Below are 71,695 nucleotides of genomic sequence, written 5' to 3'. Positions count from 1 at the left end.
TCCAGGCTAGCCCACCATACTATGCTATCAGGAGCTGTAGGGCTTAAGTTTACCTCTCTAAAGCCTCCTTCCTTCCTTCCTGCCTGCCAGAACCCACCAGTGAGCACCAGTGGCTCCTCTCTGGCAGAGAGAAGTAGCATGTTTCAAGATCAGGCCTGGGGCTGGGGCTGCAGCTAAGTGGTAGAGAGCTTGCTGAGCTAGCACAAGGCCCTTGGAGGGCCTCAGCACTTTGCAGGTTGCACGGATGATGCATCAAGTCTCTGCAGAGAGAAAAACCAGGGGTTCCCCAGCAAGGTAAAGGAATGCTAACAAGGTCCTGTTCCTCGGGCTCCATGTTTTCTGCTTACCCCTTACCTTGAGAGTCAAGATGCCCCTTCCTTGGGCCTGAGCAAAACCTCCCCGGTCTTCTCCATGCCCAAATCTTTGGAGGCAGCACCCACCAGCTGGCACTACGCCAAACAATTTCAGGCCATCGGAGCAGGGGGTCACCTCAGTGTACAGCTTCTACCCTATCTTGGCCACATTTATGCTCAGGTAACCTGGCCCCTCTACACCGGTGCCTATCTGGGGACCCAACATGAGCCTCCTTTCTGCCCTTGGTGACCCCACATGCCAGACTTCACCTGCTTCTCTAGCAGCTGTTACAGTGGGAGAGGGGCAATCTTCGCTTAGGGCCCTGAGCATCTTTTAAAACATAGTAAGAAGAAAATACTCTTCCCAACTCCTGGGGTGTAGAAGAAGCCCAGCAAATGGCCCTGGGTTTGTTGAAGGGGGAGGGGGGGACGGGAGAAGAGGAGAGGGAAGTGGGGAAGAAGTCTCCTCTCTATAAAATGTCCTGCCACCTTAAGGACCCTAGAGCCGAAGATTCTGGAACCTTCTCAAAGGGTATCCAGGGAAGCGGGTGAGTGAGTAGAGGGAAGAGGACGGCTGTCGGGACCAGCCAGTGCCCCGGGGCTCCTGGTCCTGCCACTCCTGGGTGCCTGCCTCAGCCCGGCCTCCAGTACTCCCCAGACCCTGGCTGGGTCCAGAGGCCTCTGCCTCTTGTCTTTCCTCGGGCTGTCTCCTCTGTCTCGGCTGCTCTTGCTTCTCTCCGCTCTGCTTGTTCCCACTCCTGCCTTGATCCCAGCACTAAGTCCTCCCGAGAGACCCTGCCACCCGCTCCTTCACTAGCCCCGCGCCATGCTCCTTTCTCTCCCTTGGCAGGCTGTATTTGTCATGCACCTCTCTCCTCCACGATCTATCTGCCCACACAGCCACCAAGTCCTCCTTTTTCACGGGTCTGCTTTGTGCCAGGAGTGCCAGGTATGGATCTGAAAGTGACCAAGACACTTGGCTTCTCACATGGTCATGTACACAGTCCAGTGAGGGAGGAAGACGCCCGCACAGGGACACTCCAGACAGCAGTGTTTGGAGGAGTCAACAGACATGTGTAAGAAAGGGTGGCATGTGGCACTGGAGACTGGGAGAAGTGTGGGACAGTCTCTCTCAGGAAGGAATGTGGAAGCTGAAGAGTGGAGAATGAGCAACCAAGACCAAAAAGAAAGATGGAGGTGGCTGGGAGGTGGTGGCGCACACCTTTAATCCCGGCACTTGGGAGGCAGAGGCAAACAGATCTCTGTGAGTTTGAGGCCAGCCTGGGCTACACAGTGAGATCCAGGACAGCCAAGACTACACAGAGAAACCCCATCTTGAAAAAACAAAAACAAAAAAAATGACAACAGAAAAGAAAGGTGAAGTTAGAGGTGGGTGTGTATATGTGCATGTGTACATATTCATGTATGTATGTGTATGCATGATTGTGTGCATTCACACTTATGTGTATGTATGTGTGTATGTACATACACATGAGTACATACACAAATGTCCTGCACTGGGGGTGAGGGCAGGAGTTCAAGCTGGGCATGTACATGTCCAAACCTCCACAGGAAAACAAAGTATGGCAGAGCGATGTCCCCAGCGAGGAGGTGAGCCAGGAGGGTTTGGAAGGAACAGATGATAGGCAGCCATGAAGGGCAGGGCCAGTGTCAGCTCCAGAAGATAGGCAGTATCTTATTTTTACACTGAACCCTACAAAATACCCAACCCAAACAGGTGTCTGGGCCATGTTTATTGAACAAATAAAGAAGTAAAAACATTTTGGTGGAGAAAAAATTGAAACAGGAGAAGGGGGTCTGATGAGCAAAACCAAACCACCCCTTCAAGTCTCCAAGTTAGCTGTGCCACCCCGGGAGCCATGCCACCCCTCAGCTGGCACCAGGAAGTACCGTGTCTGTCTGGCTATCACAGGGACAGGTTTGCAGTGAGACACATAGGGCAGGACTTGAGTTGGCCACATTTACTAGGACCAATGTGTCATTTATTCAAAGCAGGCCTCTCTGGAGCCAGGGGTGGCAGGTTTGGAGGAGGGAAGAGAGACCAGCCAGGTTCCATCTTGGTGGAACTCATCTGAGAGAAGCTCTCTCTGCTACTCCGTCCATCCTGCAGACTTCCAAGGATGGAATCATGTTAGAGTTATGGAGGAAGGAGAGGTGGGGAGGGGAAGGAAGAGTAAGGATTGAAAAGTGAGGGAAGATGGGAAAGGAGGCGGGAGGGAGGGACCACTTGACTCACCCGGTCTCTAGAAGCTGGAACAAAACAGCGGTTCAGCTGAGTCCTTGCCACGGAGTTATCTCCCGATCTCTTGCCTCCTCTCTAGTACCAGGGCTCCTGACTTAGCTGGGCTAATGGTTGCCTGGCATGATGATTACATTCCCAAGGCTGTTGCCTCTGTAGTCAAGTAGTTCTAGTCTGCAGTCTATAAAGTAGAGAGATCACGGACAGACAGCCTTGGAGAATCAGCTGAAAGCACTGATTCTCAAACCTGGGGCGGTTAGCCCCTAAGTGACATCCATCAGTGTCTGTAAGCACTTCTGTTTGTCAGGGAAGTGGGTGTTATACTGGCATTTGGTGGTGGAGGCCAGGGATGCTACTAAGTGTCCTACAGTGTACAGGACAGGCCCTCAAAGGGGACAGGACACACATATATATTCCTCCTTCCTCTGCACTATTAAGTGTGGACATGATTGATGATTGGAGCCTGAGCTGCTCTCTTGGACCATGAGATAGAAGTCACATCGTTCTTCTTCTTGCAACCTTCTCCAGCCTCTTGCCTCCGCCACTCCTTCCTGTGTAAAACGTGCAGGTTTTATTGAAGTGCTACGGTCATCTGTTTTCAGTTTGATCTACTTAGAGTTCTTACTCTTGTTCCCATTCCCCTCTTACCACATCGCTGAGACTCCCATGTTCCACACTTTCCAGATCCACAGCCAATCAGACTCCCGTGTTCCACCCCTTCCAGATCCACAGCCAATCAGACTCTTCCCCTTCTTCCTTAGCCAGTCGTATCAGCAAGCCATATCAGATTGGTTTCCAACATTTCTCTGTAGCCTGTTTTGCGATGAAGACCCAGCTAGGAGTCAGCCCAGCAACATAGACGCCTGTCCAATAGCAACCAATCCAACCCCTGTGTCATGTCCTACAAACACCTGCCAGCTAATATCAACCTGGGCTCCTTTGTGCTTGAATTCATGAATCCATCCATTTGGCCAATCCATCAACATCTGCATGAGTCATGTGTAGTAGTACTTTCTGGTTGGGACTGCCAGCCTCCAAATAATGACATGGAGACTTAGTAGTTATGAAAGTTTGGCCTCAGCTTAAGCTTGTCCCAGTAGCTTTTATAACTTAATCTGTTTTTATAAAATTATTGTTCCACCACATGGTTTTTACCTCTCTCCCATTCTGTATGTCCAACTTGCTCCAAGTCTTGCTGGTGTCTCTGGCAAGCTTAGATTCATCTCCTTAAGTTCCTCTCTCTCCTGGAAGTCCTGCCTAACCTCTTCCTGGCTAGCTATTGACCAATCAGTCTCTTAATTAAACCAATCGGAAGGCCCCTTGGCAAAGAGACATCCTCACAGTGTACAAAAAGATTATCCCACAACAGTCATGTTTAAGGCTGGAACACAGAATGTGTTAGGACAGTATCCTGAAAGTCTTTCCACCTTTGCTGTTGTTTTCCACAGGCTTTAAAAACACAAACCCTTGGCTTCTAGGAAAGACCTCAGGGCAGCAGGGGAAAGTTGGTCTTGCCATTGCTGTCCTGGAGAATCTGATAGTAGACAGCTCTTTTCTTCCTGGGCCTAAGATGAGTATACAGGAGGCCTCTGTCACTCTACAAAGGAATTCAGTGATCCAGCCGTATCAGAAGGAAATGAATAAATCAAGTATGATTTTCTAGGGCACAGAGGGCAATTTCAGCCAGCATATCTGCTAGTGGTTGTGACCGTCTAACCTGACATCTGAAAGAAATAATAATAATAATAAATTAAATGGATTATTTTAAGAAGCAAGTAAGAAAGTACCAATGAAACAAGGAACATCCCAATATGTGCCATGCTCTTCAAACTAACTGAGATAAATGCTGACTACTCCCAAATTTCTGAATCACAATATGCCTGATATCAAGATGGATGTTTCCAGCTCAGTAAAGTAATTAAGTGTGAAAAAAAATAATCACTTCAACTGTCTTCCTTTTCAGTGTGTGTGTTGATTGGAGAGAAGGAGGAAGGATTTAAGTGCTGAGTTCTAAGAGAGCAGGAGCTGAGCTAGGAGGGATGGCACATGCTTGTCATACCAGCACTAGGGCCCAAGTCTCGGGCAGTTTGAGGTCAGCCTGGGATGCATAGTGAGACCTTGACTCAAAAAAAAAAAAAAAGGTAGAATCTAGCATTATACATACTGTGGAAGCCGCCCTCCAAGACTGACCCTACTCTCCCCTCACCTCCTGGTATTCAGAGCTTAGGGATGCCCTCCCATACTATGGCATGGTGGATAAGAGTGGTAATGTATGACTTCTGAGGCTAAGTCAGGACACTTTCTCGCTCACTCCCCCTCCGTGTGTGTGTGTGTGTGTGTGTGTGTGTGTGTGTGTGTGTGTGTTCCATGTCCCTACTCCCCTCCAGCAGATAAGTCTTGCTATTAGATGCAGCTCTATAACGAGGTCTATATATATGGCAAGGAACCGAGTTCCAACAGCAACATGAGTCATCTTGGAAGCACATCCCGAGCTTCATCAAATCTTCAGATAATTACAGTCCCAGACAATTTTCCAAGGTCCCCTGAGCCAGAACCCCTCAGTCAAGCTGCTCTATGGCCCACAGCGATGAAGAGGGCCCAGTTTTATTGTTTTAAGCTGCTAGGGCCTGGGACAACATGCCAATCAACGGTAAATCACAGATCTTGCAGGCAAGCCAGAGTGTCAGCATCTCTGTTCACCCTCCTGACAAGCCTGAGGAACAGCAATAGTTTTCCGTGCCCAGGCATGGCAACACAAACCTGTGACCCTGGTATTTGAGAAGCTGAGACAGAAGCATGAAGAGCAAAGGAACCGTATCTCAAAAAAAAAAAAAAAAAAAAAAAACAAAGTGGGAGTGGAGTGGGGGGAGGGGGGTGTGGGACAGAGGCTGGAGAGATAGATGGCTCAGAGGTTAAGAGCACTGAATGATCTTCCAAAGGTCCTGAGTTCAATTCCCGGCAACCGCATGGTGGCTCACAACCATCTATAATGAGATCTGGTGCCCTCTTCTGGCTATTACACATAAGAAATAAATATTAAAAAAATAAAAATAAAAAAAACAAGACAGGGGCAGACAAGATGACAATGGACAAAGGTGCTTGCTGAGCAAACCTAATGAATGCAGTTTGATCCCCAGTGGGAGAAGGAAGTAAAAGAGGATGGAGCTTCTCTTGGAGGTGTGAAAATAGTTCACTGATGTCCCAGTGTCATATGACTGCTTCCAACCCCACCACATAGTTCTGCATCCAGTCTCTGCTCCCAGCCATGCATATCTCTCTCCTCCTCTCCTCTCCTCTCCTCTTCTCTTCTCTCTCTCTCTCTCTCTCTCTCTCTCTCTCTCTCTCTCTCTCTCCTCTCTGAACAACCAGGCTCCCTCACCAATAGTGATAGTTGGTATCAAGTTTAATGATAAGAGTCTATGATCACAGGGTGGGGAATGGATGAGGTTTTGAAAACTACCACCACCTGCAGTTCCTACAGAACTTGCTGGAACTTGGCAGAGACAGGGGGAAGCAAATGGCATTGGAATGCCATGGCAATGGGGGCTGAGGACGTAGCTTAGCTGGCAGAGCGCCACTAGCCTAGCATGCACACAGCCTGGGGTCCATCCTCAGCACTGAACACATATAGGCTTGGTGGTGCAAGAGCAAGCCTGTAATTCTACTACTTGGAAGGTGGAGGCAGGGGATCAGCTTAAGGTCATCTTAGGCTACATAGCCAGTATAAGGCCAGCACAGGAAACTATTAAACAAACAAACAAACAAACAAACAAACAAAACAAAACAAAACACCAGAGAAGTGATTTTTTTTTTTTTTCCGAGACAGGGTTTCTCTGTGTAGCTTGCACTTTTCCTGGAACTCACTTGGTAGCCTAGGCTGGCCTCAAACTCACAGAGATCCACCTGGCTCTGCCTCCCAAGTGCTGGGATTAAAGGCATGCGCCACCACCACCCAGCTCAGCGAAGTGATTCCTAATAAGCAATAGCAAGTGCATGAAAGAATTTTAAAATGGATGCTATTTCTAGTTAGATTAAGAGACCTAATGACAAAAATACCTGTCCTGGGACGGAACATGCTGGAGTCATTTGTGGGGTCTATGACAGAAACACGGCACAGGGAAACAATTGAAGCCCCCGAAGGACCAGACACTCTGGCCCTAGGATCATCTTTATCCATCATCTTGGTAGCCCAGGTACGGTCACAGCCTAGCTGAAGCTCCATGCTCAGTCTTGATTGGCTCATCCTGGAGCTGCTCTGTTTTCCTGTATCAGGACACTAATGATGAACTGAAAGGTTCTGGTGAACGTCATTAGTGATACAACTTTTCCTTTCCCGGCCCGCACCCTCCCTCTGGTACACAGTAGAAGGCCACAATTATTCTAACGCCGAGGAGGGGCAGCAGGGAGAATAATCAGATTAATTCTGAGATTGGGGGCAGAATCCTAAGATCTGCTTACTACAGATTTAAAGCGAGGGAGAGAAGCCTTGTGAGATAATGAGTTTTAACACCTAAACCCAGAAGCCATTTCCTGTGCGTCCCTGTGCTCTTTTGTCTGACTTTGTCAGTTTGCAAGGCTCGGGAGGACAAGGAGAGTTCTTGCCTCTTTCATCAGTGGTCCAGAAGACTGAGCCTGGTGCAGGCGCAGTGTATCATTGGTGAACTTTACTCCTGGCATGGTTATTGCTAATTGAAATCTTTTCCCAGGGACCAGGAGGGAAAAGATTTGTTTGGGTACAACGCTTGTCCAGTCTGGAAGATCTGGGTCAATCGGGACTTTGTCCAGCCTCCTTGGCAGCCTCAAGGCAATTGCCACCTACAGATAGTCCTACATCCTTCTGAGCTCTAGACTTTGAAGCCTGGTCAGCAGCCACAGACTGCTAGCCATGAGGTCTGAAGTTGGTATACCGCCTGATTCAGTTGTGCTATATTCTACACTTGCCTCAGTTTCCCTTTGTGACGAGACCCCCCCTTCTCTGAACAAGAGCCCATCTATCTGAGACATTCCACTAGCTCTTCCCTATCCCTTCTCTTGGGGGGCTGGATGCCACTCTCTTTTGTTGTTGGTTGTTTTTGCTCTTTTGGGGCGGGGCACCACCCTCCCAAATAAATCACACACAGAGTCTTATTCTTACTTATGAATGTCCAACCTTAGCTTGTTTCTTGCCAGTTTTTATTAACTTTAAATCAGCCTGTCTACCTTTTGCCTCTGAGCTTTGCCTCTGGGCTTTTTCCTTTTCTTATTTCTATATATCTTACTTTTAATCTTACTCCATGGCTGGCTGTGTGGCTGTGTGGCTGTGTGGCTGTGTGGCTGTGTGGCTGGGTGGCTGAGTGGCTGAGTGGCTGTGTGGCTGAGTGACTATGTGGCTGTGTGGCTGGGTAGCTGGGTGGCTGTGTGGCTGTGTGGCTGTGTGGCTGAGTGACTATGTGGCTGTGTGGCTGGCCCCTGGCATCCTCCTCTCCTTGTTCTCTTGTTCTTTCTTCTTTCTTGCTTCCTGATCCCTCTTTTTTCCTTCTGTTTCTTCTCTCTCCTGCCAGCCTTGCATATCCTTTCTTCTGCCTTGCTATTGACCATTCAGCTCTTTATTAGACCACCAGGTGTTTTAGACAGGCAAAGTAATACAGCTTCACAGAGTTAAACAAATGCAACATAAAGGATTATAACACATCTTTGCATCATTAAAGCAAATGCTCCACAGTGTAAACAAATGTAACACACCTTAAAATAATATTCCACAACACTCTCTATCCTTAGCTGATTCTCTTCTTTTAAATAAGCTGATGGCACAGAACCATGGTAGCGATCCATGCCCAGCTTTGTTAGGACAACTCTGAACCTTCATGACCTTCTCTGCCTGCTGTCCCCAAGGATAAGTCCGGAGCATCCTTTCCCATGCTGTGCCTTCAACGCACAGCCCCTGTCTCTTCCCTGGCTTTGTCCCATCATCTTCCTCGCATCCCTGAGTCTGCCTGTGGAACCCACCCAGTATTCCTTACATGAAGATCTGTTCTGAGCTAGGTGGCATTTCAAATGCAGCCTCCATTCCTATCCCCACTTCCCAGGATGCCGCCCACTACCCCAAATCTCGTGCTGCCACACTGGTACCTCGCTTGAAGGCCGTCACCTTGCTTCAGCGCTGCCCGTGTGAATACACCCTTCTTTTACGTGTAAATCGAGCACATATCTTCTCCATCTTTGTGTGCCCTAAAGTCACTAATGTGCCAACTAGAGGTCCGGTCACTGTTTGCTGAAGGGATGAAGGAATTATAGACAAACACTAGCTAGAAACAGAATGGAGTGTAACAGTCTCGCTGGCCTTCTGACCATACTCTGCTCAGCTTATATGTCCCCTCTGACATGACTCACTCTGAAGTGCAGTCTTTCCCAGTCAACAGAAGCCAGTAGTTCCCACTGCCTATTGCACTAAGTCCACATTTAATCTGAGTCAAGACTGCACCAACTCCTCTGCCCAGCCTGGTCTGCACTCTGCCGACATTATCTTCCTCTCCTAACTTCCCCTAATTCCTACCTGATACCTTCCACAAGGATCCATTCACCTCCATTTTTCTGCTCCTTTTTTTTTTTTTTGCCTTGATGTTTAAATTTCTTTAAAATTTTATTTGTTTTAGTGTGTGTTTGTGGGGGGTGGGTGCCAGGGGTCAGAAGATAACTTTCAGAAGTCGGTTTTCTCCTTCCAGCATGCAGGTCTTCAGGACTGAACTTGCGTCTTCAGGCTTGACAACAGGTACCTTTACAAGACAAGCTTTCTCTCCTGCCCAGTGTCTACATTTCTTCACCTTTGAAACGTTTATTCTCTTTCCCTTATTCCCGTCTTGTGCTTAGTGTAGTTTGGTTATTTGCCTGGCTGAGACTCAGCACTTAAATATTTTAGGATAAAAAGTTCCATCCTTTAAATGTTGCTCCAGATTTTATCTGGCAAGACACTTGTCTTAAAAAATCCTTAGGGGTGGTCTACACCCTTGTTTGTGGAAACCCTGTAGTTGAACAAATGAAAACAATTAGCTGTTCAAACTTCTTGCAGAAAAACTGTGGGAAAACCTTGAAGTTCAGTTTAGATGTTCTGAGGCAGGAGATAAGTAGTAACAAACGTGGTACACGCTGTGTAGGGGAGGGCAGAGAGATGGGAAATGTTATTAAGGCTGTAACAAATTTAACTTTGTTCATTCAGGATCTGAGAGTTGTCTACTTCTTTATTGAGAGATGTTTGCTAATAACAGTCAAAAGCTAGTTGTCACATTTACTTTGTGCCAGGATTGAGGTAAATTCTCGCAAGCATTATGCCTCCAAACACCTTAATGGTTTCTCAGATCAGGAAAAGAAGGCTCAGAGAAGTTAGAATGAAGTCTTGAAACCAAGAGGCAGAGCCAAGATTTGAACATCAATCCAACTCCATAGCCCATAATCCCAAACTATCAGATATTTTGTTTCTGTTTTCTATTTTTGTTCATTTTTTACTTTAAAAATTTCATGTGCATTGTTTTGCCTACAAGTATGCCTGTGTGAGGGTGCTGGATCCCCTGGAACTGGAGCAATAGACAGTTGTGAGCTGCCATGTGGGTGCTAGGAATTGAACCTGGGTCCTCTGGAAGAGCAGCCAATGCTCTTAGCTGTGGAGTGATCTCTCCAGCCCCATTTGTTTGATTTTTTTGAGACCTTGTCTATTTTCTAAAAGTCTATCCTTTGCAAATTCCTCTTAGGGTATATTTTATAATCATTATAGTAGTTTGTGCTTATTATGTGGGAGTTCAGACTAAAAGACATTTACTGGCAGGGATACCCAATTGCAACTTGCCACTTTTTCATTTCTTACCATACATTATATTCCTATTGCTTCATACCCATAAGCCATGTATCACTCGGGGAATCTGTAGTGTCCTTGAAGGTAAAGAATTAGGTTTTAAAGCCAGGCAGTGGTGGCGCACGTCTTTAATCCCAGCACTCAGGAGGCAGAGGCAGGTGGATCTCTGTGAGTTCGAGGCCAGCCTGGGCTACAGAGAGAGTTCCAGCACTACTTGTCTTGAAAAACAATAACAAAAAGATTTATGTTTTCAACTTATACTTTTACCTCCCACAGTGGGCCTAACTGGTTCATACCAAAATACTCACCAGCATTACCCTCTAGAGCAAAGCCAAGCTAATAAAAATTGTTCGGAATATAGATTTTTAGTGATGACGGAGAATGCTTCTGAGCACTGCACCTAGAACAACATAGCAACTCGAAACTAATCCTGCTGGGCAAACACGGAAAGTGTTACTGCAGACCCCCGAAAGATAGGAAGGGGTTTGAACACCCCAGCAAGGTCCTGTTGAGCTGGAGCCTTCTTGACTGGGAAGCTCTGGGGAAGGGCAGAGGTCGGCTCTGGGAAGGTGATGGTAACCCGTGCGATGGCGCCCTCTGCTGGCAGGAGGAGGCCGCTTCTTGTCCTTGCGGGAATTCTCGGTTCAAGTGTGTAATTGCTACTTATTATATAGCCCCAGTCAGCTCTTAGCTTATAACAAAACATCTTTCTCCTTTTGCAGCAACCAAATACACATCCCATTCTTGTTCGAGGATAGACACCTGCCCCTGAAGCCAGACTCTCTACACACTGCTTGTCAGATAAGTCCCTCACGCCTGACGCACACTCTGCTGTGGCTTGTACAACCTTAATTGTCTGCAGCGCTGCACGCAAGCCTGGTTTCCCACAGTCCCTGCTAAAGTTGTCTTGGTATTGGTTTTCATAGATACGAGTTTTTAAGTCTCACCCAGTGGAAGGAATCAAACATCTACAATTCTTTGCTTTGTTAAGTTGAAACAATTACTTGCACATCCTTCCTTAGCATATATTTTTCTCTGTTCCTCTTTCTTGGAACTTTAAGAGTATGAGTCATAATTGTTAATCATGTCAATGACTCCTCAGATTTTGAGATTTTGCGCCAGTGCCCCCGGGGTAAAATTCTTCTGTATGCTTTTCCCACGGAGCATTGAGCGTCTCTTTCTCCGCTTGAGCTGTGGACAACTTTAAGAACCACTGGAGAACTTAAAATGTCACCAGTGCATGGTACATCGCAGCCTTCATAAAGATGCTATTTAGAAATGCTGGTTTTATTTTATTGCTCTATTTTAAGGGGTATTGCCCATTTTAAGAGGCATAACAACGTTTAAAACCCTTGTTGTTAAAGAAATTGTTTATATGGAATGAAATGGGCCTAGCATTGGACAGGACTCTGTTATTGCACCCCTCCTGTTGGGTGTGCCAAGAATGCAAGATTGATCGTTCTTTCTTTGGGCCTTTTATTTATTTATTTTTTTCCGAGTTGTGTTTGCAAGGAGCAATTTTGAGAGATGAGGTAATGTCTCCCTGTAGAACAAAGAATAGGCTTTGCTTACTGCTCACTATAAAACACAGTAGTTTCCGAGCTCAGCATTCCTCTCCTATAATGAAAACCATTTTGTGTTCAAGCATGCATCTGGGGCCCGTATGCTTTGTTCCTGAGGGAATCCGAGGTCAGAGAACCAGCATAAACATGCTGGCCCTCTGGCTACTGCTTTCGTCGTCCAGAGTACGCTCGTGTTCTGTCAGCATCGATAAAACCGTGAAAGATAATATATTTCGCCTGCAAAGTGGAATAAAATCTGACCCTTCACAGTTGGCCTCACTAGATGGGGCCCGTGTGGGTGAGATTTAACTTCTCGCCGCGGGCGGTTTTCCTGTCTACAAAGGGGATGCTGGTGCTTGTCCTTTAACATAAAAATGCCCCCTCCACTGGGCTCTGCCGGAGAATCCCCTCTCTCCCTTTCAGTACACCGCGCTGGGCCAGCACCTATCCGCTGATGCCCGGTTCTGCCGGGCAGGGACCACCGGGCGGACACAGACCCACGCTGCTTTGGTACAAAGGTGTCAGCGTCAGGTCGCGCCACGCGATCGCCGTGCAGGCGGGGTCCGGAGAGCCGCGCGCTGATTGGAGCCCAAGCCGGGGCTTTTGTCTGGCAGCGGCCGTCGCATAGCAACCGGGGTTTTATTTAGATCTCCTCGCGTGGCTTCGGGGTGGCTCTGATGGAGATCGGGGGGTGCGGGTGGAGTCGTGGGGGGAGACACCCCGAAGAAGACCCACTCTCCCCACGCTGCAGCTCGCATTCACGGTGACCCTGCCTCTCGGAGCCAAGGTGCCGGGGCTTAAAGACGCCGCCATCGCGCTCGGCCGCGCGCCCCGCAGCCGCGCGCTCCCCACGCGCGCCCTCGGCCTCCGGCGGCCGCCCACTCAGCCGCGCGTGGGGAGCGCGCGGGCATCGGCGGCTGCGCGGCGGCTCCCCCGGCTCGGAGGCGTAGCGAGCGGAGCAGCTCCCCCGGAGGATGTCTCGGTGCGGGGCGCGTCGCCCCCCTCAGGCCACCAGAGCCCGGATACCTCAGAAATTCGGCTCTGGGTCTGTGGGGAGCGAAATGCAACCCAAAGCCCGTGGCCCCGAAGCCCCGCGCAGATAAACACGCACAAGCACGCACACAGACGCCGCCGCGGCCCGCACTCGCAGCCGCAGGTCCCAGCGTCAGGGAAGACCCCGGGGGCTCCCCCCGAGGGATCGCTGCCTTCGCCCGGCAGCCCGGGGTGCGGCCGCTCGCCCTCGCCGCTCGCAGGGGCGACCGAAGTGCCCCCGGCGTCACCGGCCCGGAGCAACGGCGCAACGGCCGGTCCGGGCCTGCAGCCTCCGCGGCCCGGGCGGGGCGGGAGCGGCCGCCGGACACAGCTGGTAGGCGGGGGCGCGGGGCCGGCAGAAACCGGGGAGGGACGGGCGCGACCGGCGTGCAGCCGCTCTCCGGACCCGCGGCCCGCAGTCGCCCTTCGGCAGCGGCGGCTCCCGGGAGGGTTGGATGGCCGCCGGCCTCGCCCGGCTTCGCCGTTACGGCTGGAGGGGTCTCAGGCTCGGCGGCCGGGCTCCGGCGACGACCGAGAGTGTGTTGGGCCGGGCGCCGGGCGGTTGCCTCTGGCTTAATAGGGCAGATGCGCGGAAACTCCAACAGGTGGCTCCGTGGCGCAATGGATAGCGCATTGGACTTCTAGAGGTTGAAGGCATTCAAAGGTTCCGGGTTCGAGTCCCGGCGGAGTCGGAGTGTTTTTAAAACTTTCAGACACTTGCTTTTGACTTCTACCTTTTTTTATTCCTTTGGTCTCTGGTCTATAAACTCCCCGCCCAGCCACCGCACCCCTCCCGCTGCGTGCTGGCTCTCACCACTCTGGGCTGCAGCTTCCGCGGCCTCCGGGCCGATCTCAGTCCGGAGAAGAGTTAGGTAAAGGGGGCTGTAAAGAAGCGAGCCTCTCGGTGTGGGCCCGTGAGAGCGTGGGGCGTGCCTGGGTCTCGCGTGACATCCCACGTCTGGAGCTGGACAGTGGCCGCCAGCAGGGTAGAGGGAGCGCGCTGCTCAGGCTGGCCCAAGGGCATTCTAGATACACACCCCTGCCCCAACCTCTCCCCCATATCTCGAGTGGATGTTGTTTAAAAAAAAAAAAAATACAGACCTCAGCCGTCACTTCAGGATGCCATTTCGGTGGATCTGGGGAGAGGCCCAGAAACCTGCATTTCTGGGGCTGACTGCTTTCTTCTTCCATGATTTTAGTGCAAAGAGTTGGAGTGGGCACACACTGCCTGCCAGCTCGAAACAGGAGTCTAGCCCCCTTGGGACAGGTCTAACTTTGCACAAGGTTAGCGTTCCACTTCGTCAAATTCAAATAAGCCCAGGAATGAAGGGAGTTTAAAAATACAGATTACCGGCAAAACTCCTAATTCATGCAAAAGCTGAAAAATTCAAAATCGTCGGGAAAGGTCCAGGAAAGAGCACACATCCTTGTTAGTCCTGTATCTGAGACTTGAAATTCTACCCACAAACCAGTAGTAATGATAATGGCTACTTGGAAATGTTTTCAGTTTTTTTTCAAGTGCAGAGGTTAGCACTTTCTGTACCTTTGCTCCATCTGGAATATCTTTAGAAATGGAAGTTCTGCCCCAGGCTTGCTGGTGATGAGCCCACTGCCTCTTCCATAATCATTTGAAATGCCACCTGCATGATGGTTTAAATTCCTGTGTGTGTAGTAACTATTATTTTAAGGTGTGTTACTTTTATATTGCATTTGTTTAACTCTGTGAAGCTGTGTTACTGTGTAAACCACCTGATGGTCTAATATAGAACTGGCCAGTAAAGAACTGGCAAAGCAGGAGAAAGGATGGGCGGGGCTGGCAGGCAGAGGGAATATATAGGAGGAGGAGTCTGGGAAGAGGAGTTGGAGAGCTGAGATCTAGCAGCCAGAGGAGGATGATGACTCCAGCCACCCAGCTACACAGCCAGCCAAGATTTACAGAAGTTAGACCAAGGGAAAAGCCCAGAGGTAAAAGGAAGTCGGGATAATTTAAGTTAAGGAAAGCTGGCTAGAAACTAAGCCAAGCTAAGGCCGGGCATTCATAAGTAATAATAAGCCTCCATGTGTGATTTATTTGGGAGCTGGGTGGCAAGCCCCCCCCAAAAGAGTAAAAAACCACCAACAACATGTATACACTTTGGTTTCTGGATTTTCTAGGTTGCTGCATTGGTCTGAAATTTTTATGTCCTATTTTACAGTCTAGAAAGGTCAGGTGTTTATTTTTTAAAAGATTTCCCCTTCATAATCATGAATTATTCGCTAATATAATAATAAAGTAGCGTGGCCAAGGCTACACATGCTGTGATTTATAAATTAACAGTTTCCACGTGTTTGATGGCATGTGAACTGTGGGGAAACAGGCATACTCACACATAGACTAAAATGAGTAGTCTCTAGTTGGGACATTAGAAATCTTTTTGTTTCTGTGACAAAATAAGATACATTTATTTTGAGTCAAGGATTTTGAAAAGGAACTACCAACTTGTCCAAGGAAACAAAAGGCAAATTCTGGTCCCTTAACTTTGTGTTCATTATAGGTACGCTCCCAATAGCTTCTTCATAAAACACTGGCCAGTTAAGCTACAAGGCCAGAATGTTTACAGAGCTAGGAGTTCCTTATGACCTCATCAATTGAGAACTAGTGGGCATGGAGGAGGTTACATCCGAGGAAAAGCTGTTACTAAGGGAAAATCTGTATCCCCAAGACTTCTTCAGTAAGCCTCCAGATCACTTCGGCTGTCAGTCACTGCATTCACTCCTAGTTGACTAACTTTGGGAATCACACAGCTGAGCGGTCTGTAACTGCCTGCTAGCTTATGAGAAGTAACGCCTCTGACATGTGGGGTATGGTAACAGTTGCCGGCTTACTTTGCAGAAACTTGAACTTTTGCTAAGACAGATTCTTCACTGGAGGCTACAAATACCCGATGGATAAACACGGTAAAAGGCTTGGCATCTGTCTTCCTACAGTGTCCATTTTGTTGTCTTAATTCCTGGGTCAGCTCTCTATCTAGATAAATGTTCATCATTTGAAAAAAATGTTTTATCCAAGACAAGTATAAGTTGACCTGTTGCCCATTGGGGCTGGTGTTTCTTCACCCCACACTGTGCTTTCTAGGCAGCTAGTTTACCTACAGTCTCTATAAACCATGAGACCAGAATGTTTATGAGAAACTCTGCAGTTTCTGAGCAAAGCTGACTACTCATTAGCCACCAAATAAAAGGATTGTGTGTGTGTGTGTGTGTGTGTGTGTGTGTGTATACCTGTGTGTGTGTGTGTATACCTGTGTGTGTGTGTCTTTTGAAACTATGTTGGAACTAATGGACAGGGACCAAACCATAGTCCATCCCAGAAGAATCAAAAGCCTGCTGTTTCATCTTGTTAAGCAGCCCAGTCACCTCCTTAGTCCGTGTTAGCCTCTCTTTATTCTTATCCGGAAGAGCCAATAAATGGAGCCTTGCCTTGTCTATGTTACACCATATGCTTGGAGCCGGGCTTGGAAGTACAGGTTTAGAATCTGAACTACTCTGAAGGCTGAGGCAAGAGCATCGCAAGGATCAAGATCTGCCCGTAGAAAGACCCTGTCTCAAAAAGTCTAAAGAGGGATGAGGATATAGCTCAGAGCACATACACTTCCCAGAAATGCAAAAGCAAATATGACTTGTTTTTTGTTTTTGTTTTGTTTTTTTCGAGACAGGGTTTCTCTGTGTAGCTTTGAGCCTTTTTCCTGGAACTTGCTTTGGAGACCAGGCTGGCCTCAAACTCACAGAGATCCTCCTGCCTCTGCCTCCCGAGTGCTGGGATTAAAGGCGTGTGCCACCACCGCCTGGCTGACTTGGTCTTTATTATGTTGTTCCCAAGCCATAAATCCTGCTATCCAATCTCAGTTTTAGTCCATGGTTACTTGGCTTGGAGGCCTCAGTGTTTGAGAGAGAACATCATGACGGGAGCATTTGAAACAAAGACGGTCACATCAGCAGATGGAAGATGGGGTTGGGTACAGAAGCAAGATAATAGACTTCCTAAAAGCATGTTCCCAAGGACCTGCTCTCAACATGGTCCTAAGTTTCCACCATCTCCTAATAGCCCATCAAAGGATTAATTCATAGATGGATCAAAGCCCTCTTGATTAATCTCTTCCCTAAAGCTCCACATTTATTTAGACATCTCATGTAGCTGATGAGGTAAGCAAGTCTGGAGCAGCACATAGATGAATAGAAATGGGTTAATTTAAGTTATAAGGCTAGCTAAAAACAAGCCTAAGCTATTGGCCAAGCTTTCATAATAGGCCTCGTATCATGATTTGGGAGCTGGCTAGTGGAACAGAAAAAGACTCATTACAGGCTGGTGGTTCTTAGAGCTTGAGGCCAGTCTAATCTGTCCAGTGAGTTCCAGAACAGTAATGGCTTCATAGTGAGACCCTGTCCAAAACAAACAAACAAAGCCCCATACTTTGAGAGTCCACCCAGGACCATATTCCAAAAGTTTCATACACCATTGTTGAGTGTGGACTTAAAGGCCAGGGGGAAGTGCTGAATAGTTGTTAGCTGGGAAGCAATATGATGTGTTTTGTATCATTCCTCTGCTGCAGTGTAGACCATGGACTGAGGCTGTTGAAGACATGAAAGTAAGAAAATGTTGAGAGCTGGAATGCGGGAAGCGGTTGAAGAGAAAGCTGAGCATGTAAACTAGAGCTGTTTCCCAGGACAGCTGAGCCTCGAACTGAGGGATGGAGGAGAGGGCAGAAACAGCTAGCTGTTTCTACGTAGGCCCGTGGATAAATGCTGACATAATTGAGACAAAAAATAAAAATGCAGGAACGAGCATATGAGAATGAGTTGAGATATGCATGTGTTGACCTTGAGGTCTCTGGGACATCCTGGAGATGTACTGTTGGTGCTTAGACATGCTATGCTAGGCACAGAACAGGTTCCCTATGACTGTTTACAGAATGGAAGAGCATGGCAAGAGAAAGTTGAAGGTGTGAGGCAAAGGAAAAGCTAACACTAAGGAGACAGATGCAGGCTTTGGATGACCTCAGTTGATCTACTCCTTCACATCCAGCGCTAGTAGTCTGGCTTTGTTAGTCATTAAACCTAATAATTGTTGAGTGGACTAAATTCTTTGTACACTCACTAAACCAGGACAGTTCCACCCATTATTCAAACACGGATGGCCCCTGGCGAGTCCGACTCAGAACTGACGACAGTGGAGAGAGAGCAACTTGCATTGAGCAGAAACTGTACTTTTCCTGGGCTAGTGATGATCCTCGTCATGCTGGGCAGAGGAGATTATCAAGGTATTAGATTGTGTAATTGTAGAGTAACATACATGTTCTGAGCATTTCAGGGAAACTAGGTGAGGCTATATTTGGTACATGAGATGAAATGCATCTTCAATTTACACTACTTTGAACTGAAACTCTGTGAACATTCTCTAAGTTGAAGTACGAAAATATTTGTAGGTCAGGATGACAGAGACCAAAGAAGTTGAAGGCAGATGAAATGGGTCAGTAGGTAAAGCCTGTGGCCAAGGCTGATGATATGAATTTGAACTCTGAGACTCACATGGTGAAAGGAAACTGTTACAGTTGGCCTCTGACCACCATACAAGTACATGCACATGCCCCACGGACACCCACAAACAAAAATGTAATAAACAGAAGTGCCTGCTTTTGTAACAGGACCCAGACGTAACAGCTGACACCATGATGGAAGCACTATTCAGGCCTTAAAATCCAGCATGTAGGTAGGCAGCAACACCTGCCAAAATGAGAACCAAGACCTAATCCATCAAAGTCCATCGATCTGAGAAAGTCTCTAACGTACAAACCTTGCTTTTTGGCTTCTGTACTTCTGAATCTGACCAACTGAGTTGTGTCAACCCAGGATGTGGTTTTTATGCTTAAAAACCCATTCTGAGAAAGGCTCAGGACTGCACTGGGGTCCCAAGCACCCAGTGTAGTTACCAGCCTGGTAATAAAGACTTTCTATGGCTTGAACCCCAATAGGTCTTCTCTGGTAGACACTCCACACACAAAACCTTATAATTACAATACTTTTTAGATATTATTCATTATAGTTTGGAAGATAACTTTTTGTGGGGACAGCATTGCAGATAAAACAAATTTATTACGTAGTTCAAGTGATTTTTCAATGCCTGATCCCCGTCTCCACTTCTAAGGTGCTGAGATTTCAGGCTTGTACCATTACTCTGCTTTGAAAGATTTAAAATAAAACTTGCTCATACTCAATTAAGAATGAATTTTTTAATTATTTTATTTTGGTTTTTTGAGACAGGGTTTCTCTGTGTAGCTTTGCACCTTTCCTGGAACTCACTCTGTAGCCCAGGATGGCCTCGAACTCAGAGATCCGCGTGGCTCTGCCTCAAAGTGCTGGGATTATAGGTGTGCGCCACCACTGCCCGGCCAAGAATGAATGTTAATAGATGACTTCAGATTATTTTTTAGGTAATTTCAGTTTACTTGATGTAAGTATTTTGTTAAACATTCCCTACTTTATACAAGTGAAGTAGAAAATAAAGCAACTTTCCATTGCAGTAACAAGATTCCTGATACTCAACTTGGAGGAAGGGATTATTTTGGCTTCGTTTCATAGGTTGTCATCTATGGTCACTTTGGGCCCGTGGCAAGGCAGTAGTCCATAGCAGGAAGAAAATGTGTAGAAGTAAAGCTGGCCATCTCGTGGCTGCAAATAGAAGGTAAAGCAACCAGGGGTCCCATCCCCTTATAAGGACTTGTCCCCATTATGTAACTTCACTAGGCTCCACCTCCTACAGGTGCCTCTACTTCCCAAAGTACCATAGGCCTTTGAGGTATATTTAAGACAAACTACAAATTGCTTATAAAAAATGTTTTTAAAAAGTTAAAATTAGCCAATGGAGACAAAGCAAAGAGCACCTATGAATGGAAATGTAACTGTGAGTAAACACTAAAAAGTACTTATCTGTTTTGAAGCAAAGCACTATTCACTCCATTCCAGCACTCATGGGACAGAAAATACAGCAGGTTGCCCCTTGAGCCTTGGTCAAGAAGTGTTTGCTAAAGAGTCCTGGAAGATGTGTAAAGAAACTCTTAACCCTTCTTACTTCTCCCACATGGAATCCTGTCAAACAGAGGCAACATACATTATTGAAATGTTTTTTTGTTGTAGTTGTTTTGTTTTTAATAAAAGGAAGCATGGATGATGGTTGTTTGTGACTCCAAGGTCCAATATAAGACTTTATAGTTACTGAAATAGGAGTCTAATAATATAAAGGAGCTACATCCAACAAGCCTTCATAGGAGTGATCAACACTTCTTGGGTACCAGAAAGCAGGTTAGCTTGGGTGCCTGCCTGAGCCACTGGAGGAGGTAACTGGGTCATTTGACCTACAGGCCAAGTGGAAATCCTGTTTAACCCTGTTTTGCTTAGAACTAACCTGAGTAGGAAGAATCATTCCTCCAGTTCCTAAGAGAAAAACTCCAGCCCTCTTGCATCTTGCACTTTTATCCCAAATTTCCGAGACTTCTGCATCGTTTCAGGCGTATTTGAGCCTCAGTGAGTTCTTTGTTTCTACAAGTATTTCATGTTTGCTGCAGGAACACTTTTTCCTTTACCTTCCCACACACTGTAGCATGTACACTGGAAGAAACAGGGCATAAGCCGTGTTTACGTCCTCCACACACACCATAGTAGTTTTTATACTTAGACATTTTTGATCACTTCAGAAAGTTCTTTGAACAGACTGCCTATGTTCTAATTACATTTTCTTTAAATTAATGAATAATACCAAAAATTGGACGAACACACTAAAATAGTGGGTACTCATTTCCCTTTAACAGTCTAAAACCAGACATACCATCTATACACTCAACCTATTTTTATTCCAAGGGACACATGATTGAGTTTGTCAGCTTTATTTACAAACAGAAATCACTAAATATTTATATATTATTTATATAAATTCTGTGATGACTTCAGCAAATAAAGGAGATCTATAAAATGCTGTGGTTTGCTTTGTGGACTTTAGTTGCGAAATTTCTTCTTTTTCCGGAACTTCTTTCCTGCTGCATTTGCTGCTTTCTCAGCCATGATTTCCGAATACTTCCTTCGGTTAAATCTAAAGAGAAAAACAAACCTTTATGCTCCAATCTAAAGCACAATGTATCAGGTATATGAGGTATCAGCAGTTAATACAGTTTTAGGGAGGAGCTAAATCTCAAAATGCTCTGTGCTGAGTTGTCTTGTATATCACATTGCTACCAAATGTCAGGAGGCTGAGGACAGCGGTGGACAAGGCAGCAATCAATAATCTCTGTCCTCAGAGTTTGTAATTCATTTTATTTAGGTTTTGAGATGGTGTCTTGCAATGGCTGGCCATGAACTTCCTATGTATCCTAGGCTGACCTCGAACTCACAACCTGTCTTTCTCAGTTTCCTATGCATTGGATTTACAGATGTGCACTGAACTCCTCAGCTAGAGTTTGTATTTAAAGACCAGTATCCATTTGCCAGGTGACATTAGATCTGGGTATAAATGTGGGATAAAAATTCAGAAAGGACAAAGTAAAATAGTTTCTACTTAATAAAAACAGTATTATTGACATTTCTTAGAAGCTCAGCCATATGTTCGGGCACACTTGGGAGGCAAAGGCAGGCAATCTCTGATCCTCAACAGCCAGAGCTACATAGTGAGAGACCCTGTCTTAAAAAACCAAACCAAAACCAATCACCTTAGAAAACAAAGAATGATTTTCAGGTCTGTTCTCCAGATAAGAGATCTGTTAGGTAAAAAGTATTTCCAAAGAACACCAAGGCATCATTCCTTCTCACTCTCAGCCCGAGGGGCCGTGTGCAGTTTACAGGCTACATGACATAGGGCTTGGCAAAAATAGACGAGGATCTAACTTTATGCCAAATACTAAATTATTTGTTTTGTTATTCTCAGAAAAAGTCACCAAAAGGTAATCTGAAAACCTATAAAGTGGGTATTTAAAGGAAAGCATACACATTATAAAATAAAATGTAAATTACCTCCTGAACTCAGAATCAGCCAGCAGCTCTTCCACAATAGTCTTTTTCCTTTGTTTCTTTGGAATTCTTGAATGGTAGAAGTCAGCTGGATTATCAACAATGGTTCCAACCTAAGAAAAATTGAAATAAGTGATGCAGTACCTGGATGTTAAGTTGTTCCACATTTCAGTATAGGTCTAAAGGGTTTTTGCAGGAGCAGAAAGCACAAGCTTACATTACTCATGGATTAAAGTTGTGCCATTTTTTAAAGGCAAAAATAAACCACCTATTAGCCAGTCCAATGGTGCTATCGATCACATTTCCCCATTAGAGTGTACAGTAGGTCCAAACTTTATATTCTTCAGTGCCAAACAGTAAGTTCATGATGAATAGCACAAAATACTATAAACTGTGCTTTCTAATCCAATGTCATACATTTAAATTCTACATGTCTATTTGAGTTTAGAGATTATCATAAATACTGCCAGCCTAGAACCTGTTTAGTAACAGCTAGTCCATGAACATCTAGTCCACGCCAGGAAGGAGCCACAATCTTCAGGCAGAGCCAGGCAGAAACTGAACACTACAGTACAAATGATGCACACGGAACAGAACACTATACATGGCTCTAAAGACTTAGTGGCCAGGCTTATTAAAGGAGGTAAGAATGACAGACGACATTTTAGCTCGGCTCTCTGTAAGTAAACGGTCACCAAGCAAACAAGGGAGAGAAAGTCAGAGCAGTAAAGACTGGCACATGTTCTGAGAAGGCTGAGCAGGAGAGTGTGCTGAAGTTTAAGAGGGCTCAATAACAGAGTTGGCAAGCTAGTTTGGGTGCAGATCATGAAGGTCCAAAGGAAGTGATACAGACCACCCCAAAGGTCACCAGACTTACTCAAGCTTCTCAGAAGTAGAACATGGGAACAAATACGGAAGTAGATTACAGACTACACCACTCACTACAATGAGGGCGAGGGAGGAAATCTGGAAACCAAGTGGGTAGAAAAGGGTTGAGAGGGAGGAAATCTGGAAACCAAGTGGGTAGAAAAGGGTTGAGAGGGAGGAAATCTGGAAACCAAGTCGGTAGAAAAGGGTTGAGAGGGGTGGAAGGAGGCCCAACTTGCTCGCTCACTGGGAGACACTGAAAAGCAACTTTTCAATGTCGTCCACTGTCTCTGCCCAGGGATGCTTTGAAAAGAGAAAAGGAATGAAATAATTTCCTTTCTCTCTACATCCTGCATCAACTTTTGCTCTTAGGTTAATACTAGCCACACTTTCAGATACAAAAATTCAGTGAGTTTAATAGAACTAACCTTGATGCCAGCTACCATTTTTAACCTTGCCCCTCTGTACTGAGGACACATTATAAACTGATGGCTGTCTGAGCTGCCTAAGCAGACACTGACCACAGGCTTGGTATACACATGTAAACTCTTTCTTATTTTGCCATGCTATTTATTCGCCACATAACCTAACCAGCACTCTGTCTGTGTACCTGGAAGTACTTAGGGAAACCATCTCTGTCGTTTTTCTTGTAAAACCTCTTTGGGTCCATGCTTGCTCTCATCTTCAATGCTTTGAGGTCATTTTTCAGTTCATCTGTCAGTTCTGGAGCTTTCATGCCAAACCAGCCATTACCAGCTGTTTTCTGTCGCTCTTTCTGAAATAAAAGTTTTAAAAATAAACATGAAAAGAAAAAGATTTGTTTTACTTATATGTATGTACACATATGTGTATGCAGGTGCCCATGGAGGTGAGGAGAGTGAAGATTTCCTGAGCTGGAGTCACAGGAAGTTAGGAGATGCCTGATGTGGATGCTGGGACCAAACTTTTGTCCTCTGTAGAGTAGCAAGTGTTCTTCACCACCAAGCCATCTCTCAAGCCCCCAAAATAAACATTCTAACTTTTCTTGATAGAGCACAGACTAATCTCCCCTAAAGTCAGACACACTGCCTACTGTGCTATAAAGGTGACCTCCTGTAAAATTATAAAACAGAAAATTGTGTGAATTACTTGATTGTGGTAGTACATAGCTGTGACCTCAACACTTAGAAGAGACTGAGGATGGATGATTGTGAAATCAAGACGCCAACCCATTCAGACTTGGGAAAGGAGCATTTACAAGAGCTGGGGCGTGACTCAGTTGGTAGAGGTCTCGGCCAGCATACGTGAAGCTCTGGAGCTCACTCTTCAACACTGCGTGGTCTGAATATATCTGCATGATATGGCAATGCACACCTGTACCCCTGAATTTGGGAATTGGTGGCCAGAGGATAAGAAGTTCAAGGTCATCCTCTGCTTAGCCAACCCAGGATATGAAACACTGTCTCAAAAAACAAATAAAAAAGCAAAACCCCAGCTTTACAAAAAGCATTTATGTCCAGTATCCTTATAAAAAGAATTAAGTCCAAAACAAAACCACCCAAAACATTTCTTTGGCAAAGCATCATCAGTTTCATAAATGATGGCTTCCTGGTGAAAATTTCAGGGCAAGGAACACACAGCTTCCATTTTTGTCTAAAAGAGCCCATCTAAGAGATAATATATAAAAGCATTTTATTTTAGGAGCTGGTATATAAGCATTATTTATTTATTTATATTTGTTTATTTACTTGTTCATTCATTCATTTATTGGAACTGAGGATCAAACCCAGGGCCTTGCGCTTGCTAGGCAAGCACTCTACCACTGAGCTAAATCCCCAACCCATGCATTATTTTTTTAAGGGTCTGAGAAACTAACTCTCAACAAATTCAGAGCTTTATATTATATCCAAAATAAAACAAAATTATTATTCTTTTGAAAACTCTACCAGGCACTTTGTTTCATTCATCCAAAATGATCTGGTGCCCGCCATGTGCCAGTGTGCTGCATCACTAGTACCTTTACAACTGCTTGTAAGTTCAAGCAGTAAAGTAAGTTTGCCCACACTGCTAAATTGCCTCCCTCAAGTGCCAGACTAAGTAGGTCAGAGTTCTAAGTTGGTCGTGCAAGAGTGCTAGCCTTCAGTAATGTAGTAAAAAGACAAATGATATGGATGGTGAACCTGTATGCTGGCTGTCACTGTTTAAGGTGTATTTTCAAAAGCTGTATTTATGGGGCAGAAGCCCTAACTCAGTGACAGGGTACATGCTTACAACATGCACAAGAACCCAGGGTTCACTCCCAAGCACCAAAACAAACAAAACCAGAAATTGTATTTGTGTGCACTACACATGCTGATGGAGCCATATTTTATGGTCCTTAGTGTCCAGAACTCTGGTCCTGTCCACAATGAATAAACACACAGAGCTTAACCGCACAATTATATTATCACATCTCCTGAAGTCCAAAGGCAAAGCACACGTGAGCAATCTAAACAGTAACTCCCTACTTACCCTGCGCTGTTTCTGAACTTGATGCTTCGATTTACTATATGGAGGGACACAATAATTTTTTTCAAAATCAGGTGTAATGACAGCTTTTTGCAGAAGCTAGAAAATACAAAATTATTATTTTTCTTTATCTTTCTTCCCCATTTAAACTTAGGCTTTTAAATTTTGTGTAGGCAAATCCATTAATCTATTCCTGAATGTTTTTTGCACTTTAAAGAGGTACATGCTGCCAAACCTCCTGGCCTTGTTTTTGATCCCTGGAACCCACAGGGTGGGGACACGCAGCTACTGCAGGTTGTACTCTAATCTCAGAAACACCACCGCACAAACATGCCCCCCCACACACACAAACATGCCCCCCCACACACACACCAAATGAATGCTTAAAAAATTACAGCAAGAAGATAGGACCCCTGGGACTTTGAATGGTGGATGCAAATAATAATAATAATAATAATAATAATAATAATAATAATAATAATAATAATACTGATCTTGAGTTAATTTATTTCAAGTATCATCTTTTACAGATAAAACTCCATTCATAAAAACCTATTCCAACAAGATGGAAAAAGAGCACAACAGACCAACACAGTTTTGCCATAGGGAAAGTAGTCATTTCCCAAGAACTAAAGAGGAGGGGACAGTTCATGAGCTTACCTCGGTTTTCTTCTTCTCCTTGATCTGTGTTAGGGTTTTCTTGTGAGGCTGCAGTTTGTCTACACTGAAATTAATATACAACCCCCCCAACTGCTTGATACTCAGTCCAGGGTCTATGCTGCTGCTTGTCAACTTCAGACTGAAAGAGAAAAGGTCACTTAAAGATCAAGTAATTAAGACAAAATGGAAACAAGGTTGCATGTTAAAATCACACATGGAAACAGAGCATTCACTTAAAGTCTAGGATGAATAATGAATCAACACTATTGGTGAAGACATCCAAACAGATTCCCAAGATTTTCTAGGAGGATTAAGCAAATAATATGCCCACACATTTCATAAAGAACTTGAAAAGGCACACACTGGAGGGCACAGTTCAGAAAGACACAGTTATCTCTACACCAGGAAGAAAGAGCAGCTCTGAACTTAACAGGCTACCAACTCTACAATTCTTTCCTAGGTAGACCAGGTATGGTGCAGGACTATAATCCCAGCCATCAGGGCTGAGGCAGGATTTTGTGTTCCAGTCTAATGTAGGCTACAGAGAGGTCTGTGTAGAAGAAAAAAGAATTGTTGCTGGGTGAATTAATGGCAGTGTTTCTAAATACATCTCAGGTGACAATGAGCACCAACCCTACAGAAGCAGGAAAGGCACATACTCTAAACTACCAACCCAGCCTCTTCTACATCTGGCCCCAGCTCCTATGCTATTTTTATAGTGAGAATGTTTACTTTACATAACCAAGAGTCCTTTTTATAAGCAAATACTCTAAGACTCAAAGCCAGCTTCTTCTCTGGTCATTCTCATAGACCATACAGTGTAGTTCACATACAATGAGCCTCCACTGGAGAGTGGAGTCCATCACAGGACCTTGGTAGTGGTTCTTACCTTTGAATGTATACTGGGATTAACGTGGGAAGGAGTGTGGGTTTTTAAAAAAAAACAAAAAGCAACAATTAACAAGCAAACAACAACAAAAGCATTAGCAAGTTATGGTTGATGCACACCCTGAGGCCCCTCAAAACCAGAGGCTATTACCAGGACTCTTGGTGGCCCACCAAGGACTAGATATTAAGACCCTACTGCTGAAGATATCACAGGCTTTGGTTACAAGACATAGAAATTAACCTGAAATTGAGCTGGAAGCATCTTTCCTGTTGGCTAAATTTTATAGTGCTGGAAAGTAAATACATAGGCTGGCGAGAAAAGTTATCAATGGCCTTACCTGTAGAGACTCACAGAGGTTTCCTAGTGAGAACTTACTCAGGGTCCAAGAATCTGAGCTTGCTCTACATAGCAGGGCTGCGTAAGATGATTTTGACCACGGGCATGGTTACCAGGTGTCTGGAAGGGTCTACACTTGGCTGTGCAGTGTGCTTTGATCTAGCAAGAGGGAGGTCTTTTGCCCCGACCTTTGGCATTGTTATAAAAAGCCCTTTTGCAGAAGCAGAATGGTCACTGGATTTTGATCCAGATCCTCCTGAGGCTATCCTGTGTTCTGTCTTTCTCCTCTTTGCTATCTTTCTATCTAAAAGTTTCTTATCCCTCTCTCCTCCTCATAAAAATCCTTTTAAAAGGTGGGAGCTGGCTTCCCACACTTAACCAGTGTGGACCCTACATGTTATACTACTGACTTGCCAGAGAAGCTATGTCTGCCTACTGGTGCACTGTTATAGGGGTAACCAACCACTTCTAATTGGATTTGAAGCCCACTTACAGGAATTCATACCTGTATAGTAAACCTCATCAGAAGCCTGTGGTTGGTCACAGGCCCTAGTGGGGAAGCTACTATTTTATTTTGCTAGACACGCTGAATTCATTAAAAATACCTTCTAAATATTTAGGTTCATGCCCAGGTATGTAAGATGCCCTTTTTCCCCCCAGTGGGTAGCAGTCACTACCAAGACTCAAAACTGGTCAAAAGTGCTGAGAGTGTCTCAAGATGCTTGTTTCTAAGTGGGACATCTGTATCACCCCTTCCAAAGCCCAGGGAACACTGCAGGAGAGGGGCGGAGAGCAGCAATGTGGGATGCTGCTCTGGGTAGGACACGGTAGTTGCGCCCAGGAACTCACAGAAGCTGCTGATCAACTGCACATGACTGAACCAGTCAGCACTTTGTAATGGAGGGTCCAGAGGATCTCCAGGCAGTTAATGATTACTGGGGGAGGAAGAGGCATTGTCTTCAATGGTGTAGAACTGGCAAGCTTCCCATGAGCCTCTAAATAACCCCTCACCCATACTCCTATAGGCAATTAAACTCATTGGGTCACCTATGTCCCCCAAAGACATGAAAGCAGAAAGAGAACTAGCTGGGAAAAGGGCCGTCAGTGGGAATGAGAGGTGGATGAGTAGGAGGACAGTCACACCTCAGAATACACTATATGCACACACGTAGAAAAGCATCACAATGAAACATTATCTAATACATACTAATAAGAATTACTTTGGGGGCTGAGTTACAGCTCAATGGCAAAGGATATGCTTCTCATGCTGAGGCCATAGGTTTAACCCTTAGCATGCCCTCTCCTATTTAAAGGTAGTACTCACAGCTTAGACTTCGTGTTATTTAGTAAGTCTTCCTCATCACTAGACTCCTCTTTATTTTCATCACTGTCTGATGATTCTTCTTCACTGTTTTCATCTTCTTCTTCCTTTTCTTCTTCTTCAACAGCAACTTCGCTTGGGGCCTTGTCTTCCAGGTAGAAATTTTTATCAGCACTCAATCCAGGAGTTCTGTCAATTACAAACAGTGCACTACCACATGCCGACTCTTCCAAGTCTCCACTCGACGACTCCTTCTGGCCACCGCTTTCAACAGGACACACAGTGTCCTTTTCATTCTCGCTGTTTTCAGACTGTTGGCTTTCATCACTGCTAAGAAACAGTAAAACAGAACTATCTGTGTCCTGAGACACGTTGAGCTCAGATTTGCACAGTTTGGTATCACATTCAGGACCCGTATCACTTTGGCTGTTGTTTTCACTGACACCTACACTTGTGGGCTCTTCATTACCGTCACCGTGATCACTGAATTTTGTCAAATCACTCGTTCTTAGGCTGCCTGCTCTCTCTTCATTCAATCTTTCTATTTTCACAACTGCAAACTTGTGCTCTAATGATTTCATTATGGCCTCACTATGTGGGCTTGAAGGCTGTGATGTGGCTTTACTATTTGGGGTACTTGAATAATTCTGAGGAACCGACTGCTGAAGGTGGGTGTCTTGAACTTCAGAAAGATTCAACTGGGAATCTTTCCCATCAATTTTTTTTTCGTCTATTATTTTGGTGTCCTCTTCATCCAGGCTCTTACAATTCTCCTTCCTGGTTTCTGTAAGAGATGCAACACCGCCTTGTTTTTCTTCTTGTACATGCAAATGTTGGTGGTTTTGTGTTGTTAGCTTTTTTTCTGAATTTCTGTGGATGGAATCATCAAAGTCATTATTAGAGAAATCCAGCCTATTTACCTGAGAAAGGGGTCTTGCAGGTAACTGAGAGGTCTGTCTAATATCTGAGTCTTCCGAATTCACAGATGTATCCACGATTTGCTTTTTATTTCCTGGTATAACCTTAGTATCTTTCTTCTCAGCCTGGGTCTGTAATTTCTTCTGCATATCCCTGGCTGGTCTCCTGGCTGTAACCCCAAGGGAGGAAATGCCTGAGCATGAGGACTCAGCATCAGATATAGCTTCTGCCTGTGATTCTTGGCTTGACTCTCTTTCAGATTTACCCTTCTTTCTTCTGCTGCTTCTTTCTGTGGAAGGTACAATCATGGAAACCCCCGAAGCATGAGACTCTGTGTCAGAAACAACTCCTTCATTGAGAGATTCGTGCTGAGGGGTGATTTTCTGCCTTTTCCTAACACTGGATTTTGGGGTGGGTGCAATTACGATCTGCCTCTTCCTAGTTACTCTTACAATGGGCTCCTGGACCTCGAACACAGAAGAAACCCCTGAAGCATGGGACTCTGCCTCAGAGGCCTCTGCATCGGTAGCCGGTTCAGCTATCTCTACTGGAGGACCTGCATTTCTACTTTTCCTCTTTCTGGAGAGGAGTGAACTTTGTTTCTCAGCAGTCTGTGATTCAGCTGTACTTCTGCCATCGGATCCTGATTCTTTCTTGCTTTCTAGATGTGTCCCAATTCCTAGAGAGGAAGAACTCTGCGAACCAAAAAAAAAAACACAGTATCATTTAGACAGGGCTGGGACAAGAGAAAGCAAATGCAGTAAGATCTCAAACAGCAAAACTGAACAAGGTACCAAACAAAACCAAACTCACGAAGTAAAATTTTTCAGAAAGAACTGAAAAGAGAATTTTCTCCACTTAGAGGAAAAAAAACCACCCCAAATCATTTATAGAGGCCCAGGGGGCGGGGAAGTTAAGTACTAACTGAACGGATATAGTGTATATACATTTATGAGTGTATAAAGGTAATCTGTGGTGTTGTGTTTCCCAAAATATTGTGCATCCTAATAAATTTATCTGGGGTCAGAGAATAGACAGCCACTAGATACAGAGGCTAGAAAATGGTGGCACACTCACACCTTTAATCCTAGCTTTCCAGAGACAGAAATCCCTCTGGATCTCTGAGTTCAAGGCCACATAGGAAACAGCCAGGCATGGTGACACCCGCCTTTAATTCCAAGGAGTGATAGCAGAAAGAAAAAGATATATAAGGCATGAAGACCAGAAGCTAGAAGCATTTGGCTAGTTAAGTTTTCAGGCTTTGAGCAGCACAGTTCAACTGAGACTCATTTAGATGACGACACAGAAGCTTGCAGTCTGAGGAAACAAGACCAGATAAGTAACTGGCGAGGTGAGGAAGCTGTGGCTTGTTCTGCTTCTCTGATCTTCCAGCATTCACCCCAATAACTGGCCTCAGGTTTGATTTTATTAATAAGACTCTTTAAGATTCCTGCTACAGGAATCTGCTGCTTGCCTGGGTTTTTACATACAGGAAAGGGCTGCCCTACATCCTTTACCAACACAAGCTAAAGAGCATGGCAGCAGGAGACAGTCAGAAGCTCTGAGAGATACACTGCCGCCCTTAATACGCCAGAGGAGTTGGTGCTGGGCCACCGCCAGCCTCCCCACGTGCAAACAGTGCTCCCTCCCACCCCCGAAATGAGGCTCGGGAGTGGTGGCTGGAATCTTCCCTGGTATCGTCTCAAAAGAAAGCTTAAAAAGACTCATCTGCACAAGGCAACCAACCTACACTCTGGTAAGTGCCCTAAAAGACCCCGAGGCCTAACCCGGTTCGGCCGACTAGGCGCAGCACTATGCGCGCAAGGCTCGTGTCCTCCTCACCCTCCTCCGCCCTGCCGGGCCTCCTCGCTCTCCTCCACCCGGCCAAGCTGCTCTGCCTAGCGGCGAGGAGACTCGGGGAACCTGGGATCGCTCACCTTCCGCTGGGAGCTTTTTGACGGGACCTGGAGTGTGGTCCGGGACAGCCCGGACCTGGTGACGACCATTTTCCCGAGTCTTTACTCCCGGGAGCCTGCGCGGCTTCCTCTGTTCCGTCGCTCCGGAAGTGCGTCAGACAAGGGCCTCGCTTATGATTCCCCGCGGAAACCGAGGCTCGGAAGAATCGTTCCTTCGCCGGCTTTGCGGCTGTTCTAGACCGGGATCGCCGCCGCAGGGATGGAGCGGGTCAACCCGGTAGAAGACGACCCGCCGGTGTTCCTGCGGTGCTCTCCGTTTTACACAAAATGGGAAGTCGCATTATTTACCCTGCTTTCCATCCGTCCTCTTTGTAGTACTTGTGTGAGTCTTGACTGAAGCTAAAGGGAGACTTTAGTTCTTTTAGAAAACACTAGTATTTGTTAAGTTAAATATAAATGAGATTTCGAGATTTGTTTGGATACAAGGATGTATGTTAAGTGCACCCAGGATCTCAGAGAATAATTAGAAAGCTCTGGATTTAACTAAGATGTCTCCGTATTTGAAATAAGCTTCAAAATTAAAAAAAATAATAATTGTGAAGAAGTGTTAGCGTTCAGGCATTTACACCGGCCTGCTCTCGGGGACCTAGCAGGATACGTCATCAGTAGCAGCCAAGACGTGACACTGTAGCTGCCGCCGCCACTAAGTAGAGCACTCGTCCTAAGCGCATTCGCTATATCCCCTTCTAAAAGGCAAGCTTCAAGGCCAGCGTGGCCTAGAGAGAGAGATGCAGGACAGGTACCAAAACTACACAGAGAAACCGTTCCCCCGCCCCAAAAAGAGCAAGCTCTTTCTGCCTCTGCCCTCCCCAGAGGCCTCCTCTGCAACCCACCCCCCATAAACCTCCCACGATGAGCTCTGTTGCTTGGTGTGACTTTGTGGTGTCCCTTGACTCCAACTCGCGCCTCCCACCCCTAAACTATTACAAGAGGGATAAAACTTTTTATTTTTTGCAACGAAAGGCAGAGACTGGCCCAAATCAAAAGGGTTTGGGGGTTTTTGTTTTGTTTTGAGACAAGGTCTCTCTACATAGCCCTGGCTGTCCTGAAACTATGTAGACCAGGCTGATCTCGAACTCAAAGATCCACGAGCCTCTGCCTCTCAAGTGCCTAGATCAAAGACATGTGCCTTCACACCTGGTTGAGGTGTCCAGTTTTGTTTTACAGATGAAAGATGGAGAACTAGAATATGTTGAGAGGCTACAAAAGGGGACTGAGGAAGGGGTACAAGAATTAATGTTGGGAGCAAGAAAGGATGTGCCTCATCGAATCTATTTTCTTTCACTTTTTAAACACAAAATAATTTTTCTTAAAAACAGGTATTCCAAGCAGGGCGGTGGTGGCGCATGTCTTTAATCCCAGCACTTGGGAGGCTGAGGCAGGTGGATCTCTGTGAGTTCGAGGCCAGCCTGGTCTACAGAGCGAGTTCCAGGACAAGCACCAAAACTACATGGAGAAGCCCTGTCTCAAAAACCAACCAACCAACCCTTTTGGTAACACGTATTCCAGTGGGTACACTGCTTCTGAGTTAAGTAGCTCCTCTTCATTTGCCTTAGAACCAGGCATGCATAGTGACCAAGTATTTTTGTTTTTTCAAGACAGGGCTTCTCTGTGTAACAGCCCTGGCTATCCCAGAACTCACTCTGTAGACCAGGCTGGCTTCAGACTCACAGAGATCACCTGTCTCTGTCTCCTGAGTGCTGGGATTAAAGGCGTATGCCACCACTGCCCAGCCATGACCAAGTTTTGGTTGTTAGAAGTTGTCTTAAAAACATGACTCATGCTTAGTAAAGTGGTTTGTTTTCTCCTGGAGAATTGTCTTTGGTTTTCAAGCAGCCATTGTGTGCCATGAGGATGCAACCTGTGCTTTTAGGAGTTTCATAAAAATTAAGGGCAAGAACAAGTGTTCCTGCTAGGTGTTAGTTAAACTCCAAATGTTGGTTAAAGCGGCGCCGCCCACAGCGGCCAGCCAGAGGAGCACTGCTGGCAGAAGAATCATGAGCCAGGGTTACCTTTCTAGAGCTTTATTGAGAGAGGGAGAGAGGAAAAGAGGAAGGGGCACAGAGAGGGCCCGCCCGCTTTTTAGGCTGGCCCGTCCCAGGATTATGATGTACTTAAGGACAAAATTCTTACACTAGGTAGAACTTGAGTCCATCTCCTGTCCTCACATTCTTTAAGACAGGCTAGGCTTAGTGGAAACACAACAGTGCGGGCCGTTACTTTTCAGTTAGGTGTAACTGACTTGCTCTTCTCTCAGCTGTCTGGTGAAGCTCTCTGCAGATGTGAGCTGCTCTATGGTGAAGACTATGAGGGAAGTTTTTGGCTAAAACAGCCAGTGAGAGAGTGAGATCTTCAGTCTGATCAACTGCCTTAGAGTAGAATAATGCCAGGCTAAGTGTACACTTGATTTTATAAGATATGCCAAAACCAGGTATGGCAGTGCATGGCTTGCAACCTCAGCACTTGTAATGCTTAGGTTAGGCAGGAGGGCCCAGGCCAGTCTGAACCATCTAACAAGATTGTGTCTCAAGAACAAAAACAAAAAAATGAATGCCTGGGTATTTCCTATAGCGATAGTTTCAGTCTCACCAACATCTGAGCGTTACATCTGCATCCTATTCTCACCGACACTTGCTGTTGTCAGTCTTTACATTTTGTGTCATTAGTGACATGTCACTATAGTTTGGTCTGCACTTCACTGATGATAATGTTGAACATCTTTAAACAGTTGCAGAGCCTGGGGTTCAATCTCCGACATGGCTAAGAAATAAAAAGACTGAGTATGAACTACATGTTCAGACCAACAGAACCACCAAGTTTACTGCATGTCCTAGTCAGCTGTCTGTTGCTGTGTCAAGATTTCCGGCTTAAACAGCTTCAAAATTTGGGCTCACAGTTCAGAGGTTGCAGTCCATGTCACTACACTGTCCCTTTAGGCTGATGGCAAGACAAAATAGGTGGAGAGTATGTGACAGCGAAGTTGTTCACCACATGGTGGCTGAGATGCATAGAGATGACCTATGCATCAAGAATTCCAATGACCTAACTTCCACTAGGCTCCACTTCTTAAAGTTTCTACCACATCCCTACAGTACCATCAGCCAAAGACAGGCCTCTAATACATGACCCTTTGTGGGGATTTAAGATCCAAACCGTAACACTACTCCAAAGATGTTGGTGAAAATTACTAAGGATATAAGAAAAACAAGTGAATTTAATGAGCACAGTACACCATCAGGACTGAGCAAAGAAAGGGAAGAGAGCTGACTTAAATAATTATTTTAAGATATCAACCATCTTAAAATGATAGAAAATGGACATACCAAATCCATATATGAAATACATGCTAACAAAACACATCCTGTTTTAATTTTCTGGCAATGGATATACAATCATATCCTAATGGTGGGGGAGGTGACAAGCTTTAGTCTCTTTTATACAATGTGACTTTTCCAGCCATACCTCAACCGAACAAGCCTTCTGTGTGACTGTTTGTGTGGTTGTGTGCCCATACAGATGCATGCACAGACCAGAGGTCTACTTCACTGGATATCTTTTTCTAGTACATTCCATCTTATTTTTTTAAGATCCATGTGAACCAGAGCTTGCTGACTGGTGGAGCTGTCTGCTTCCTAGTGCTGGGTTGTAATGCTCCCCTACCATGCCTGGCTTTTTATGTAGATGCTGAGGATCCAAACTCACATCCTCATGCTAGTCTATGAGGTATCCCTGGAGCCAGCCACCTCCCCAGCCCCAGAAAAGGCTTTGAAGATGCTTTCCTTATAATGACATGTTTACATATAAATTACTCATTTGATAAAACATTTACAAATCAGGCAGAGAAGGATCTCTACCCACAATGCTCAGCACACTTTGTTCCCACCTGACCATAAAAGTTAATTGCATAGGTACTTTCTTCCACATCCTCCAACCTTTTCCCCATTTCTGCCACCAACCAAGATAGCTCTCTATTGCTCTTCATGACCTCATCTCCTCCCTTTGAATGTACTGTAAGCTCTTTAAAGATAAGGCTGTTGATCTGTGTCCATTGGTAGCATTTTGCATAACACACAGCACATGTCTCTGCTGAGTGAATAAACAGCTTTATGGGTTAGATATTTTTCAAGTAACTCACAATTTATTTTCAGATCATATTGTTGAATTCAAATGGTTCAAAATCAATGTGATGATGTAAGATGTTCCCATTTTTCAAACAACTCAAATAAAAAACATACAACTCACATTTTAAGTAATATAAGCAAAATAAAAATTATCTTTAACAATGCCTTATATTCTGCTTTAGTACATACTACAGACACATAATAGTTCATTATTTCCATTTTGTTTCCCCCAATCTGAAAACTATAAAATATTGTTACATATTTTTGAAAAATCAAACTCTGACATATTCCTTCATCAGTTTTATGATGAAGAGAAGTAATTAATTTTGGAACATTGGAAATTAGTGTGGGAAAAATAAGCTTAGAATAAAAAGCTGGTGTATTTGAGTATAAGAACACAGATTGCACAAGTGATTTAAATTCTTCAGAAAACTTCACAATTCTCTATCCATACATTTGGCGGAAGGATAAACTGCCAGCCAGTATACACCAGTGACTGGTTGCTTACATTTCAAAGATCAAAGTACTTGGTGGATAGCCTAGGAGGAAACACTTAGATAAAGACATATAATTAAGATGAGCCTTACAACTTTTGTCCCTGAAAAGCAAGATCCTAATTTTGGTTACTGCTTGGCCCCAATATAGAAAATCTGAACTATTCATGCAAAATAGACAAAATAGCTTTATGATTTTGATAAAAAACCTGAACTGCCTGTGCAATACAGAATAACTTCAGTTTTGTTTTACATTTATATATTTTTAAATAATCTATTTTCAAATCATACTGTTTAAATTCAAATAGTTAAAATTAATGTGATGCTTTAGGTCCCAGATGTTCCCACCATTGACACAACCAAATAAAAGCATACAGCTCACATACATGTCCAGATGACCATTTTTCAGAACTGAAAGTCTATTAAGATATTTAGGACACACATTCTATCACTAGTCATCCTTAAATGGATACTGTATTAGTGTTCTGGTCTTCAGGGGCAGGGCATGGTGGCCCATGCCTTTAGTCCCAGCTCGGGAGAGGCAGAGGCAGGCGGATCTCTGAGTTTGAGGCCAGCCTGGCCTATATAGCAAGCTCCAGCACTACAGATACTGTCTCAACAAACAAACAACCCCCGCCCGAAAAAGTCTTTAGAATATACAGCATATGAATCTACTTTATTAGAGACCTTGGTCCTTCTGGTGTCTATAGTCTCTTGGATGGGAATTCAAGGTAAACTCATGGAATAAATTCCAAGTAACAGAATGCTGCTGAGTAAGGCACCTGTCAATTTTGGCAATGTAATAAGCTAAAAAACTTTTTTTAAATGTTTACTTGGAAAGAAGTTATACACAAAGTATTTCTACCTTGGGTCACTGAATTAAAATATATCTGTCACACACACTACTGATAACTTTGCTTTTCATTTTAAGCAGTTACTTGGGTAGTATTTTTGAAAGATCTGTGTGTATATACCATGTGTATAACTGGTGCCTCCAGGTCAGAAGAGGACATTGGATCCCCTGGAACTGAGTTACAAATGGTTGGGCACCACCATGTTGGGGCTGGGGCCTGAATTTGGATCCTCTGCAAGAGCAGCAAATGCTCTTAGCCACTAAGCCATCTTTTCAGCCCCCAAAAGACTCGTTTTAAAAGGGTATTCAATAACTTAAGGATTTGGAGTAAAATAATGTTTTGGAATATTATTTTCAGGAAGGGCAATATGTGTTACATTATGCTAAGGAAAATTACTCTGTGTAAAGGTGTGTTACTTTTGTGTATGTTGCCATTTGTTTAATTATGTAAAGATGTATTGCATCTGTTTCACCTTGCCTGCCTAAGGCACCTGATGGTCTAATAAACAGTTGAACCGCCAATAGCTAGGCAGGAGGAAGAATAGGTGGGGCTGGCAGATAGATAAATAGGAGAAATCTAGGCTTGAGAGGAAGAATGAGGGGCACACCAGGGGTAAGAAGCCAGGCAGATGCCAGCAAGCCATAGAGAAGCAGTGAAATATATATACAGAAGAAAGAAAGGTGATAAGCCCAGAAGCAAAAGGTAGATAAAAAGAGACAGGTTAAATTAAGAGAGCTAGCCAGAAGCATGCCTAAGCTAGGCCAAGCATTCAAAACTAATAAGTCTCTGTGTCATGATTTGGGAGCTGGTTGGTGGCCCCAAAGGAAAAGCCTGGTACAAAAGAACAACAGAATCACTTAAGAAGTCCATACATGAAAATTTTCTTCTGTGCATGGTCCCTTCACAAACTGAATCCATAACTGTGCTTCCTCCCCAGTGACAGTGGGAGATGACCACAAGTTCTAGCTAAGACCTGGACCCTTCAAAAAAACAGGATTTAAAAAACAATAAAGGTGATACTAAAGTTTCCCTCAGAGTAGCTTGGCCAGCTCACTGCACAGATTTAAAATACAACATATATTTAAAGATATATGAAAATGTATATATTTCCAAATTTAAAAGTTACCTATATATTTAGCATTATATACAATCAATGTAATTATAGGCTTTCAGTTCGAATTCTACACAAGTTTTAGCAGGCAGGTGGTTTCACATAATTCTAATTGAGAAAACCATCCAATCAGTAACCACAAAGCCTTACTTAGAAAAAAGGTCTACTGTGTTGACTTAACATAGACTATAGTTCTAAGTTGAAAATTTCTGAGCAAAATTAGTTTTTCAAAGCCTATGTTCAAGAATACTGACATGAGACCTCCATGAAAGAGAAACAGAGTGGGTAACAGGCACAAGTTCACAGCCTAAGACCCTCTGGCGTGCTGCTGGTAGCATAACAGGTCTTTGCAAATGTTTTTTAAAGTAGCATGAAATTAAACTGAATGATTCCCCTCAAGCTTTCCTCGCTCCCTGTCAGTCATTGATAGGTACAGATATCACATTTTACTTAGCTGCTTCTTACGCTGTCTCTCTCACAGTGCCCAGTGCATGGTGTGAGTGCAGCGGAGCTAGTGAGTTCTCCTGCGGGAGCAGCAACACACTGAGCAAGTGTAAGAGCTCCAAAGACTGAAGATGACAAGGCTACTTTTCTGAAACTCCCAAACAACATGGAAAAGCACCAAGTCTCCTTTGCAGACTCACTCTGGCTGGCCTTTATAAATCACAGGTGGGAGAAACATGACACAGAGCACATGGTCAAATCATAGTTAAGCTGTAAGAAGACACAAGATTAAGTTCCCATTCATGGATCAAAGAATGAATTTTATTTACATTACTAGTAGAGCCCAGCTGCTGTAGTTACTCTGAGATAGATTATTTTGCCAATGACAGGAAAAAATATCTTCTAGTATCTATTTTAACAACTGTAATTTAATTGCTTAGTTATAGAGTATAGAAGTATAGAGTAAGAAGCAATTAATAAATCTTGGAAATAAAAAATATGTATATATATATCACCCTGATGCCTAAGCCAAAATATATCTAAAAACAAATTTTCTTGATTTCTATTACTCATAAAAATAAAGGAAATATATTGCAAGTATTTTTCTTTATAGACAATTTTAGTTAGAAAACAATAGTTTAATGAAAACAATACAGTGGTTCCTGCGAGTGTGCTGATGCAGAGGCAAGAGAAGTATTCACAACTTGACAACACATTGCCTCAACGACACTTCTTATAGGCAATAGCTAGATTTTTTACACATCTCATTTTATCTTATGAATTTTTTATCTTATGTTTGAGATAAATACAGGTCAGTAAGTTATGAGCTTGAGTTGAAGTTAAGAACCCCTTCTTTTGGCTTGCAAAATGTAGCCTTTTGACTTGATGATTCCTCGGCTTTTCACGATGACAGAGTATCTCAGCAGCCACAGCGGTACCCACTCCTGGGCTTCAATGTCAGGGATGCTTTCCTGAAGAGCTTCTTGGAAACTTGCCTCAGAAAGCAGTTCTAAAACAGCAACCCCAACAAGTTAGATCTGAAGACAGAAGCTCTTTACTATGTCAGTAAGCATTTAAACACAACAAAACTGAATACAGGGTCAGGAAATTAGTTGGCTGGTAGAATGCTTGCCTAGAATGTACCTGGTATTGTTTACCCCACCCACATAAACCAGCTCTGATGGCACAGAGCTGGAACTCAGCATTTGGGGGTGGAGGCAGGAGGATCAGAAGTTTATGTCATATATACATATATGGCTATATATAGTGGCCTCCAGGCCAGCATGGCTGCAAGAGACCTTGTATCAAAAAACAAAACTGAATATAAAATACATGAATCACCTAAACTGAAGTACAATATTAAACATGACCAATTCTTTTAAAATGCATCCCTGTACATCAGCCTCTTGAATTCATAACTTCTGGTTAGTGGAGCCTGGAGTTTGCAAATCTTTGAAGATCTCCAGGGGACTCTAATGTACAACCAGGGGAAATACAAGAGAGTAAGAAGAAAATATATCATTCCTAACCCTATTTACAGCATTTCTATTACTATATATTTCATCAGGACTTTTTCTAGAATGTATTCATCTACACACACACACACACACACACACACACACACACACACACAGGGGGGGGAGAGGGAGAAAGAGAGAGAGAGGGAGAGGGAGGGAGGAGAGAGAGAATGATTCACACAATATTATATTTAATTACATTGGAAAATATTAACAATAAGTGCAAGGTGTAACTACAGGAGAATTTAACTCCCCCATTAGTATATTCGGTATATATTATAACAAATTCCTCATCATAGCAAAAAGAAAACTAGTTTCCATACTCTGAACTTCTGCTTTGGCCACAACACGGTATTTAAGTGTATTCATCAGAGCATTACTCCCATTGCTTTATTTATTATGTACACAGTGTTCTGTCTGCATGTACACCTGTAGACCAGAAGAGGGCGCCAGATCTCATTACAGATGGTTGTAAGCCATCATGTGGTTGCTGGGAATTGAACTCAGGACCTCTGGAAGAGTAGCCAGTGCTCTTAACCTCTGAGCCATCTCTCCAGTATCCTCACTGCTTTAAAAAAAAAAAAAGGTGGGGTCTAGAGAAATGGTTTAGTTCATTCTCATGCTCTCGCATAGGATCCTGCCAACTGATTTACAACTCCACCACTGCAGAGACAAAAATAAAGATGTGTACATTTTAAATTAACAATAGTATTTCCATTTGACAACATTGCATATTTATCACAGCACACACTTAAAATTTCAGCATTTCTTTTCTTTTTTTCTTTTTTAAAATTTGTGTGCAGTATGTTGGGGCTCAAACCCAGGCCGTGTGCATTCTAGACAAGCATTCTATCATTGGCCTGCACCTCCAGCCCACTAAACAAATAGCTTTTGCCTTCCAAATCTCATGATCAATACCTATAAATGCAAATATCAGTATTACCTTTTGGGTCATTATGAGTCAGTAGCTGTATGTCAAATTGTTTAGCAAATGCAGTCAAATCTGGTGGCATCACACAGCAGGAGGCAAGATTAACTTGATTACTATTTGGTTTTACCTAAAAGTGGAAATAAAATGAACTGTATTAAATTATGTCATATAGAATACAGAGAGCAGAAAACTACTATTCACAGTAGCTAAGAAACAGAACCAGCCTACAACGTGTTACAAAAACACCATGGAGTTCTAGTCGCCATGAAAGAAAGGAAGCTATGATACGGGCAGGGAAGCAATGGACTTAGAAACTAGTATGTGAAGTGAGATAAGCCGGACCCAGAAAGCCAACACTGCATGTTTCCCTCCGATGTGGGACTTGTGATGTTAGGCTCTGTGTATGTGTGCGCATGCGTCCAGCTCATGAGGCTGGAAAGGGGAGGCAGAGATCTCAAGGGCTGGAAGAGAGTAACGGACAGTGAGGAGGAACGGAAGGAGCCCCACGAGGAAAAGTGGTGAGAGGGGATAATTACAACTTGGTATCGTGACAGATGTCTGAAAATGCTATAATGAAGCCCATTGCTTTGTATGTTTAGTTAGATACAGTTTTGTGTCTTTGTCTGCATATGTGTGTAGAGCAGTGCAGGTGGAAACCAGAGGTTGGAATCAGGTATCTCCCTCAATTACTGTCTGAGTGATTCCTCCATATTGTCTGAGACAGTCTCTCACTGAACCTGGAGCTCACTGACTCAGCTAGACTGGCTGGCCATCCATCCATCTCCCAGGAATCTCCCTGTCTCCGCCTTCTCCAGACACTGCTATCATAGGCAGGTGTTGTCTTGCTAGGTATTTTTCTATGTGCTTTTTTGAATGCTAGGAATTGAACTCAGGTCCTCGTGCTAATATAGCAAATACCTAATTAAGCCATTGCCCTAGCCTCCAGATTTAAAAAATGACAGCAATAAATTTTAGAACATAAAACTATATTTGACAATTCTTCATTTATAAAATACTTTTGCATGACTATCTGTATTAATATATGCCTTCCTAATTCATGTTAATGATAACAACAACAACAACAACAAAAAAAAACCAGTTCTAGAATGAGGGAAAAGCCAATACAGAATTACATTTACCATTAAGATTCAAAGTAAAGCCCACTGGAATCATTAATAATCTAGTACATCTGCTTCTGAAGCAGTGATTCTAAAGGTAATGGTTTCAGCAATAGGGAATTTGTCTTCAGGGTAGACCCTGAATGTCAAGGTATAAATTGTGGCTACTATTCAAGCATTTAAAGAGACTCCTAACTTGCAGTAGCTGCACTGGCTACTGGTTATATACTTCCTATATAACTAAGTCTCCAGCTGTGTCTTGGCCACCTACTGCTATCAAGTCAACAGGAGAAGGAACAATGCTCTCTGCGCTCTTCCTGCTTGTCATCCATCAACTCTGGAAGTCTGAGGAAGCAGCTGAGAATAAATAAAAGGAATAGAGACAAGATACAGAAAGTCAAGGTAACATGCTGGTAACCTCCCTCATAATTTTGTAGGGCCTTAGAGTGAAGAGATGATGGGTTTATGATTCCTGGTCCATATTAGGTTCAACAGACTAAGTCTAATAATACCTCTTAACAGAAAAATACTGTTACATAGATTTCCTTACTTAAGAAATTAGAGCCATAATACCCAAAGTGTAATATTTTCATCTCATGTAAAACTGAATGAATAGTTTTAATTCATTTGCTCTGAAAACTTAGCATTTAGTATTCTTCATTCATTTCACGTGGGATGAATACTCAGTTCAATTAGACATATTAAACTCAAAACTAGTTCCTAGTGCTTTAGATAAAGCCTGTCTCAAAGCTCTCACATTCAGAGGTCACTCCCACAGTGAACATGCACTAGATGAATGATTCTACAGTGTGGACACCCTTTACCTGTGCCCACTGGTACAGCTGCTCCAGCTGTGTCTTGTCTAGATCAGAGGTGCCTATAGCAACAATTTTCTTGCTCTGAACTAAGTTTTCTAGTTCCTCCCAGTAAGGCTGCAAATGCTCCAAGGAAAGATTGACTCCATCTTCAATGGGAGGAGAGGCAATGATCACAGAGTCCAGCTGTGCAACTCCAAGGACAGAGCAGGCTGGCGGAAAGAAGACACAGAGGGTCAATGTGTGCTACACACTCAAACAAGGTGACTGTCTTCACCACATCCCACTGACTTCTGTCTGGTCACTAACTAGTTTTCTGTACAACACATTACTGCATAATTTACCTGTCACTTAGAACATGTCTGTAAGTGCTCATTCACCTACTTCTCTGTGCAGCAGACAAGAGGGTCTCTGGTCTGCCCTCTTCCTTGGGGTTTGCTTTCCTTTATTTTTACCTAACCAGGTGCTGAAAATGAATCCACAGTATTTATATTTTGTTGTCTCTGATTTTAATATTTTATCTATAGTGTAATATTTAAAGGACTAATAAAATGATTACAGAGAAATTCTATCCTTAAGCAGATAACATTGAATACAACATCTTTTACATTTCTATTAAAACATCACTGTATGTATGTGAAGACTGGTTCTATGCAAATCTTAAAAGTTGGCTAGAAGTTCAAATGGTAAAATTGAAATCACTTTATTTTCTTTATCTAGATTGGTTATACCTAATTCACTTAAGATAATTAAAAATCCATTACTATGAAAAAGAGAAATTTTTGCTTACCCATGTCAACTGCACTTCTAGTTGATGATGAAGAATTTGATCCTACAATGAACAGTTTTGCTGGATAACAAAGAAAAAGCTGATCACCACGTGTATCCACACCTTACTGTGATCGTGTGTGTGTCTACATCCTACTGTGCACTCCTGTGTGTCCACATCCTACTGTGCACTCCTGTGTGTCCACATCCTACTGTGCACTCCTGTGTGTCCACATCCTACTGTGCACTCCTGTGTGTCCACATCCTACTGTGCACTCCTGTGTGTCCACATCTTTTAGTTTGCAGGATTACCATGACAGGAATTAAGTTTTCTTCTCCTACTTCTGTAATTGGGTAGCTCCACTTTAAGACAGACACATACATTTTTACTGTAATTTTTAAATTACATGCTAGTTGTCAACATGTTTGTTTCTCAAGAATAAAACAAATAATAATTTCCCATGCATTATAGGGCAGGGTAGATAAATAGGACCTGAAATTATTTCAAATGTCTATTTTTATAAACTAAGCATTATGGACCAATTTATATGCCTTCTACAATAAGACAAATCTAAGCAAGCCTCTAAGTGCATAGTGAGAAGAAAATTGAGGGAAAATCATATATATATACACACACACATATATATCCACAATATAAAACATGGTATACCTTTCTTAAAGCTCTAGTTGGTTTCTCTTTTAAATTTTTAAAAATTATTTTTAATTATGTGCATGTGTAAGTGCACATGAGTGCAGGTGTTCTCAGAGCATCAAGCCCCTCTGGAGCTGTAGTTATAGGATGTGAGCTGCCTGATATGGTGCTGGGAACCCAACTCTGGTCCTGTGTAAGGATTATGTGCCCTTTCCTGCTGAGCCATCTCTGAGCCCCACTGGGTTTATCTTTGTGTGGTATTTTATATGTGTTTCTATGTAGTAGTTATCTTAAAGTTTTCTTAGTAATGTGTTTACTCCTCAAATGAAGAAGATCAATCAAAGTAGAAAGACCAAAAAAAGGTGGGCTGGAGAGATGGCTCAGAGGTTAAGAACACTGGCTGCTCTTCCAGAGGTTCTTCCTAAGTTCAATTCCCAGCAACCACATGGTGGCTCACAACCATCTATAATGAGATCTGGTGCCCTCTTCTGGCATGCAGGCATACATGCAGACAGAACACTGTATACATAATAAATAAATCTAAAAAAACAAACAAACAAAAAGACCAATCAGAATCAGCAGACAAGGCTTTAATGTAGCCACTTCCTTGAGTGCTGCAGATCAAATGCTGGTCCCCAGCCTACATTTTTAATGCACAACTTTATACTCTAATTCTTTTGAGACAAGGTCTCTTTTTATAGCCCATCTGCCTGCAAGATCACAGTCCTCCTGCCTTCACCCCCCCACCCCCGAGTGCTGGGGCCACGGGTGTGCCAACCACATCAGTTTCCAGTTCTCATTCATGAGCATTATTCTGCAAACTGACAGGGTGTAGCTCACTCAGTATTTATGTTAGTAAATGTTCCAGTGGCAGCTCCAATTTTTGTTACGTATCCCTGAGCATGGCTTGACCATATCTGAGACCTCAAAGCCCACCTCCACAGTAACACACTTCCTCCAAAAAGGCCATACCTACCCCAGCAAAGCCACAGCTCCTAATAGTGCCACTCCTTGTGAGCTTATGGGGCCAATTACATTCAAACTACCACAGCACTCATACACAGTGACTAGCGTTCAACATATGCAACAAATGTCCTTGTACTTGTTTATCTGTGCCCTTTTTTCTACTACTAGATCTTCCTAAAACAACTAGGTCCTGGTGTTACTCCTAATGAGTAGCCATTATAGCTACCTTAGTAGATAAGTCAGTGTTCACCAACTAAGCCTAGCTTAAGAGCACACAAAACATGCTGAAAAACCTTCCCCAGCTGGGGTACAGCTTGATGGTAAAGCATGTCTTGTCTCACGTGTTGAAGCCGTAGGTCTGAAACTTCTCCCTCCACCCCCCTCTCTCTCTGGAAGACAGAGACAGAAAGAGTGTGGGATCCCACAGAGGTTTCCTAGTGAGATCTGAGCTTGCTTTACCATCAGGGCTGCATAAGAGGATGACTAGACCACAGGCCTGAGTACCAGGTGTTTGGAAGGGTCTGCACTTGGCTGTATCTAGCAGGGGGAGGTCTTTTGCCTCACCCCTTGGCATTGTTATAAAAAGCCCTTTTGAGCTGGGCAGTGGTGGTGCACGCCTTTAATCCCAGCACTAGGGAGGCAGAGCCAGGCGAATCTCTGAGTTTGAGGCCAGCCTGGTCTCCAAAGCCCTTTTGGATAAAGTTCTGGGCCGTTAGGTATTGACCCAGGCCCACCCAAAGCTATCCTGTCTTTCTTCTTTTCAGCTAGGCCTATCATTCTATCTACGAGTTCCTTATTCCTCTTCTCTCCTCATAGGAACCCTTAAAAGGTGGGGACTGGTCTCCCACAAAAGAGGCTAGCTTCTCTTATGGTAAGAATTTTATTACCTATCAAAATTCTCAAACCCTACAGGAATGGAGGACAACTTGGAGGAGAAGGAGGCCTAAGACAGTGCTGAACTACATATAGTCAGCTAGATAAGAATGTTGGCTTTCCTCCATTTCCTACATAAGCAGTGATGTGAAGTTAACAGGGGAAATAGGTTTTGGAGTCAGGCATATCTTCATAGCGTGCTGGTTCATCAGTTCACTGCCTGAAAGACAGCTTTCTTTTTTCTTCTTTTTTAGCTGGTGGGGTCTCATTATGTTAGGCAGGCTGAAACTTCTAATCCCCCTGTCTCAACCTCCAAGTAGCTGGAACTACTGTTGTATGCCACTAGACCCAGGTCTCTGCTAACTTTCACGTTAATTAATGTCACTAGTGTGATGGGGATAACTATATAAGGAAATATAATCATAAAGGGACAGTTTGGTGCTTAGCATAAAGCAAGACTCAACAGATGGTGTTAGGATTGGAATGAAAAGGCCATTCCGATCTCATTATCCCATCATATGTCTCTGTCAATGTTAGTAAATAATAGTTATCTATTACTACTTTGTGGCAAGCACTGCCCTAGCTATGTGCCTCTTTTGTTATTTCATCCATATTATAAAGAAGCCTGTGAAATAATTGTATCCCACTGTAGAGATAAACAAATTGATGCTCAGAGAGGTTGAACACTTGCTAACCCTAGATTACTCTAGGCGGTCATCTCCACACCCAGGAACTTGAAAGTAGGCAAGCTCAGGATTTGAATGAACTCTATGCTGTGTGTAAGCTGGGCAGAAACTGTTAACTTCTCACTGCTCTTCTGAAACGCAGCAGTCACTGACAGAATGTATATACTACTCTTTCTGCATATTTCCAGGCAGCCCCAGCACCCCAGGAAAGGGAGATGTGTTTGCTCTGCACAGACACTGCTCCTGCCTGTCCCCTCTGGTCTCCATTTTCCACTTTAATCTTCCTACTGCCGAGTACACGTAAATCACACAAGACAAAGAAACATCAGGAGGACAGTGAGTTTCAGTCTGGCTCCATGGGCCTCAGCTCTGACTTCCTAGAACTCACTCTGCAGAGCTGACATTAGAACCACATTATCTGTTTTCCTCACTAATGGCTGACTCACTCGCTGTCAGAAGGAAGGATTTACTCTCAAGTCCCTTTATCCACAGCACAGGAGAGTGACTGGGAAGGGCGGAGCTTACCAGACACTTTCATCTCTTCTCTTTCATCGGGGTTTATCTTCTCAAGTGCATGAGACACAGTGCATTCCAAGACATCTGGAAATTCCTGCAGGAAACAAAGTACAAGGAACATAAAGTTAGTCCTGCTGATTATAAAGTTTCTTACTGTGCTAAGCACTTCAGAAGCAAAGATTGGTTTTTAGGACTAATGGACTTTACAAGATAAAGTACAGATGTAAAAGGTTAAGTGTGTCTTTTTTATAATACTAGAGGACCAGCCTCAGTATTATACATCCCAGGGGCTCAGGAGAGAGGACTACGAACGGCGAGGACTATTTTCAGGAAGTAGAATCAGCACACCGAGCTCCAGAGTCCACTTGCTTTAACTCCTCTGGCATAACATCCTATATACACACAGCTTCAGTTCTGTTCTTGTGCCTAGCTCTTTTCTTGCCTGATTTCTCTCTGTTTATCTACTCCTCCTTCTTAAGTCCCATCTTAATTCTCCCGTCTTAATTCTGCCTCATCTAGGTCCTTCTCACCTTGTTCTTACCCAGTTAGGACTTCTCATTTGACTCTTCCTCATCTTCCATCTCGTTCCTCTAGTACTCTCTTCTAGCCCTTCAGTCTAGTTCTTCCCCATCTCAGTTTGTTCCTCTCAAGTTCTTACCCGTCTAGTTCTTCTATTCTCTTTTCTCTTCTCTGTCCTCCCGTGCCCTGGGAGTCCTGAATATATATACACTTACAAGCAGTAATCCCTTGGCAGTGCAAAGCCAGGCTTCCAGGGTCAACGGAGGGGTGATAAGAATCACAGAGAGGGGCAATAACTGTTAATTATCACTTGCAACCCCAAAGGGAAGTGACCAATGGGGAATGAATTAACTAAAGGCTAAATTCGGGTAATATCTAAGAAGAGGGATCTTATGTGCTCAACTATAACCTCAAATGTGATAGGTAGAAAATGTTAAAAATCTATAGGTTGCTAGGTCAATGGGAGAAAATAAAACTGTCTTCTTTATTCCTGTGGCTCCTATCTGTCCAAGCTATCTGCAGTTATCTGCATGGTGGGGGAAAGTGTGCTCAGTCGCTAGGCAACCTGTGCACAGCTAGATGCCTCTGGTGATAGTTAAAGGGAGATCTGGATCTAGAGGTAAGATCTGGGAAAGGAGGAAGTAAAGCTTAATTGGCACATCTGCCAGGCCTTCTCAAACAGGTAGCCTGGATGCTTAAGTCTGTTCTTAGAGAGTACAGAGGTATCTCTGATAGAGTACTTTCCTCTGTCTGGGATGGACCTGGCCAGATGCTGCCAATGATGATAATTACAGGGAGGCTTGAACTGGGGTTCTGGATGAGCTTAGCTGTCAGCGCAGAAGGTTATCTAAATATTCCTAGAAGTGGTTAGGTAAGGAGTTAGAGGTATATAAAGTTAGTAAGGCTGTAAGAAAGGAGGGTCTTAGAGGTTTATAAAGTTAGTAAGGCTGTAAGAAAGGAGGATCTGAGCTAAATTGTGTAAAGCTATTACTTAAGGTCCACCTGACCTAGGTAGTGTCTCCTTGTGGAATTTACCTTGAATCAGGAGACTTTCATGTGGACTGTTATTACTGCTAGTCCTTGAAAGTGGCTAAGGGAGATACCTGATTCCAGAGGAAGCCTTTCCTGAGGCTGTTCTCCAAATACCTGGAATGTGTATGTCCAGCAAGTGATCAGTCCACACTGTTAGCCCTTCTTAGGGAAAAGTCAATTGGGAAAACTATGAAGGCACACATGATTTTCATAACAGAAGACAGCTGATATATAACAAGCCAAGTAACACCAAAAGCTCCTTGGAATTTGGCTTCCTCTGGAGGAAATCCTTGATCCCTCCAGGTAGTGACTTTGCCATAACTAGCTGAGTTCTTATGATATATTCCTGCGGCCCACAGCAAGTGTGTATGTGTTTGTGTGTGTGTTTCTATTTTCTGGAGAAAAAGTCTCATTTTGAGCGGGTATTCAGAAATATTTATAACCAAAAATAAAACAAACAAGCAGAAGAGTGTAGAGTTGTGTGAGGTGTTAGAAATCACTGGCACAGATGATAATTTTACTTTAAAATTAATCAATGAAAATCAGCTATTTTGAATAATGACACGTTAAAATATTTTTAAAAGATTTTAAAAAAGATCTTCTGTATACCAAGTGTCTTAGTTGCTGTTCTATTGCTGAAAAGACACAACATGACCAAGGCAAAGCATTTATCTGGGCGCTTACTTAGAGGTTTAGAGGGGTAATCCATGATTACTGCGGCAGGAAGCAGACAGGCATGGTACTGGAGCAGTAGCTGAGAGCTTTACATCCTGATCCACAGGCAGCAGGGAGCAACTGCACTTGGCATGGGCTTGTGAAACCTCCATTCCCAGTAACACACCTCCTCCTCCAAGGCCACACCCCCTAATCCTTCCCAACAAACAGGAGCCTATGCTGCACCAAAGGTTTGGTGTCCTCACTTGAACAGACTGACACATCTCCTAGTGCTGTGCAGCTATGGATGTAGCAAAGGCCTTTTTCTCAGGACATGTCCACAAAGACCACAAGAAGCAATCTGCTTTCAGTTGACAAGTCAGCAGTATACCTTTACAGATTTACAGGATATACCAACTCTCCAGCCCTGTCATAACTTAGTTAGAGGGGATCTTGATCTTTTGTCTCTTACACAAAATAACACACTGGTCCATTATATTGATGACATTGTGCTGATTGGACCAAGTGAGCAGGAGGCAGCAACTACTTTAGACTTGTTGATAGCACATATGTACATCAGAGGATGGGAATAAATCCAACCACAATTCAAGGGCCTTGTACCTCAGTGAAATGCTTAGGAGTCCAGTGGTGAAACTAAAGGTGAATCACAGAAGGGACCTTTGGGATTTTGGAGCAAGGCTCTGCCATCATCTGCAGATAACTATCCTATATTTGAAAGACAGTTCTTGGCCTGTTATTGGGCTTTAGTGGTAACTGAATGTTCACAATAGACCACCAAGTTACCATGAGATCTGAGCTAGCCATCATGAGCTTAGTATTATCTGAACGACCAAGTAAAATGTGCACAGCAACAATCAAATGGAAGCGGTATATACGTGAGGAGGCCTGAGTGGGCCCTGATGGCACAAGCAAGTTACATAAAGAAGTTGTCCAAATGCCTATGGTTTCTCCTCCTGTTACAATGCCTTCTGGTCCCATGCATGCACCTATAGGCTCATGTGGTAAGCCCTATAATTAGTTGATAGAGAGACAGAGACACTGACTGACTGACTGGGTCAAAGCCCACTCCCCAGTGACTCACTTTATCCAACAAGGCCACGCCCCCAACCCTTCCCAACAAACAGGAGCCTATGGTGGCCATTCTCATTCAGACCGCCAACCAACCATCCATCCATCCATCCTATCATTCCTTCGGATTTAAAGTCAACAAGCTTTAACCTGTTCAAGTAACACAGCTGCTGTTGCTTCAGTAGACTTTTTAAAGAGCGACTGTAGGCTCATGGCAATACTGCGCAGGAAGAACAGAGTTCTCATTTCCCTCCTGCTTCTACACAGACTTTGCTCCCCCATTATCAACATCCCCATCAGAGTGCTTCACCTGTAATCATCTAGTATGGACTCTTTCCAGACTGACTTCTTTCACTTAGAGACAGGCATTTCAGGTTCCTTCGTGTCTTTTCTGATAGCTCATTGCTCAGTAATACCTCATTGCCTGGATGCACCACAGTTTGTATCTCCATTTGTCTACTGAAGAACATCTAAGTTACTTCAAACTGTTGTCAATTACTAATAAAGCTGACACAAACATCCATGTATAGGATTTTTGTATGCATAAATACTCAAGTCTTTTAGGCAGATACCAATGCATAAAACTGCTGGACTGTATGACAATAGTATATTCAGTTTTGTAATTGCAAATATTTTAAGTTAAAATAGTTCTTTTCTTGAGTATAATTTTTTAAATGGCAAGGGCCATCCCAATACATTACAATGAATAATCTATTAGGATAATGATAAAAAGACAGCATCTATCAGTCAGAAAAATACTGCCTAAGATTTAACAAAGCAAATAATTTCTTGTGGCTCCTGCACACATTATACTACCCAGCACAAATCAGTACAAAGCGCTGACAAAGTCAGACACAGAAGAGACAGCTATTTCAGATAAATAGACATTAACCAATTTCTGTACAGCAGCTAGATGGTTAAAGTAGTATGCACAAAGGAACCAGTGTTTCCAGCATATATTCTTTGTTTGAAACAGGGATCCACTGTGTAGCCAAGGCTATCCTGGAACTTTCACTATATATAGCCCTTCAACCTCTTGCTTTGAGCTTCCCAAGCGCTGGGATTACAGACATAGACCATGATGCCTGGGTGCTCTTCCATGCTTTTAAGTAGTGTACGACTAAACAAGAGCCTTTATCTCTATCTCTGTTGGATTTCAGAGCAGCTGCAGAAAATAGTCAGGTACTGACATTTAATGAAGTATAGTTCCTTAATTTTTCAGAGAAACTGACATTTAAAAAGCTGTTCCAGCTGGGTGGTGGTAGCACACACCTTTAATCCCAGCACTTGGGAGGCAGGGGCAGGTGGATTTCTGTGAGTTCGAGGCCAGCCTGGACTACAGAGTGAGTTCCAGGAAAGGTGCAAAGCTACATAGAGAAACCCTGTCTTGAAAAACAAAGACAATAAAAAAAGTTGTTCCTAGCTACATTGTTGCAGTGACATTCTACTGAAGCAATCCCTAGCCAAGGTTGGCAAGCATTCTTACACTAGACCACATGTTAACTGGAACCAAACTCTGGTGGGGAGGAAACTAACTGGTGGGGACTAAGCAGGGAAACTAAATTGGGGAACTGACTGGAGACCAGACATTCTGCTGTCTGCTCAGCCCTACAAGACCAGACTGCCATCTCAGCAAAAGAGCCACAAAGGGCTTGATGGCCAACTGCCTACTGGACTTCACTCACCAAACTGAGAAAATCAACTTCCTGCTGATGTCACATCTGCTTAGGCCTGCAGGATTTCTGCATGCACATTACACTTACCCTGATCAAGTCCGGGCTAATTTGGGAACTCCACTCATTCAAGGTCTTTTGGATACAGTCTCGAAGCTGCAGAAAGAGGCATTTTCAAAGTTAATTGACAGCTCTTCACATCCAGTACTTCAGGAAATATGCATCAGTAAGTGAAGGAGGGGAAAGAGGTATTATTAGAAAATACTATACAAGCCCAGGTTTAATTCTTTAAAGTGTTTGTTTCCTACACTATCAATTCAAACCTTGTTTTATTTTATTCTTAATTTTTTTTTTAACAGTCTTCCTCATAGCCCTGGCTGTCCTGGAACTCACTGTGTGGACCAGGCTGGCCTCAAACTCACAGAGATCCACCTGCCTCTGCCTCCTGAATACTGTATTAAAGGCCTGCACCACCACACCTGAATCTTGATTCATTCTTGACTGGAAGTGGTAGTCTAATTATTTTGAAGGTGATTTTGTACCAGTGAAACTTCAAGACATTAAAGTATACATAAAGAAACAAAAAAATTTATTTCAAGAATAGGTTATAAAGACTTGGGCCAGGTTGTAGTGGCACAAACTGTTAATTCCAACAACATCCAGGAGGTGGAAGCAGGACAAGTTCTGAACTAAATGGTTGAGAATTTAGATGGAGTCTCAGTGAATTCATATAAATCACTGTCACTATGCTACATTCCTCAAAAACAAACAATGGGCTACAGAGAAGGCTCAGCAGCCAAGAGCACTTGTTGCTCCTGCAAAGAACCTGGGGTCGGCTCCCAGCACCCACATCAAGCAGCTCACAATTACCAGTACCTCCAGTACCAGGGATCCAATGCCTGCTTTGGGCCTGCGGGCAACTGCATGCATGTAGTGCACATATAGAGAGGCAGCAACATACACATGTACATAAATAGAAAGATGTTTTTAAAGAGTAACAGAGAATAAGTTTGGCCAGAGGAACTTCTACATTAGATTAACCTGCATCCTATTTTTAAAAATTCAAAACCAGGGCTGGAGGAATGGCTATTCTTCAGAGGACCCATACAGCACAACTGTCTGTTACCTCCAGTTTCAGATGATCAGCACCCTCTTCTGGCCTCCATGGGTGTCAGGCACAAAAGTGGCACACTGACACACATGCAGGTCAAACACATATGTACACTTTTTAACAAATCGGTCTTGGTACAGGGATACAGCGCAGTAACAAAGCAGCTGCCCAGCATTCCTGAGACCAGCCTATGGTTCAGTCGCCAGCACCAAAACATATAAACATTCAGACTCCGAGCACAATCACAGACCTGCCAAAGACCCTCTTAGAACAACCAGAACTTTCATTTAACAAATTCATTCCAATTGCTACATAATTCTACAGCCTGAAAACTACCAGCATGGATTACCTTGCATCATGACAATCTGTAAATCGTCTCCTAACACAAGGGGACACTTCTTACCTTTATCTCCAATGTTTTTATAACATATTTTTATACTAGCATCATTGTATGTTGTAAATTAAAATATGCATATATATTTATCTCAATGTCAGTGGTAGTGGTCTCATATAAGATGCATATTTACTTAATGAGTAAAGACCTAGATATACATAACAAAAAATAATTAGAAAATGTTACTTATTACTATATACCAAGCATGCTAGTGGTGTTTCTTCTACTAGGGAAAATATGCCATTTCATTATTCACCAAACTTATTTTTAAGTTTTTGTTAGATCTATTCATTTTATTTTATGTGTGTTTTGCCTGCATGTATGTATGTATACCATGTATGTGCTTGGTGTCCATGGAGACCAGAAGAATGCACTGGATCCCCTGGAACTGGAGTTACAAGGTTGTGAACCACCAAGTGGGTGCTGGGAATCAAAACCCAGTCCTCTGCAAGAGCCACAAGTGCTCTTAACTGCTGAGCATCTCTCCAGCCCCTTCCTTAACTCATTGAAAAAGATGTATTACATTGTTTTATCGCATATGGGTAGCCTCAAGAAGCAATTCTCTCCTACTGTCTCAGGAATCAAGCTCAGGGTGTCTTGCCTGGACCTAAACTTATTTTTGATCACTAATTAACCAACTCTGGCAGCTATAAATCACTGCTTTAAAGATAAGCAAGGGCACAGTGGTTTACCTTCTGTGGGCAATCAATGAAAAAGGAAATGAGTAACTACAAGCCCCTGAGTTGCAAAAGCATTTTCTTAATAGCAATAGGGACTAAATTTTTGAACTCACTATCTCAACTATGATTGTTTATGATAAAGACTGATATAACATGCGTTTACCACTTCTTAGTACAGGTAATTACAAGGGACAGGAGGGTACCTATTCAAAGTAACAGAGCCACTTAACGTTAATATTTGCAATCTAGAATAGTTTTATGTGCCACCCACAATAACTCACCTGGATTCAAGTTATAAGATCTGTATTGTTATGCAAAGCCTAATTCAATTAAACTGAAGTCAGATGAAAAATTATCTGATAATCCTTTCCACACAATTACAAGTCTCTATATATAAAGAAGCAAATAAATATTTGTTTCTTTTTTTAAGTTTTGGAGGTTTTTGTTTTTCAGCTTACAAAGAATTAAGTTTCATTATTGTGTTTTTCAAAACAGAATTTAATGAATCTTTCCTCCTTACTCCCCATTCCTCTTCCTCCCTCATCCCCTCTGTCCTCAATTCCTCTCCCATTTCTTGATACACAGACCCTTTGTCCTTCTTTTCAACACCTGCTGTTGCCCCTCACGGCCTCTAGTCCCAGTCTGTATCCTCACAACTCCTCATTTACACAGCGCATGTATGGGAAGAAGTCGGCGGCTTCTTACAGACTAGTTGGTGCTGAAGCAGCAGACCCGGGGAGGGCTAACAATTCTATGAGCAGTGCTTTAGCTTGCATTTGGAACCAGTCTAAGACGCTTCCCTCTGGTTTACATAGTGAGGGTCTGCTGATGGATCCCTCAGTCCAAGAAGATAAGCTTCTCCTCAAAGTAGTGGCCTCTTTCTGAAATCATCTTTTTAATCAATCTTGGATTCTGGACAAATTATAGAAAAGTTCCACAGTTAATTACTTGAGAAATTCATTAGCTGTATCATAAACATATGATTTTTAATCTTATAAATTACATATTATCTATATTGCCTGGATATTTACCTTGTATTTTTCTGTTTCCTAGGCTCTTTAGTCTTAGGATACTCACACAATATCACTAAAGATCAATTATCACACCTTAGCCAGTCATTAGATCTGGAATTATTAACAACTTACAACACTACTACACAACTCAATTGGTCAAACACCCACTATGCATGTCCTTTTGTGGGTGGTGGAATTGAGTCTGATATAGTTCCCAAATAACCCTCCTGCTTTAATTCACAAGGGCAGAGATTCTAGGTGAGCACTACCAAGCTGAGTTTTCCTGTCCGACTTTTGACATTGCAACACCACAATGCTGTCATCTCCAACAACCAGGCTCCAGAATCACACAACAGGTTACAGACAAATGTTTTAAGTGTGTTTACAATCTTGTCTGGGGCCACGCGTGTCGGCTGTATGCGGCCCATGGGCTGCAGGTCTGACAGGACTGAGTGGGCAAACATCTCACAGAGGCTCATTAAAAATCAAACAGTATTTGATACTGGTTTGGAATCTCAGCCCTGTCAAACAAGAGTAAATATTTTTAAACCGAATATTCGATCTCATTAAACTCTAGACAAAAGTCTTGGCAAAGGTCATAGAATTTTTGTTAATGTATTTAAGGAGCTGGAGGAATGCCTCATCAGTTGAGAGTTGAGAGCGTCGGTTGCTCTTTTAGAAGACCAGGGTTCGATTCCCAGTGCCCACATGGCAGCTCACAGCCATCTTTGACTCCAGTTTCAGGGGATCCAACGCCCTCTTGTGGCCTCCATTGGCATCAGGCACACATGGTGCACAGACATACGTACAGGCTAAACCCCCACACACATAAAATGAAAACATACAAATGAACTCTACCAATGTGTAAATTCGTTTTAATTACAGTGATTTTTTTCTCTTTTTTATGGATCCTCCTAGTGACCAGCTCCATCAGGATGACTAGCCATCAACAATGAACGCGAACTTCAAACTTTCTATGAGGAATGTACAGCCACAGTAGTTACTGCCAATGCCCTGAGTAGAGAGTGGAAGGGTAATATGGTCTGAATCCTCGGTGGGAATGACAGATGAGATCTTTTCATGAGGCAGGTTGTCCTGACCTACAACAGTGTGCACCTGCTGTTGAGCAAAGAGCATTCTTACTATAGACCAAGGAGAACTGGAGCAAGGAAGTGCAAGTCTACTTGGGAGGCATTCTGGATGCCAATCTCAGAGTGTTCTCAACTTGGTTATTGGGAAAAGGCGGGGGGGGGGGGGTTTATTCCTGGACTGCCAGATAGTTCTGTGCCTCAGCAGTTGGGACCCAAAAGAGCAAGCAGAATCCTGAAACTTTTCAATCCCTCTAAAGAAGATAATGTCCACCAATATGTTGTCATAAACACAGAAGGCGAGAAGCACCCAAAATTCAGCATCTCCTTATTCCACCTGTCCTGCAACTCAACCACCAACTGCTCTGAAGAAACAACACACTAAGAAAAATGAGGTTGCAGAATACACTAAGCTTTTGCACAAGAAAGGAAGCCAAGGAATAACATCAGGAACAGACTGCCAAGACACAGGATGTGGGCTGTCCTCACTGAGAGCTTCTACTTCTGGGTGCCGACAAAATAAGACTCTCTGAGCCTTCCTAGTCCATCTCCTCTGTGCCCAGTCTACTGCAATAGGCCCCGAGAAAAGGAATTTATTCAAACACAAGACAAGGACTTCACAACAGCAACTGTTCCAGGACCTTAAAGAGGGATCAGATGAATGTCTTAATGAAGATTGTGAAAACACACTTGAATGCAATAATGAAAACAGTAGAGGATATTAAAGCAAAATTTAAGAAAGAAATAGGTCACTAATGAAAACCCAAGCTAAAAGAAAATTTACAATGAAAAACAGGCTGTCCGACAAAAACCTCAGAGACCAGTGCCTCGTTCAACTGCCTCTGACAGTAGATGGGTTAGCACAGGACTAAACAGGACAATGTTTACAGTAAAGACTTCGGCACACACAGCCCTAAGTGGGATGTCTTCACCAACCCCTCCTCAAAGCTCAGGGATCTACGCAGAAGGTGGAAAGATTGTAGGAGCCAGAGGCGATAGGTGATTCCAAGGAAGCAGTGTCTTCCAGACACAGCAGCACTGATGCACACAGGACCTGCACAGGTTCAAGACAGATGGGGCCGAGCACTAAGAGAGGGATGTGGACACGGGGTTTCACCCATCCTTGAAGCTATGTGCAATTGATACCAATTGGCACGAGAGAACAAATCAGTTTTCTCCAATGGAGAGTCACGGGGGTCTATCTACCATATCCACGGCAGGCCCCATGCCTAGGAGGAGCTGGGTAACAAAACAACTCCACAGCTTTTCCTGTGGACTTTGTTTGGGTTTGTCTTATTATGATTTGTTTTATTGGTCTTTTGTTTGTTCATTTTGAGGTTTTGTGGGTTTTTGTTTTTTGAAAGAAAGAACATAAAGTTGGATGGGTAGAGAGGTGGGGAGGACCTAGGAGCAAAAACAGGAGGGGAAATACAGTCAAAATACATTGTTCAAAAAAATAAAATTAAAAAATTAAAAAGACTCTTTAAGAGTAAAAAAATAAATAAATAAATGATCAGGCCTTGAAAAAAATAGTGGGTTTCTGTTGTTGTTGTTGTTTGTTTTTTGTTTTTTGTCTTCCATTTCCTTAACCTCTTCAGTGAAGCTGAACTGTTTCAAACAGCGCATCCCACTTTGAGCTCTGGCTGTTAGGAAATCCTTTATGCAGAGACTGCAGAGATGGTTCAGATCCACACAAAGCAGGAGGGTCTGAACTCAGATCTCAGGACCCAGGCTTGGTGGTGGGTACCCGAACCTGTGGGGGTGGGGGGCACGAGGGACTGGAGACAGGCTAGTTTAGCCAATCCGTGAGCTTTGGGCTCAGTAATTCCAGCTCCAAGGGGATCTAACACACTCACGTGCACAAACACATACATAATTTTAAAAATGATATTTTTATAAATGGCAAAGAATGTTGAGAAATAACAGTCATTGAATTAGTGGGTCACGTTAGCTCCGGTTATTTGTTTGTTTATTTATTTATTTGATTGTTTGTTTATTTTTGTTTTCGAGACAGGGTTTCTCTGTGTACCCCTGGCTGTCCTGGAACTCACTCTGTAGACCGAGCCGGCCTCGAACTCAGAGATCCCTCCCTCCAAGTTCTGGGATTAAAGGCACTACGCCCAGTTTTTAAAAAAAAAAAAAAAAATCAATTTTTACAAAGTGCAACAGGATCGAAAAAATTATCTACCACACAGTATGAAAGGGTTAATGATGTCTGCCATACAGTATGAAAGGGTTAATGGTATCTCCCATACAGTGTGAAAGGGTTAATGATAGCAACCTGTTACTAATATGTTGATAAACACACATGTGGGAGGCCAGCTCCCACTTTTCCCAGAGTTCCTACGAGGAGGAGAGAGGGATAAGAAACTTTTAGATAGAAAGATAGTGAAGAGGAGAAAGACAGAAACACAGGATAGCTTTGGGAGGACCTGGATCAATACCCAATGGCTCCTTCTGCCTCTTCAAAGGGGCTTTTTATAACAATGCCAAGGGGCGAGGCAAAAGACCTCCTCCTTACAAAATCAAAGCATACCACACAGCCAAGTGTAGACCCTTCCAAACACCTGGTAACCACATCCGTGGTCAAATCATCCCCTTATGCAGCCCTGCTGGGTAAAGCAAGCTCACATTCTCCGACCCTGAGTAATTTGGGCCTCAACACACAGAGAAACAGAAACCTATGAACTAAATGGATAAAATGTATTTATTACTTTCAGTCAAAAACTTTTGAAAGCCTCTCTGAAGATGGTTGAGAGATGCACTGAAACTCTCACAGGATTAATCAAACATTAAAGAAAAAAACAACTCTGAAAGCCACCAGAGCGTGTTGGGGTTAGATAAGAGAATGTTTCCCCAGTACATTCATATTCATGGGAAAACGCTCTATTGAACTCAGTGCAGGAAGAAATTGGGGCTCTCTGTACAAAAATATAGCAATACCCTTGGGAGAAATAAGCAAAGCGGGCAGTGTAAACAAAACATACACATTTAGCCGGAACCTGAACACACATGGGATGGGCTAGGCTAGGGATTCAGGTTCCAAAATCTGACTGGCCCAGGCTCAGTTTACAATGAGGAGGATGCCAGGTGCTGTTGTATAGTTGGCCTCATTAAAAGATCTGAGGCTTGTCTCTGATGACAGATACTAATGCTACACTATGACATAACTTAGGAAATGTATTCTTTGATCAGGAAGTGTTTACCTTCTGATGATACAGTTGATAAAAAGCCTGTATGCTGAGTATTTTCATATACCACCCTTTACTTTCAACAACTTGATGAAAGGATATTACTCAGGGCTAAAGTTACAGACAGGAAAATGCTCTCAAACATACAGTTCCTGAATGTCAATGTTATATGTATATATACATATATATGTGTGTGTATATATATATATATATATATATATATTGGTTTTTCGAGACAGGGTTTCTCTGTAGCTTTGGAGGCTGTCCTGGAACTCGCTTTGTAGACCAGGCTGGCCTCGAACTCACAGAGATCCGTCTGCCTCTGCCTCCCGAGTGCTGGGATTACAGGTGTGCGCCACCACCACCACCACCCGGCCAATGTTTTATATTTTAAAGAGTTTCTATTTATCTTGTTTTTTTGAGACAGGGTCTCACATTGTAGCCCAGGCTGGCCTCAAATTCCACATCCAATCCCTCAGCCCATTGGGTCTGGGTACTGGAGTGCACCACCATGCCCAGCTTATTATTTCCAACACATAATAACTGCACATCTCTTTTGTTTTTAAGTGGCAAACGTGTTCCAATATACCTCTGTAACTAGTAGCATGGTGTGTGGAGTACTGGCCCAGGAATGGGCCATTAAGACAAATGTAACACGTTTTAAATTCAACATTAAACTCTGTCACTTCCAACTAGTAATTAGGGTTTGTTTGTTTGTTTACGGGGATGGGGGGCGGTGTTAAGACAGGGTTTCTCTGTGTAGCTCTGGAATTCCCTTATGACCAGGCTGGCCTCGAACTAAGAAATCCTCCCGCCTCTGCTTCCCCAGGGCTGGCATTAAAGGCATGTGCCACCGCGCTGCTAGTTTTGAAGCAACTAAAAGGTTAACTTTCGGCAAGGACCCCGAATCCAAATTCAACACACTAGGGAAACTAATGTCAGTGACGTCAAAGCTGAGCGCATTGGTCTACCAAGCACTAACCTAAGACTCCTTGGCCGGGCTAGGGGAGAGGCAAGCAAGGACGCTGAGGATGCAGGGCTGCTGCGGTGGCTCTGTCCAACTTCGCCAGCCGGGCTGGGGACCCAGTGAGCTGGAGAGTTGTGAGATCAACCAAGAGCCTGGCGGAGGAGCCCCTCGCCGCCGCGCAGCGGCACCTGCTAAGGCGGGATGGCACCCAGCTGCCCCCCGCGACACCTCCGGAGCTAGCCTCCGGGGCGGGCGGAGCCCTGGCGCGTCCCGCCGGTCCCCACCTGCCCCGGGGCCCGCGGGATGTCCCGCAGACCCCACCCCACCTTCCCGCGGGCCCCGGCCCCCCGATGCTCACCTCCTCGCTGTGCGTGGACGGACACTTTTTCCGCAGGCGGCCCCAGTTGAGCAGGTTCCCCGTCTGCAGGTGCAGGGTGCTGGCCCGCGCCAGGAGCGCCCCGGCCGCGCGGCTGTCGGTGCCCATGGCAGCTGCCGCCTAGACGGGGGGAACCGGGGAGCGACGGGGCCGCGGAGGGCCGGGCGGGAAGACGGCTGCCTCGCAGGGCGCGGTGTCCCCAGGCCCGAGAGGCGAGCGCGAGCGAGGCTGCCGGGCTCCGCGCGGCCACAGCCCGGTGTGCGCTCGGGCCCGAGGAGGCCGGGCGGCGACGGAGAGGCGGTCCCGGAGGGGCGGCGCCGGCGCGGGCGGACGGGCGGACGGGCGGACGGCCGCTGCGGTCTCTGCGGCCAGCACTCGAGCGGCCGCCGGGCTGAGGGAGCTGTTTCCTGGAAGACAATGACTAAGCAGAAACCGACCCCGAGAAAGTGCTTCGTAACCGTTACTCGTCCCGCGGCGGGCCAGGGGCGGGGCGCGGAAGGGCCGGCCGGGGCGCAGGCCCGCGGGTGACTGGCCCTCGGCCTGCGGCGGGCGTGGTGCCGGGCGGCGGGGCGCGGGCGGCGCCGCCGCGGGGACGGGGCGGGGCGGGGCGGGGGGGAGCGCAGCGCGCGGAGGAGCGCCCCCTGCTGGCCAGAGCGCGCCGCGCGCCCTACGCCGCCGCCGCCGCCGCCTGGTTGAGAGTTCAGGGCCCCAGCCAATGGCTGCCGCGCTGCGGGTCTCTCTGCACAGATACTTTAAAAGGACAGCCCGAGATCCGAGATCCGTCTTTGACGTCTGGCCTGCCCCTAATTCTCAGAAGTGGGTGTGGGCGCGGGAGCGTCCCCTTGCCCCGCGCCCTGCCAATGCTTTGGCTTGGCTCGGCTCCAGAACCCTCCTCCCAAACTGATGATCAGGTTTCTCCCAGGCGTGTTGATTAACCCTATTTGCTGGTACCGTAGGAAATCGTCTTTACATCACTTTATCTTGCCCTTTCAGAAGCCTCTATTTCGAGAGACATGGCCCAAGCCCAAGCAACATTAAATAATGAGAATATCACAGGGCAGTTAGTTTCTAGGTAAGCTGAGTGTAAAGAGCAGATGATAAGACAAAGCTGTATCACCCACACTCTCACAAGCTGTGATTCTTCACCATTCCCTTGGGGGTGGACTGGGAGGAGTATCAAACGGACCATTAATTAAGCTTTACTCAAGAAACTTACACTTTTGTTGAAATGAGGCAGCTACGTTAGAACCAAATGAGATTTTCATTGTAAGGGGGCAAAATCTTTTAAGAAGAAAAATGAATCTGAGTTGGTAAACTCGTAAGAAATAGGGAAAGCAAGAAGATCCAGAGAAAGTGAGGCTGATGTGGAGTAAATATTTGTGGACCCAATGAACAAAAGTCCCCGGATGAAAAGGGTTATCTCAGAAGCAAGCCCTATCATGGCCTACTTCATAGATAACTGATTTTTCTGCTGAATTTGCTGTGATATCATTACTTGACTTTTTATATGTTCTCTTAAGTCTGTGTAAATACTTAGTTAATACTTAGTGGCCATATTTCCTAAACTGTTCTCTCTCTTTTCTAGGATCTTTTTAAAAGATCTGATTAGCCCATGCCTTTGATCTCAGCACTTGGGATCTCTGTGAATTTAAGGCCAGCCTGGTCTATAAAGTAAGTTCCAGTGTGGTGATATATTGTGCCCCCAATATACTGTGTTTCCCAATGAAATTTACCTGAGGATCAGAGGAAAAAGCCAGCCACTATATTAACATAGAAGTCAGGCAATGGTAGCACACATCTTTAATCCTATCACTTGGGAAGCAGGGATCTGTCTGGATCTCTGAGTTCAAGGCCACACTGGGGATCCGAGCCAAGCGTAGTAACACACACCTTTAATCCCAGCACTAACCATAGAGGTGACAGAGCTGGTCAGGAAGAGGAAGTGATGTAGCAGGGCTGAGAGAGCCAATGAGAAAACAGAACAGAAAGGCATATAGGTGTGGGTATACAGGCAGTAGCTCTCTTTGGAAGCTGCAGAGTTGGTGAGGTGCAGTTAGCTGTGGCTTTCCCTGTTCCTCTGATCTCTCTCAGGCTTTAACCCCAATTTCTGGCTCCAAGTTTTTTATTTAATAAGACCGTTAAGCGATTCATCTACATTCCAGAGCAGCCAGAGCTGTGTAGAGAGACTCTATCTCAAAAACATTCGATCCTCAGCTTTAAAAAAAAAGTGTATTTATGTGTATGTAACGTATGTTTGCCTTCATGAGTTTGTGTGCACCATATGTGTTCAGGACCCCTGGAAGCCAGAGGAGGGTGTCAGATCCTCCGTGTGGGTGGTGGGAACTGAACCCTAGGTCTTCTGCAAGAGTAATGAGCCCTCTTAACCATGCAGCCACCTCTCCAGCCACTCCTCTCTACCGATTTTTATTAATACAGCATGTTGTTCAGAAATGTTGGCTTATAAATCTCACATCAACAAGAACTCTCAATGTTATTTTACCTGAATTTCTGTTTCACGTTCTCAAAACCAGGAAGATAACTTGAACTATCACAAGACTGTGACCATTTTTAAAGTGTATCTATACATCTACCATTTTTCACATTAATATTTACTGAATTGGGTAGATGTGATGAGTTAAAAAGAGAAGGTATGGGGAGTTCTTCGTCCAGTACTTGACTTATAGTAAATGCTCAGAAGGTGAGAATGATTCTTTGTGGTGCTGGGGATGAACACCAGGGCCTTGCACATGTGTTCTGATGCTGAGATACATCCCTAGCCCAAAAATGTTGTGGAATATTTGTATAACTGGGCAAAAATGTGTTACATTTGTTTATGCAGTGGACTGTTACTTTAACTGTGTAAAGGTGTGTCACATTTGTTCATACTGCATTTGTTTAATTATGCAAAGACATGTTGCATTTGTTTCACCTGGCCTGCCTAAGGCACCTGATTAGTCTAATAAAGAGCTGAAAGGCCAATTGTTAGGCAGAGAAAGGATATGTGGGGCTGGCGGGCAGAGAGAAGAAATTGAAGGAGAAATCTAGAGGAGAAGAAGGAGAAGAGAACAGAGAGGAGAGGGACACACCCTGGGCCAGCCAGACAGGAGAAGCAGCGTAAGTAAGATATACAGAAGAAAGGTAAAAGGCCCCGAGGCAAAAGGTAGATAAAGAGAAACAGATTAAGTTAAAAGAGCTAGCCAGGAATGAGCCTACGCTAGGCCAAGCATTCATAACTAATAATAAGTCTCTGGGTCATGATTTGGGAGCTGGTTGGTGGCCCAAAAGAAAAAGCCTGGTGCACAAGAACTTCTGTTATCCTGGTGTACTCTCTCCTGTTATAGACTAGCTACCACAGGTTGACAGATGCATAACATCATCAGCAGGATTGCATTATTGTAATGGGTCTTTCTTGTCAGACTTTCTTTGGACCACCAGCCCTGAAATAATGACATGGAGACTCATTAATTTTGAAAGCTTGGCCTTTAGCTTAGGCTTTGTCCCAACTAGCTCTTAAATTAACCTGTTTCTATTAATCTACGTTCTGCCACGTGACTTTTTACTTCTCCATTATGGATGCCCAACGCCTTCAGTATCTCGCTGGCTTCTCTTACTGTCCCAAATTCTAAACTTCAATTTCTCTCTCTCTCTCTCTCTCTCTGAAAGTCCCGCCTATTCTTTCTTGCCTAGCTGTTGACCATTCAGCTCTTTATTAAATCAATCACAAAGATACATCTTCACACAGTGTACAATTATCTCAAAACCCATTATGTTCCTGAGATTTACGTAGTATATAAACTCATATGCGCTTATCCACTCAGTTGAGTGACTTGTTGAAGATTCCCAGTGAGCCCCGATACAAACCTCGACCCCTTGACCAGATATGGTAGCACACACTACAATCCTCCCACTCCACGGGCTGAAGCCAGGAGGATCAGGAATCCAGTGGTAGTCTGAGCTACTTAATGAGATACCTATTTCAAAACAAACAACAGGGTTGCAGGGAGAATCTAGAGGCTGTCATTTAAACTCTTTACTCTCCCATCATATTAAAGGTAATTTAAATTCTTTAATGTGTTTGTGCATGATTTATATGCTTCTAATGCCTTACATATTTTACTTAATGATACTGTTGCTGTAACAGCACAGTTTGGGGGGTGGGGTGGAGGAAGAGAAATGTAATTTCTAAACATATTCAGGGTGCAAAAGGAAGGAGTGCAAACCAGAAGAACTTGTGAGACTTTGTCTCCAGGAGGGCATGCTTGCATACTTCCTCCTGGAGGTACAGTACACCGCAAGCTTTGTTTCCAGGTATGTGAACACTCCCCGGCAAGAGCTGCAGACACAGGAGCAGTCCCGGACAACCAGTGCTTTTCAGCTCGAGCTTTTCATTTCCTGGCATTGGTAGGGTCTGATAGCATTGCTGCTTGCCTTTTCAAACCCGTTCATTTGGCTTGGCCTGGAACAGGCCCTACCACATCCCCAGTGTGTGTAACTCCGGAACTCTTCTGGAAGCCCAACAAGTATTTAGATCAAAGCAGACAAGAAAAAAAAGTTCATGGTGAATCTGTTGCCGTAGAAAGAGATCCCATTTCATCCCCAGCTTTTTGTTTGTGTTTCTGTGGGTTTGGGGGTTTTTGTTGTTGTTTCGCTATATATGAGACTAAACAACATCTAAGAATTAAATTCCCTATGTTGAATTGGTGTACGGAGTATCAAAGAAGAGTCCTTTCTAACATTTGCAAACGTTTTAATCCTCACTCGCTAAAACCCTTGTTTTCTCAGAGATCCACTGCTCCAGTCAAGGAATTGGATGTCCTTTTCTGTTTGGAGCAGGGACACCTTTGGCTTTCTCCATTTCCTGTGTGCCAATTCTTTTCACGCTAGCCCCTTAAGTAAGATTGGGAGGTCTGCCCCAGCCAGTGGGGGAAACACACAGGCACACCTTCCTTAGAGGAAGAACAGAAAAACAGGGTGCACTTCCTGTCCAGGTGTGTTCTCCACTCCCGAGCACACCCTCTTGATCAAGAGTAACGCTTTGTCCAGACACTTCAGTTGAAACCGTAGTGTCTCTCTCTCTCTCTCTCTCTCTCTCTCTCTCTCTCTCTCTGACTCCAAACATACTTTCAATATTAGAAGGCTACCTGATGAATTTATTCTTACAAAGTAGATTTAAATTCTCAGTTTTTATTTTAACTCCCTCCGTTACTGTGTTTTTATTTCTGTGCTCAGGAGTCACTCAGTGACACCATCTTAAGGATGTGGCCTGTGACAGAGCTGGGCAAGTGCCAAGGAGTCGTTAGGACTGACGGTGGGAGAGGTCATGGTACCCTTCATCAGTGTGACTAGAGTGTGGCTAACGGAGGAGCTTACCAAGAGGGGGCTTGGGGTTGGCGTCTGAAGCCCTGAGGAGCCCCTCACACTTGAGTGAGGCAGAGGTGACAGAAGTCAATAAGCAGGCATCTCTGTTTAAAACCACTGCTCAGCAGCTGTGTCTCAAGCACCCAGGAGTTGACAGTATGTTGGAGGAGGCTGATGCTAGTCATAGAAACGAAGCCAAGCCAAATTGCACTGTGGTGGTGGTTACAAGGCAAAGGTACAAATATACTAAACCCACAGTGGCTTGTAAAATTACAGTAGGGAATGCCAATCTGGAGCCCTGCAAGAAGACTTTGGCCATTATCTAACATGGCTTAACAAGAACCATGGTGAACAGTGGCTAAAGAAGAGTCACCAAAACAGTGTGTGTGCCTTCATTTTTCCCTAATTAGAAAGGAGAAAATAACACTGGCTGTGGTGGTGCTAAAAGGTATTATGACGGGGTTGGGGATTTAGCTCAGTGGTAGAGCACTTGCCTAGCAAGCACAAGGCCCTGGGTTTGGTCCTCAGCCCTGAAAAAAAAAGTACTATGACTTAGACCAAGCAAGATAGAAGATAGTCTATTTTCCCAAGGATCAGAGGTTCAAAGGGAGAATGGTCCAATGCGACAATGTGAGGGTCGGGATTGAAGAGGAAAATTTGTTGATAATCCCATACATTTGCGTTTAATAAAAGTCATACCATTAATCAATGAATCCATTGTCTAGTATGGTCATGTAGGATTGACTGGAGAGCAGCTATATTGTAATATTTGGCAGTATAAGCTGGTAGGTGATAGGAGAAGAGAATAAATTTATTACTTTTGTTTGGAGCTGCACCGATATTTTGGCTCCAAGATCAACACTTCCCTCTGAAAGTTGGGATGGTTGTGTTGTTATAAATGGAAGCATGTCTTAGTAGTCCTTATATACTTCTTAGCCAGTTAATTAGGAATTTTAAGCTTTCATTTTTGGACTCATAATGTATAGTTTATTATATTTATAGCACGTAAATCTTCAAGTAATTTTGGTATCAAGTGATAGGAAGTAGATGCATAACTATCAAAGTATTTTCTAGTGTGAAGGATGCCTCGATGTTATTAAGGTAGTATGTGAATATTCTTTGTGGCGTGACTAACACATAGTGGAAATACAGGGTCATAACTAGGATATTAAGTTCTACTAGGATAATAGTGAAGCTAGATCATCACATTGCTATTAAAGGATGTAATCTGTAATAGACAAATGTAGTATAGTTTGACTATGGATTTGTTCATAGTTTGAGTTTATGAGACAAAGCAATGAGAGCTTGTGACCGTGGGCTATCAGGACTAAGGCGCCATAAAAACTTAATAATGTTTGGCTAAGAATGACTGCAATCACCTCTATATGACTTGACAGACTCATGACTGGTGATTTTTAAGTCTGTTTTGTGTAAACAAGTACAGCTTGATTTGTAGAGCCTGATGACCCTTCATTGGGATAACATAAGAAACAAATAGGCTGTATGTTTTGTCCATGCTCCAGTGAGTAAGTATATGGGAAACACAAATTGGAGTTGGTATATTTTTCTTCTTCTCTTTTTGGGAGGAAATCACAAGGGTGGATATGGAAGGACTGGGGAGTGAGGGTGATTGGGGTACATTATGTGTAATTCTCAAACAATCAAAAATATGTTGTAAAAATATTTGTACAGGTTGGATGTGGTGGCACATACCGGTAATTCTAGCTTTTCGGAGATAGAGGCTAGAAGATGAAGAGTTCAAGGCCATCTTTGGCTCTGCAGATAGTTTGAAGCCACCCTGCGATAAATGAGATTCACTTACAAAACAAACAACCCAGGCATGGTGGCCCATGCCTTTAATCCCAAAACTCAGGAGGCTGAATTTGAGACTAGCCTGGCCTACAAACTGAGTTCCAGGACAACAAGGGCTACCCAGAGAAACCCTGTCTCAAACAACGAACAAACAAACAATACCCCTTAAAGCAAAGAATATATGCAGAATAATTAATATTGATTAATAATCAAGATTGAGTATTTTTGTCTTTCATTGCTATAACAAAATACCTAAGATAAAGAAGAGGAAGATTTTTGGTTGTGGTGGTGTATCCCTTTAATCCCAGCACTAGGGAGACAGAGGCAATCAGATCTCTGTGAGTTCAAGGCCATGCTGGTCTACATGGTGAATTCTAGGCCAGCCAGAGGTACCCAGTAGGGGTGAGGGGTTAGGGGAGACAGAAGAAGAGAGGGAGAGATTATTATCATTGACCGTTCAAAATTGGTCAAGGAATATGGAAACCTGGATTCTATATTGACTGCCCCCAAATAGTGCTTCACCTCGAGATGAACATAAAGTCCAAAAATATATTTGCCATTAAATGAATAATCATCATCGTTCATTAGCGAGAACCCCACGCTGTGGTGAACAGAATCCAGACTCCTAGCAGGAGCAGAGATGGTAAATAGCAGAGGAACCCCAGACAGGCCAGGAGTGTTCAGAATCTCCTTTGTGAAGTGAAGGAGTTGGATATAGTTTCCTATGGCTAGCTCACTGTCTCCAATGACTCTTCTCAATAACTGGAAACTGAAAAACCAAGGATTATAAAGGGGCTATTTTCATAAGAGGATTAAAAGATATAAGCTCTATCCTAATATTCAGAGGTACAATGGGAAATTGCTCCCATTAGAAGGTATTGAGTTGAGATATTAATATTCACACATTGAACTAGTCCTGGTGTGGATTATCAAGTATAATTTGAATACTAAGAACCAGAGATTGGCAGCTGTATATGTCCAGGTAGATTGCCTTGGCTTTTGGGAAACAGAGATTGGAAATCTACTTTTAAAACAAGTCAACAGGTGTCTCTTATAATCTCTGTAATTTGAGAACCATTGATCTTGCATATATATTTTCTTTGACACATGATCACAGATTTGTTAAGGAGTCTAATTGTTTTGCCCAGCATTTCTCTGTAGTACATACATGTCTATCTTCTGAGTCAGATGTGGTGGTACATGCCTATAATCCTAGCTATTTGAGAAGCCGAGGCAAGAGGATCACTTGAATTACAGTCAAGCTCAGACAACATGACTAACTGAAAAAAATTAGCTTTTAAAATGTAGTGAGTTTGTGTGTGTGTGTGTGTGTGTGTGTGTGTGTGTGACATGAATTCACAGACAGTGCATATGTGGAGGTCAGTGGGCAGCTTTCATGAACCAGTTCTCTCTTCATTTCATGTGGGTTCTGGGAATCAAACTCATGTCATCAGGCTTATGTGGTAAATGCTTTTTACTTGCTGAACTGCCTGGCCTGCCCCATATTTCCATTATACAAATAATACAATTTTATTGTCACATATCTGGGATGTGCAGAAAAATAGAAGACAAACCATCCACACTTCTCAAAGACAACTACATTTTTAAAAATACATATTTTTATGACAGCTATTCATAGTCTCAACAACTATGTTTCTTCTTTTTTAAGTTTAACATCTTAACAAATACTTCCTCATACGATTAAAATTATTCTTCAGTAACATTTTTCTTTGAGACCAAGTCTTACTATGCTGTCCTTGTTGCTCAGGCTGACTTTGAACTCACCATTCTCCTGTCTTGGCTTCCCTGGCTTGAGGGACTGTGTTGAAGATATGCCTCATGGTAGTGTGTTTGTCTATTACACTGCAGGCCCCAGTTTGACTCCTGGAACTGCCAAAGAAAGATAGCATCTGGTTTTGCAATAATAGCTTTTAAAGAATAGTTTCTGGGGTATACTGCAAAGAGAAGTTGGCTGGGCAATCCCTTGACTACTATTGCCTGCTGATATTTCTTAACGATCCACTTTCCTTAAGATAAAATTAATGCCTATTCTCTGTAGGAAACATGGAAATGCAGGCAAGAAAAAGAAAGCAGAGCAGAATTCTACCATCAGCGACAAGGTCTCTCACTGGGACCTGGGGCTTGCTGATTGGCCAGTGGCCCCCAAAGAGCCTCTTGTCTCTGCCTCCCTTGCACTGAGATGACAGGAGCATGCTACTATACCTGGCTTTTTACATGGCTATCCAGGATTGAACTCACTTCTCACTGGTGCCACAAGCTCTTTGCTAAGCAAACTATCTCCCTTGCCCCTCCTTGAATTCTTAGCAGATTAAAATTAGGGGCTTAGATGTACTTAGGGGAATCGCTTCTTGGCCATGTGGCTAAGATCAAGTGTAGATGTACTTAAGGGGTAGAGGGGCAATCCTGACCCTGCTTTCAACCAGAGCAGTTGGTATTTTTGCTTGTTTACACATATTGGTAATGATTTAAACAAAAGCTCCTCAGCCACAACTTATTTGAAAATCATTGACTCAGATGAATTACAAAATCCCTCTCCTCCTATTATGCCAGGGTAATAATCTCCTTGGGTATTATTATTATTATTATTTTATTATTATTATTAAGGAAGAAGTTTTATTGGCCTTCTAAGAAGAATTATTCCGTGCTGGGAAATTGTTTCCCCTTAGTTTCTTTCAAAATTGACATTTAATCATGGTCCAGCTGGTTCCATGAGGCCTCTTGACATGGGCTCTTGATGTGCAGTCCTCTTTGCTTCCTCCTAACGTTTGTTCTCTCTATGCTTTGATCACTGACTGATCCTACAATCCAGCTCTGTGGTGATTTCATCTTGAAGATCAGCAGACTGTTGTAGGTTGAAGCCAGGCCCAAACTTGCCTTTTGTGAGTTCAATGGAGTGAGAGAAGCAGAGGAGTGTTGGCAGGACCCATCCGAACATTTGCCATAAAAGCAGTTGTTCTTTAAAAAACTAGGATGCAAACTAAAACTTAGTACATTTAGGTATAAGTGAGAAAAAACTATTGGGCAGGCTTTTGTGTGTAATGCATTGTGATGGGTGAAAAACATCAGTCACACTGTGTCTCAGGAAGCCTGGAGTTAAAAACTCTTCCAAGGAGCTGGTACATTAACCTGCTATTTGGAGACGCGTATGTGCTTGCATGCCACTGAAGACAAAGAGAATGTGTGAGCCATTTTGACCTGACTGGAGGTGACTGTAGTTGAGACTTGTTCTTTGATCCGTTAATCTGAATTCTCTGGGTTATACGTTAATGGTTCAGTGAATAGAGTGTCATGGTTTGAATATGAAGTGTGTTCCACTGGCTCATGTTCAGAATGCTTGG

General features: G+C 43.8%; 2 protein-coding genes and 1 non-coding gene across 3 annotated transcripts; 1 reads left to right on the top strand and 2 right to left on the bottom strand.

The window, feature by feature from the left end:
• Positions 1-13,636: 13,636 nt before the first annotated feature.
• Trnar-ucu lies at positions 13,637-13,721 on the top strand. Its single transcript is given in 2 exon segments — positions 13,637-13,673; positions 13,686-13,721. It is a non-coding gene; the product is annotated as a tRNA-Arg (tRNA).
• Positions 13,722-20,929: 7,208 nt separating this feature from the next.
• Dnttip2 (deoxynucleotidyltransferase terminal interacting protein 2) lies at positions 20,930-31,578 on the bottom strand. Its single transcript, XM_036191436.1, has 7 exons — positions 31,475-31,578; positions 28,623-30,232; positions 26,074-26,212; positions 25,417-25,512; positions 23,537-23,701; positions 22,063-22,172; positions 20,930-21,148 (listed from the first exon to the last, which is right to left on the bottom strand). The coding sequence occupies exons 1-7, from the start codon at positions 31,541-31,543 to the stop codon at positions 21,055-21,057; spliced, it is 2,283 nt and encodes a 760-aa protein (XP_036047329.1). The 5' UTR covers positions 31,544-31,578; the 3' UTR covers positions 20,930-21,054.
• A 7,258-nt stretch (positions 31,579-38,836) lies between these two features.
• Gclm (glutamate-cysteine ligase modifier subunit) lies at positions 38,837-61,751 on the bottom strand. The gene is made up of 7 exons (XM_036191437.1): positions 61,149-61,751; positions 52,437-52,502; positions 47,389-47,473; positions 43,709-43,768; positions 42,928-43,130; positions 40,998-41,112; positions 38,837-39,546 (listed from the first exon to the last, which is right to left on the bottom strand). The coding sequence occupies exons 1-7, from the start codon at positions 61,272-61,274 to the stop codon at positions 39,377-39,379; spliced, it is 825 nt and encodes a 274-aa protein (XP_036047330.1). The 5' UTR covers positions 61,275-61,751; the 3' UTR covers positions 38,837-39,376.
• Between the last annotated feature and the right edge of the window lie 9,944 nt (positions 61,752-71,695).

This window comes from Onychomys torridus, chromosome 6 (genome assembly GCF_903995425.1).
Source record: "Onychomys torridus chromosome 6, mOncTor1.1, whole genome shotgun sequence".
Classification (NCBI taxonomy): Eukaryota; Metazoa; Chordata; class Mammalia; order Rodentia; family Cricetidae; genus Onychomys; species Onychomys torridus.
This window is presented reverse-complemented; position numbering and strand designations above follow the sequence as displayed.

Coding starts and splice junctions, on each gene's coding strand:
- Dnttip2 (XM_036191436.1), bottom strand. CDS start 31,543: ATGGTCGTCACCAGGTCCGGGCTGTCCCGGACCACACTCCAGGTCCCG. Junction 30,233..31,474: donor CAAAAAGCTCCCAGCGGAAG/GTGAGCGATCCC, acceptor TTTGGTTCGCAG/AGTTCTTCCTCTCTAGGAAT. Junction 25,513..26,073: donor AGGAGAAGAAGAAAACCGAG/GTAAGCTCATGA, acceptor TGTATTTTCTAG/CTTCTGCAAAAAGCTGTCAT.
- Gclm (XM_036191437.1), bottom strand. CDS start 61,274: ATGGGCACCGACAGCCGCGCGGCCGGGGCGCTCCTGGCGCGGGCCAGC. Junction 47,474..52,436: donor TTAGCCCGGACTTGATCAGG/GTAAGTGTAATG, acceptor TGTTTCCTGCAG/GAATTTCCAGATGTCTTGGA. Junction 43,131..43,708: donor TAGAAGTGCAGTTGACATGG/GTAAGCAAAAAT, acceptor TCTTTCCGCCAG/CCTGCTCTGTCCTTGGAGTT.